Here is a 72,089-nt window from a genome sequence, read left to right on the forward strand (position 1 = left end):
ATGAAAATGTATTGCTATGAAATTGAGAAACAATAATTAATTTCACAAAAAATGGTAGTATTACGCTGTATATGTGCAAAATAATGATTCTTGAAAAAATGACAATAAATTGAGAAAATTCCTAAAATAAGGATAATCATCAATAAATTGTTGAAAAAGTGTCAAAATGTGTAAAAAATGTATTTCGTGCTCTTTAACGAATCAGGGGCCCCCAAAACGTTAATTTTAAGCACGTCGAGCCAAAATTAGGTGTCAACAGTAGCTAGTTAGAGTTATACAGGTATTAGTAATACATGAATTAGTTATGCAGGGTTTAGTTATTCATGTATTAGTTATTTTATCTTTTGTCCTGCACAAAATAATACATAGATTTTCTCATAACTTATACATGTATTAGTTATGCGGATTTCTAAATTACAAACCAAACACTATACTAATTTTATACATGAATAATTCACCTCATAACTAGCTACCAAACACAGTATTACTTATGTAGAATTTTAATATATGAATAATTTACTTTTAACCAGCTATCAAACGACCCCTAAGTGATGTGGGTTAAACACGTGTTACGAGTTCAAACGATTGTGATTGACAAAAGTTTATTTTCTAAGTGGAAAAGATTAAATGAGCAAATTCATTATTCATCGAGTTTCAAGTTGTACAAACGCTAGTGTTTGGAAATTTCTTAGTTATTTGAAACAGGAAGGGAAAAGACAGGGGGGGAGAGGGGGGGGGGGGGGGGGGTGGCGCTTAAAAACAAAAGGGATAAAAAATAAAAAGAATCATCTGATCTACCGGATTCAAACCTGTGACCTTAATCTAGTGTTAAAAGAGCAACTGGCCACTAAGTGATGCGGGTTAAATACACGTTACGAGTTCAAACCTTGTGATTGACAGAACATTATTTTTTAAGTGGAGAAGATTAAAGGGATAAACTCATCATCCATCGAGTTTCAAATAAGAGATTTCTCAATTACAAAATCGAACAGTACAAAAAAAAAAAGGGATAAAAAAAAATAGAAAGAATCATCCAACCTACCGGATTCGAACCAGTGACCTTAATCTAGCGGTAAGAGGGCAACTAGCCACCAAGTGATGTGGGTTAAACACACGTTACGAGTTCAAACCTTCTAATTGACAAAATTTTATTTTTTTAGTGGAGAAGATTAAATGGACAAACTCATTATTCATCGAGTTTCAAATTGTACAAACACTAGTGTTCGGTAAATGAGCGGGGGGGGGGGGGGGGGGCGGTTAGGGCTTAAAAAGAGAAGGGATAAAAAAATGAAAAGAATCATCCGACCTACCGGATTCGAACCAGTGACCTAAGGATTAGCTGCGGTATTTACCGACTACAGTCCTCCGCTCTACCAACTGAGCTAAGGTCGGATTTGTTTCGCTTTGGTAGCCAATTATTAATATATCACCTTTATTCTCATTCTTTTCCATTTCATGGCATTTTGTATTTTGATGACTAATTCGTGGACTGCGTCAGTTATATAAAGCTTGGAAGAATCAGTCATACGATCATCCATTTTCACATATTTGACTTTGTTGAGAGGCCTGCACCTCACCAGATTTCTTCGAATAAATCAACAAAGAAAGTCGGACAATAAATGTGCTTCCGGCAAATGGCACATTCCTGCTGATCATTTATTCTAATTGACAACTACAAAGAGAAGATACCATTATTTAAGGGTGAGCATTCTATTAACTAACTATCAGTGGCAAAGTCAGGATTTTTGTTTAGACGATTCAAAAAAAAAAAAAAATCACACTGTAAATACAGTGTAATTTTGCGGCAAATGGGGTTTGGATCCGCCCCTGTTAATGACTATGAAGTGATGATGTTAACTTAAAGGACTGAAGAGAAACAAGAAGTTTACGGAATGGGCCTGGAAAACAATATAAACTAGTGAATTTAAACTCCATTATGCCTACAACATATCAACAATTATAGTTACAATATACTAGTAAGTAATATTTTTGCCTTCCATGGTTAGACCAACAGAAAAAGCACGTTGGTTGATATCTTTACATTGAGGTTAGTGGAACTTGATGGCTCTCATTTGGTGTCACCTACTTCTTTGTATCTGCTTGTATTCTACATTTAGAAAATAATGGTCCGCCTCCGCCATCAACAGTACTAGAGCTATGTCTTTGAAACTTTCTTTTCCATGGTGTCAATTTCTTGAGGTTGAAAAGCATAGCGCTCCCAGGATACGTTCTTGTTTCCAAGCTCGATTGGTTCTCTGTAACACTGATCACAAAATACAGGGTGAGAATCCTAGCAGTAGTAGTCTAACTGGCAACTTCTCTTGTCCAACTGACGGGTTAATTACATAAATGATCACAACTTAACAGATCAGAAATTGAAACAAAAAGATGCAGAATCCAAAGCGTTCGTATACTGCTAAAATGTTTCCGGACATGTTGGTTCACCAAACAGAACAATGCATGATTGTGTTAACACCAAGAAAAAAGTATACCTTTTTCTTCTTATCCTCTTCCTTTGCTAATTGCTTGCCTTGAGCAGACGCTCTTCTGATCCTGGAAATCTTTATACCAGTGGCCTCATTGTTTTGAGTATTATTTGGCATTATCTGTCAAGTTCATGAAAGTTGCAATATATCAAACCCTATTATATGGATATGATTTGTATTGATTCTTCCAATTTAAATTGTTAGTAACTTTAAGAGTTTGAACTAGAGTGAACTAGTTGGTAGAGAGAAGGGAAACCATAAATATTGGGATTAGAAAGCAACCATGGAATTACGTAAAACCTAGAAAACAAATCGATGCTACAATTGATTAAGTTAGTCGCCAAGGGCTCAGCAAGAATGGTACCTCACAATATGGACTATATTTTCCTTGTATGCACGGAAATGAGGTATGCATCCACAAGTAAGGCTCAGACTTCATTTTTTGCTCAACCTCACAATGCATTCCTTCCTCAGCCTCAAACATCTGTGCAACAGCTTCCATTTTTGAAATGTCCTCAGTAACAAAGAGGCTGCAGCTACTTCCACACTGACAGTTAAAAGTTTCATAATCTGCATGATGAAGTTTATTTTTGTTAAGCAAAGAGGGGTGGAAAAAGAAATGATCAACTGGTGCTCAATAAGTGCCACAGGTTTAAGTCTTACGGCCCATCGAGCTGCGTATTTTACTAAAGTAAAAAGCTTACTGGAAATGGTACGAAATGTTGAAGTTTTTAGCTCTAGTACCATGAAAAAGGCATACGGGACCAGCGTAACATTTGCACTCAATGTATGCCACATAACAGAGTCGTTTGCAGAGGATGCAGGTAAATGACCCTTGAGGTTTTGAGCACATTCTAAGAGAAGTTTTTAACTTCTCCAAGCACCAGCGGGCATGGTGGTATGATCTCAATAAGCATGAAAATGAAGTCATTACACAATGAACATCGTTTAAATCTGCTGCGCAATAAGGTCCGCGAGCTAAAGACTTCGAGAGAAGCATCGCTTCTGCACATAGGAGCTCTTCATAAGGAATAATTGGCGCCTTCCCAAGAAGAGCATAACGTTCACTAGCTGCAGCCCCAAATAGAAACCATTCACCAATTGCAAAATTCACGGCCTCACCACAGTTAAAGCCTGCAGCAACCAGGAAAATTAGTTGTATGGACAAATTAATATCCTCCAAATTGTATATGATCATTGCAAGTGACTTATCAAGATCTAACCATGACTAAATCCTGAATGGTATGCTCTGGGGAAGGTAATAACGAACTCTCCTGGCATTTGCACAGCCTTGTAAACAGGAACATCATATTGCAGCAGAATCTTTGGAGAAGCCATTGTTGTTTTCTCCTGAAGTATATTAAAGACTCCATCGACCCCATTTTCTGATAGGATTTCTTCATTATAAACATGACGCCGAATAAAATTCTCGAACTGAAGAGCTGCATGACCAGGAACTCCATACCAATTTTTGGCCGCCCCACAGTGATGATAGTTAATGCTGAGAGGAAAAAGTAAGGAAAATGTAAAGAAACTGAATGGCTGAAACATCTAAAGAAATGTTGATAGTATGACTTGCCTATAGAGATAGTGATCCTCCACATGCCAAGCAAACATACTAAATAGCATCCCAATGTACAGCATGGGTTCTGTTACTCCCTGAAACAAATAAATGTATCAAAAAGATTGAAGCATTTACTGAAATGCTGCATTTTTCCAAGAATCTACGATCATTACCGGTATTTCGTTAACAAGAAAGCGTAATGCGGATCTTCGCAGCCGAGGAAGTATCTGCACAGAGAACAACAATAGGATATTGGATGAAAAGGAAAAGGTGTACTAGTCATGGTATTTGCAGATCTTATTCCTCGACACAAAAGCAGCTCAATGAAATTAGAAAATGTTAATGCAATACTGCATGAGAAACAGTAAATTATGAACTCCCGTTCACTTCAAATCATTCACACGCAGCAACAAGCTTAGGATAGTCCATCTTAGAAAAGGAAGAAAGATGATAACAGAAGAACACAAGAAGGACGTACAAAAAAACTAGCAGCAGAAGTTTGAATAGAACCTTGAAATTCCATTTGCTACTTCCAAGAGGATCAGTGGAAGTGCTTGAGAAGGCACTGCCATCTATATTAATTCCATACTCAACCATTCCTTTCTTTGCATGTACCATTTCTTTCCAGAACTCCTTTTCCACATATGCAGGAGGAAGGCATCCAGATATACAGTATTTTCGAGCTGTTGCCTTGTTTGCCATTATCTCAAAATCCCGGATAGTATAATTTCTGGAACACAAAAAAGACACATGAAGAAAACAACCATATAAGATCCAACAGGTAAGTAGCAAGACAATGCCAATAATGAGATACAGTATGATAGCAGCAGTTTGTGCTGCAATAGATACGGCCACTATTTTGTGATAGTATTTGCGTAATCTATAGCGAACATCACTTATATATAATACCTTCCTCTCATGAAGAATGTGATCTTATCGTTGTTATTCCATTCAGCAAGTCGCAGAGGTTGCAACTTAGTGGTAAACTTAAAACGTTTTTGCTCTTTCATCAGCGCTACACCAGCTGGAACAGAAGATCCCAGAGGAGAGACAATCTTACAAATGCCTAAAATTCAACAAAATGCTGGTCAATCAGCAGAACATGGATGAAAAAAGTATAAAAACTATCACAGCACAATGAGAGAAGCAATAAGAGTTCAACTTAACCATCGTACGGTCAGAAAAGAACAGTACAGTGAATGGATCAAAAGGGAATTATTTAACTGTTCTGTTTCCTAGAGCCGTTATCTGGTGAATGAGAAAAATTCTATAATGTCACATCCAAAAAGAGTTAACAAAGAGGACACGGGAATATGATCTCCTCCCCAGTTAAACACCATTACAATGTCGAGATCTGGTATTGCCGAACTCAGAAGTAGGAAACATATGCAGCTCATAACCTTATAAGTCTAACCTTATACTCCTTTCATCTCACGTCGTAAGCACTTTTTGCTTATTGATGGTCAGTTTAACGAATTTTCGTAGCTAACTTGAAATAAATAGTTAAATTTTTCAGAAAAATTAATTAGAAATCAAGTAACACATTGCAATCTTTCTTGTCAAAGTTCACTTAGTTCAACCCTCGAGAAATAGAAAATGACAAATTGTAGGACTGAGGAAGTACTATATGGTATATGTTGCTCTAAAGCTTTCTAATACTGCAGTTAAAATGGCAAGTTGTATTCAGGAATCTGTGCCATCTATTCACATACGTTGCATATAAATATACTTTTTCTTTTATTGTTTATCAATATACTAATACCAAGAGAAGATTTTCAATTGTCAGGTTACCAAATTTTGATGCTTCAGGAGCAATTTTCTGCACATAAACCAAGGGATCCTCAAACTCTTCCTTAGATGGACGATATACTGGACATTCTTTGATCGTATCAGTCCAATCAAATTCATTCATACTAAGCTGACTGGCTTTCCTTTTTTGAGAAACTTTTCCATGAGAAGGTCCACGAAGACAAGGTTTCTTCACTTTTCTTGCAGGTTTTGTTTTGATTACTTTCTGAACATCAGAGGGGAATGTTGTATCCCCATTCGAAGCATCTTTACCCTTATATTTCTCTGTCACCCCTTTTTCACTTGACAAACTATCCCCTGCTTCAGCCTGCAGAAAAGCCTTATAAGAGTATATAATTCTCAAGATTTATATCTAGAATGCTGCGGAAATTTCGACTCTTATTACTAGGAATTGTTTGAAAAAATGATAGGAATTGAAGTTAACGGACTCAGTTTTCATTACTTACAGTCTTTATCATTCTTGATCAATAGTAAGAAAATCTAGTCATATTAAAAACATGAATTAAAAAGAAACTCAAATTGGCGAAACAACATAATCTTGAACGAATGAATAAACTAAGAAAACTGAAAAAAGATGATTGGATTGCTTTTTTGCCAATTAAGCAAACCGCCCAGAAATGATTCCAGTCTACACTTCATAATTCAAATCCAAAAACCATAACTTTTTCTTACAATGAATCTGGAAAAAGTGAACGTACATTGAAAGTTGGAACTAGACACAATGATAAATCCAAGAATATGGGAAAATTCAAACATTTCTTGGTGTATTTAAAGGCAAGAAAGTTGATCAAACAGTGAAATTACTGTTAGGAAAACAATGTTAAGTCCAAAGAATCACATTAGAAGTAAAGAAATCTGAAGAAACTTACCATTTCATGCGTGCTTTACGTATATTATGTGTAGAATTTCCAAAAAGAGAGAGAGAGAGAAAGAGGCACTGAAGAAGTTAACTAAGAAGCCCTTTGAAGATTTCAAAAGTGGATAGAACGTTACAGTTGTTGGCTATTTATACCTTTGCATTTTGGGCAATATCGAATGGGCCCCTGGTTACCCGGATGACCCGACCCATTCATCAATGAAATATTGCATTTTCATGCAATTAATTGACGGGAAAAAAATGCAATTAATTGTTAAATTCGTTTTTTTTAAAATTACAATTATGAGAACTGGCCAAAGGAGGACTAGATTATTGGTTAATTGAAAGTCACCAATACGCATGTTTCAGTTACTCGATTTTTTTTTAGGTTGTTCATTACCTTAAAATTAAATATTAAGAATTTGTACAGAAAAAAATTAAATGTTCTATCGCAATTAATTCTGCTTTTGTTGACCAATATATTAAGGTAACACTTGCTTATCCACAAGGGCGATCCAGAATTTGAAGTTTATGGATTTTTTCAGTGACTTTAAATAAATATATACAATAATAGCTGAATTCACCGTCTAATTTTTGTAATATTCAGTGTGTTTTTAACACATATACATGATTTGGGCAAAAGCTAATGAATTTACGTGAACTCGTTGCTTGCATAGTAGATCTGCTCGTGCCTATCTATATGCATCTCTTCTTTTTGTATATATCTGTGCCCGCATTGGCCACTGGGGCCTTCACTAACATTGGCCATTGGGGCCTTCACTAACCCGAGTTTGCATTGCATGAGTTAGGCCCATTAAACGAGGAAATGCGCCTTACTAGAATTTTTTTCATACTCAAAATCCGAAACTGAAATCTATGATTAAGTAATTTTGCAATGCCATCATTATCTTATGAAATTCGAAACTAAAATGTATGATTAAGTAATTTTGTAATGCCATCATTATCTTATGAAATTCTAGACTTCTAGTAGTTCGCCTAGTTTCATAATTTGAGGATAGTTACTTAGTATTACTATTATTAGTCGATCAAACTAATGGTATATTTGTACTTCCAAATTATTTGTTATATATAGCATTCGTATATTCAATATCTGACCAATTATTTAGAATGATATTGGATGCAGATAAGTTTGTTATTTTAACAGGCATATTGTAGAATAATAAAAGAATGCATAAATATATAGTTCGTATATAGCTAACATACAGCTGGTATACAGAAACTGTTATGAGTATAACTAACTGTCCAAAAGTTGGTTATACACCAGTGTCCCTCCAAAAGAGGTTACGAGTTAGTAGATTAGTTTAGGAAGGTTAGTAGACTATATAAAGTGTATTCTCTCACTTTGTAACTGTCACGACCCAAGTAGCCGTGAGTGGCACCCACACAAATCCCCCTAGTGGGCGAACCATCCCCTTACCCAACTATCAATCATTTTAAAACAATTGCAAAGCGTTAACCAGAATTAAATTATAAAACTGTCTAGTCATGCCATCAATAAATAAAAGTGCGGAAATCTAACTATTATATCTCCAAAGATCCGAAAGTCATCGTACAGGCACTCTAAAATATAAACTATCTAGGGAAATAACAACTGACTAGAATAACATAAGTAATGTCTGGAATGAAAGCAGACATCAACAAGAGAAGATTTTCAGGCGGCCTGGCATGAATAGGAGCTCACCCTCAAATCTGTCGGAAACTGGCCTCACGCTAAATATGAGGTCTAGTAGATGTCTCTGGATCACAATTTGCACTCAAAAGAATGCAGAAAGGTAGTATTAGTACAAACACTATGTACCGGTAGATATCATAGGCCGACTAAAATTAGTATCATTCATAAAATCACAAAATCAATAGAATAGATAGATAGGCACAACAACACATAACCATAGAAAATTATCAACAAGAATCATCCAACATCGAAATAAGACAAGCCCACACAAACAACAATCAATAAAAGTAACTCAACCCATGTCATCACCACCACAATCGTAACTCACGAATTATCTCAACTCTATCACATATTCATACACAAATGCTAAATGGTATTGTTTGCCCAAATAGCCATGACCTGCATGAGACCCATGGTGTCCATGTACCGCTCGCTCCAGAACTGAACTAGGATCACGAGCCCATAAATAGGACACATCCTCACCCCCTGTCAAATGTGCCTTTTCATATTTATATGTTCCTTCTCATCTCAATGTGTTTCTGTTCCAATAATCAATAAGGAATGTGAACAATCAATGAATAAATATCAGGGAAGATAAGTCACCATGCCACAAGTCATATCAAGACTCAAGAATCAATTCATCAATAGCATGAATAAGGGATTACTCCAAGTCAACAAGAAGAGTATTTATTAACTTCTTCTTTATCGTATCATAATAGTTCCTCACATAATCAATCAATCAATATCAAACTTAGGAAATTCCAAACACACTTTATGTCCGAAGACCTAATCATGTTTTCTCCTATCAATTTCATAACATATACAATCAACTAATCAAAGTCTAACTCAAGTAGACCATATCCTACCTCAATGCAGAACTGGAACAATGCAAGCTATTCCACGTGAGCTTGTCCTTTCCGCAATGCCTCGGAACGTTCAAAATCTAGAAATATAGCGCTACATGAGTATTCGAATCATCTACTCAAACAATACAACAGTTGGGAAAAGAGAGCCCAACCACTCCTACCCTTTTTAATAGCTTTCTAATCAGTTCATCTCCTTTCAAATAGTTTTTATGCTAAAGTTACCATCTTTATGAAACTCTAAGTCTCAATACATCATTCTCATCCATTAGAACTTGAATTTCCATCCTAGGAAGTGATAATCTATAACCTTAGGTGAATAAACCACAATAAAGTCACTAACCCATTCATTATTCAAGGGTTTCTTAAGTTCTAGGGTTTTAGTACTTTCATTCGCTATTAGAGGACCTTAAACTAATCATGGAACTTAAGATGATGATGGAATGAACAAAGTAAAGGGTCGAGACTTACCTTTCAAGAGTATTTTAGCCCTAGACTTAGAAAATCGCCACAGGAGTTCTTGGGAACTTTTTTGGAGTTATGTTGGCAATGAGTTCAGAATAAAGAATATAAAACACTGATTCTGCTTCCCGTCGACCGCTGCAGTGGTCGACTTTCCGCTACGGCGGTCCCGCTATAGCGGGAAAGGTCCCGCCGTGGCAGACCTCATTAAACCTTCCCGCTCCCGCGGTGGCGACCACCTCCCCGCTACAGCGGTACTCCCACCGCTGCGGCGGTTTGACCAGTAGCTCGGGTTTTCCACCAGTTTTTCACCCAAAATCCCAACACCAATCCGAGGCCCTACAGACGCAAACCACATATGCACATATACATAAAAACACGCTACAGAATCACCTGCGGCCTCGGAATTTCCCATAGAGGTCTAGTTTTACTAAGTCACCCCCTAACGGAACAAAGCAAGTTTTTCAACAGAACACAACAACAACAAACAATTCAAGTCCCAGTTTTTAGACTTTTACATCTTTGAGTTATTATTAGCTCATTTCTATCTTCGGGAATGTAGTAGTAAGGGTACAATGGTCAGAACTCCCATAACGAATTAGCGGGTCGTTACATCAGATACTAATTAAACAACCGTTCGTCCCCGTACGGATAAAAAGAAGGAAATAAGGGGAAACGTACCTAACTCGATGAAAAGCTGGGGATACTTATTGCGCATATCGGATTCGTTCTCCCAAGTAGCTTCCTCAACGAGACGGTTCTTCCACTGACCCTTCACTGACGCTATCTCTTTCGACCTCAGCTTACTAACCTCTCTATCTAAAATAGCAATAGGCTCTTCCTCATAAGACAAATTCTCATCCAACAAGACTGAATCCCAACGAATGATAAATGAACCATCACCATAATATATCTTCAACATAGAGACATGAAACACCGGATGAACGTTTGATAAACCTGGAGGAAAATCCAACTCATAGGTTACATCCCCCACACGACTAAGAATCTCAAACAGATCAATGAATCTGGGACTAAGTGTCACGACCCAACCGGAGGGCCGCGACGGGCACCCGGTGCTAACCCACCCGGCACCTCTTTTCATACTTTCACATTCATTACACTAATACCATTGGACAACAATGCATATATATAACCATCAATAACAATGCCCATATAAATGTACATAAGTCGACGAGGCTAACAAAGTGATATCCAAAATATGGGCCGACAAGGCCAAATATATCTAACCATATACACATGTCTACGAGCCTTTAAGGAGAGTATGTCATATCATGTAGGCAGGACAGGACCCCGCCATGCCCATAAGTATGTACACAAAAGAATAAATACCAAAGTTGTAGCTCCGAATGAAACGGAGCTCCGCTATGTACTCCCTGAGTAATAAAGCTATGGATCAAGCCTGTATCCCTGGCCACCTGCGGGCATGATGGAGCGTCCACAAACAAAAGGACGTCAGTACGAAGAATGTACTGAGTATGTAAAGCATGATCAACATCATTATGAAAACATAATAGACAACATAAGAAATAGCATATGATGGGAGATAGTAGTATCATCGTCATAAACACTTACTTGTTTTTCATAGGGACTTTCCATTTCTAATGCATGATTGTGTACATACATCCGTATCCGAATCCGTTCTCGTTTCCGTACTCATTTACATTTCGTATCCATTTTCATATTCGTAGCATATTCGTATTCACATTCATATCATATACATAGCATACCCGACCATGAAGGTTCGGTGTTTCACATACCCGGCCATGGAAAGGCTCGGTGAGTATACATACCTGGCCCTACCAAGGCTCAGGGTTATCCGTACCCAACTGCAGTGGTGCGCGCGCAATATATATATATATTCTACCCGGCCATACAAGCTCGGAGTTTCATAATAGTCATACATAGACACATATACATAAAAGCCCGTAAGCATCTTTAGCATCATTACTATCGTCGTCATTACATCTATCCTTAGAGGATTACTCATCATATAAGGAATTTAGTATAATCGTAACATATCGAGAATCATGAGCTTAGTAGCTTTTGAAGATAGAATCATTTGGAGAACATTATAGGCTCATGAAAGGATAGGCGTATAGCCGAAGAAACATGCCTTAATGAAAGAAGAGTTAGCCTTACATACCTTTTCGTTCAACTATTCTATCGCTTGAACGTTCTCCTTCAATGCTCACGTTTCTAACTTCATTAGAGTTATACTAACATTAGAAAATCGATAGCTTAGCATACTTGACTAAAGCTAGAGAAAATTGGACAGCATCTCCTTTATTTATACGACTTCCTCCATATCATATATCAGCTCCCAAACATATATATAATAACATTCACAACATCATAACAATAGTCTTTGTCCACCTATATTATCCATATTTCTCCATTCACTTCCAATCATCCATATCCATGGTCATAGAACACTATTACATTCATTCATATACAATGTCTATCTCATGTTCTTCACATCATTTATAACATAACCATAATCACAACATATCAAGAATCATGACTCAATCCAAGCTATTACTCAAAAATGACACTATTCCCACATTCATGACCCATTTTCTATATTCTTCTACAATCCAAGTGTTTCAACCTCTTAATACCTTAAACAACATGGAAATACCATACAACTTACCTTAGATGGCGTAGGAATGAAACTTGGGTGGAAACACTTCACTTGAGCAAAATCCTAGTTCCACCTCCACTTGGATTCCTTGTCTTGGATGAACTTTAATGAGTTTCTTACACTTGATTCTCTTGGTTTGATGAAGTTGATCACTAATATCTCTTGAATTATTATGGGAGAAGTGTAGAGAAATGTTCTAGAGAGTTCTAGAGAGAAGGGGAGTGAAGGGGAAATGAAATGAAATAAACTCGGACCCTTATTAATAATACTCCATCTGCCCCGACCATTTTCTACGGACCAACATACGGTCCGTATAAATTATACTGACCGCATGTCTAGCCATAGATTTGGTCCAGTGAGGTGTGCTAATCTGGGATGATTATACGACCAAACATACGGCCAGTATGTTTTATACGGCCAGTATGTTTTATACGGCCAGTATGTTGGGCCGTATAATGCCCAGTTCTTCCGAACTCATTCTCGTCGACTCGTTTGATCTCCAATCCTTATGAAACCTTCTTAACACTTGTTTAGCACCTCGTTAACAATCTAAGGGACGTTATAACTCTTCTCCAAAATATCATTAAGTCATCATTAACTTATTACTCGTAAATCCTTTCCGATACCTATCGTATGCCTTGCCTTCTCTTGGAAAACTTTTTTCTCTTACCTCGAATGTCTTTGAAATCTCAATTAGGGTCATCAAATGTTATTCCTTACTGATTGTAATACCGTATACTTCGTGCTCTTCGTTAGTCTATTCACTGTGTATCAACGGAAAATTTTTCGAGGTGTAACATAAGCTTACCTTTCTTCCCAAACCTCATCACACCCTTCATGGGTGAGACCTTAAGAAACATTGCTCTCCAACCATGAACTCAAGATCTCGGACCCTTCGATCCGTATATTCTTTCTGTCTACTCTGAGCCGCTAAGAGCTTTTCCTGAATCACCTTAACCTTAGCTAATGACTCTCTCAAAAAATCAGTACCCCATGGACTTACCTCAAATACATCAAACCACCCGATAGAAGACCTACATCTCCTCCCATAAAGAGTCTCAAACGGGGCCATATCAATGCTCGAGTGGTAACTATTGTTATACGCAGACTCTGCCAATGGTAGTAACTGATCCCAATGGCCACCGAAGTCAATCACACAAGCTCGAAGCATATCCTTAAGGACCTGAATAGTCCGCTCAGACTGGCTATCTGTCTGAGGGTGGAAAGTTGTACTAAGGTCCAATCTAGTGCCCAGTTCGGAATGCAAAGTCTTCCAAAATCAGAATGTAAACGTCGTGCCTCTATCGAATATGATGCAAATAGGAACCCCATGCAGACAAACAATCTCATGGATATAAATCTGGGCCAACTTCTGAGCAGTATGGGTGATCTGAGCCAGAATGAAGTGGGCAGACTTGATCAATCTATTAATAATGACCCAAATAGAATCAAACTTACCCAAGGTCTTCGGAAGACCAACCATAAAATCCATCGCTCTCCTCTCCCACCACTCTGGAATGGGCATCCTCTGAAGCGTACCCCCGGGCCTCTGGTGCTCATATTTAACCTGTTGACAATTTAAACACTGCGAGACATACTCAACAATATCCCGCTTCATCGTAGCCCACTAATAATGTTGCCTCAAGTCCCGAAACATCTTGGTAGCACCAGGATAAATAGAATATCTAGAAATGTGAGCCTCCGCTAAAATTGTCTTAATCAAATCATCAATTCGGGCAACATAAACACGCCCCTTGATTCTCAAGACGCCCTCATCATCAATCACGACCTCCTTAGCCTCACCACACAAGACTTTATCGCGAATCGTACTCAAACTCGCATCCTCGAACTATCTGGCCTTAATCTGCTCCAAAAACGATCATCTCGCCTTGACACAAGCCAACACTCTGCCCAAATCAGACACATCAAGCCTCATGAAACTGTTAGCCAGAGTCTGAACCTCCATGGCCAACAGACGCTCTGACACAATCAAACTACCTATGCTAGCTGATTTGCTGCTCAAGGCTTCTGCCACTATATTTGCCTTGCCAGGATGATATAAGATAGTAATATCATAATCCTTAAGCAACTCCATCCATCTCCGCTGTCTAGAATTAAGATCCTTCTGAGTAAACACATGCTGAAGACTGCGATGATCAGTAAATACCTCGCAACGGGCACCTAGAGGTAGTGCCTCCGAATTTTCAATGCAAAAACCACAGCTGCTAACTCCAAGTCGTGAGTAGGATAGTTCTTCTCATGAATCTTTAGCTGTCTGGAAGCATAAGCAATCACTTTCTTTCCATGCATCAAAACAACACCCAAACCAGAACGAGAAGCATCACAATAAATCACAAAATCCTTGCCCTCTGCGAGCAAAGATAGAATACGAGTTGTAGTCAATAGAGTCTTGAGCTTTTGGAAGCTCTCCTCACACTCGTCGAACCACTGAAAAGGTACCTCTTTCTGAGTCAAAAGGGTTAAATGCAAAACAATAGAAGCAAACCCCTTCACGAACTGACGGTAGTAACTGGCCAACCCCACAAAGCTGCGAATTTCTATCACTGATGTAGGCCTAGCCCAATGGAAGTTGGGAAAAATGAACAAGCAGCGAAACCTGATGATCAAGGTCAACGAGCCATGGAAATTGATCCACAGCTAGAGCAAGAAGCAGGGTAGTCTAATCCACCTAATGATCAGATTGAACAAATGAAGAAGCAGGAGAACCTAATGATTAAACAATCTATAGGGGACCTTAATTTAGAGCTGATGCTTTGAGTCATTTTCTTACAAGGAATATTGACAAGAGGAAGAAGTATTTTGAGGCTTGTAGTAGCTTAAAAAGCTGTTGTATCAAAAAATTCTCTGTATTTGTAGTTGTTGAAAAATAATTTTAATTCATTTTTTAGAGTAATGCAGTGAGATACTTTCTAGTTCTAAAGCTTTCTTGATATTGGTACTATCGATCTACTTTGATCCGTAAAGAAGAAACAACAAATTCTCAAACAACATTCTTGATTCTAGGGTGGGTGTGCATGGTGTTGTTGTTGTTGTTGTTTTTTTTTTTTTTTTTTGTGTTGAGGGGATAAACATTATTTAAAAACAGGTAAATATTTTGTGGGGTTCAAAGATGATGAAATGGAGGAGAAGTAGAAGTTTGAAAGAGAGCAAAGAAGAAAGTGGACATGGCAAGAGCAGAGTGAAGAGGGAAATGGCTTTTACTCTCTGCCTTTGAAATAAAAATTTTATATAAAAAAAAAACTAATAAATGATGTGTATAAATATAGTTAAAAGCAAATGACAAGGGCCAAGTACATTACTAATATATAGAAGCGAGAATAAAGTGCTTTTCGTCGTCCTCACAGATCTATTTTCGGAATTTCCTAAACTTAGTTTTCTTGGGAAGCGTCCTCTCTGTTGAGCTAATAAGACCTTTTGAATAGTTACTAAAAGTCAACCCTTTCTAAGCTCCTTTGCATCTCACAGTTAGGGAGTGACACGTGTTGTACCAATTTAAGATTTTGTGTTGTTTCTCTTTTATGTTGCCCCTATATGATTTAATATTACTCCATCTGTCCTAAAATTAAGTGTCGCGAGAATAAAGTGCTTTCCCTCGTCCTCACAGACCTATTTTCGGAATTCCCTAAACTTAGTTTTCTTGGGAAGCGTCCTCTCTGTTGAGCTAATAAGACCTTTTGAATAGTTACGAAAAGTCAACCCTTTCTAAGCTCTTTTGCATCTCACAGTTAGGGAGTGACACGTGTTGTACCAATTTAAGATTTTGTGTTGTTTCTCTTTTACGTTGCCCCTATATGATTTATTTTTATTTTAAAAAAAAATCAAGATCACTGGGTGGGTCCCAGTGACCATTTTATTATGTTAATCAAATCATCCAACAAAATACACGGTCTAAGCAAAAAAACAACAAAAATAAAAAGAAACCAAGTTACTCCATCTGTCCTAAAATAAGTGTCGTTTTAGCTCATTTCATGCTTATTAAGAGAAAATAATAAATACAAGGTATAATTTACTAAATTATCTTTATTCATTACTCCCTCAATCTCAAAATATTTGCCGTCCTTACTAAAACACTTGTCTCAAAATATTTATCGTTTTATTTACCCAAGATAAAATTAAGTAGTTTTTTTCTCATTTGATCCCTTGTATTAATTACATCAATGGGCTGATTTTGTGAGTTCACCTACCAACATTTAAGAGATTTCATCATTAATGCAGTAAATATTTATTGACGAGAGAGAACACGATGAAATATGTTAAGAGGGTCAAATAGTTAAAATGCTACCCTTATAAATGCTTTCTTAATGGACTTGTAAATAAAAAATGCGATAAATATTTTGAGATGGAAGGAGTATTAGATGTTTCTTGAGAATTGGACACTATTAAGAAGAAGTAGTTTTTTTTATTATGCGGGTAAAAATGTAGTTTATCTCTAAAAGTACTTTTTAAAAAAGCACGTTTAAGAAAATAAACTTAGAAATACTTTTTAAAAGCTTGACCAAACACTAATTATTGTTCAAAAGTATTTTTCAAATTGATTAGTCAAATACAGACTGTTTCTCACTAAGTACATTTTAAAAAACATTTTTAAAGAAAAACATTTTTCAAAATTAACTAATTTTAAAAAATTGGCCAAACAGGCTATCGGTCTCCAAACTCGTCCCTCCTTTGCGCCACACGTACCTGAATTTTAGTCACTAATTTATCACGTAGATAAACAGACGTCTTCCATTTATAAGCTTACCAAACAAAACAGACGTATTTCATTTATAAGTTCTATTTGATGGAAGAACTCTCTCTGGGTCATATCTGGGTAAGTTGCCAAAGTTGAACGAACAAAACTTAGTAAGACATCCTTCCACTGTTTGGATACATAATTTATGTAAATGATTATTATAAATTAATTCAAAGGCTTACTTGATACCTTTTGAGAAACTATCAAAATTGCCATATTTCATGATAACTTTTGCTTTATGTGCGGTCATTGTGATAATATAAGGGCCAAAAAAATTTAAATATAAAAGATAATATTAAGATTTAAACTAATACTTTCTCCGTCTCAATTTATGCGACAATCTTTTCATTTTAGTTAGTCCAGAAAAAGACATAATATTTTTCCATATTTAGTTACAATTTAACTTCAAACTTCCCATTTTATGCTTAATGAAATGATTTATATCCACACAAATTTTTATGGCTTATTTAGACTATAAATTTCAAAAGTATTCTTTAAAAAAAAAAAAAATTGCTCGGTCAAACACTTTCACATGAATTGAAACGGAAGGAGTACATATTAGTATAAAGTTTGACTTTCGTTGGATGCATAATTTTGCATGATATAATGTATAATAAAAACATTTTAAGTATTATATTTTTATGTACAAAATGTATAATATTGTGGCATTCAAAAAGAGTTTCAATTCTAGCAAAACTTATTAAGTAGAGATCAAGTTAGATAGGTTCACTTTTTCAAGTTAACGAGCGTGAAATTGTTAACTCTTTAGTTTTCTTGAACTTCTTCCCGGTATATCTTTTCATGGTTTCATCTCTAGAAAGAAGTCTCTACCTCTAAAACGATCGAATCACCTTTTTTCATGACTTTCCTAATTGCCCTGCGGCTTCACCTTTTCTCTTCCATACTGGATTGTGTTCAAATTTGTGCCCACTCATGACAAAGATGTTATGTTACCACAATATAATATTGGTCATTATGTTTTGGCAAAATACATCAAAACACCCCTGAACTATACCCGAATGTCGATATCACACCTAAACTATACGAACGACCTATTACACACCTTAACTTGTTAAAACTGAATTAAATTACCCCTCGACAGACCAAAACCCCCAATCAGTGAATGTCGTGGGCGACACTAGCCCCTGGATGAAGCCACGTATTAAATGAACTGATTTATTTTATAATCACGTCATTATAATATATTTAACATAATAAACCCATTTTAATACCCAAACCCATTTTTAACCCCCCATACCCATTTTAACACCCCCAAACCCGTTTCAAATCACCCAAACCCATTTTAACATCAGACGCCCAAATCCTAGAAAATCAAACGACACCACAAACAACAAATCGTTCAATATTCGTCCTAAATCATATATTTTTATAGTTTACCTCCTCAATATTGTCGGATTTCATAGAGTTTTTTAGTTTTTCTTCATCGTAAACCTATAATCGAAGTGTTGGTGATTGTTTGAACTTGGACGATTCCAAGTTGGCTTTTTTGTTGACGTTTGGAGGACAAGAATCGGCTGTGTTACTAAAAGGTTAGTCCATTGTCTCATTTTGTTTATGTATTGTGCGATTAGAACTAGGGTTTTTTTTTTTGCATCTTTAATTTTTCTGCAAATTTACAGTGTAAATGACAGGGTAAATGCTTGAATATGTAAATGTCGATTTGGTTGTTGTGTATTTCATTGACTATGAAATTGAAGTATTTGTACTGTTTTCAGGTCGAAATATGTCTTATGAACTGATTACTTTGCGATTTTACCATGGTGGTAATTTAACGACTGGCAAAAAACCCTACGTTGGTGGACAAGTAACTGAATTTACACGTATGGATTTAGATAGGTTTTGTTACTTTGAATTGCTTGATTGTGTGAAAGAATTAGGGCATGACCCTGGTAAATGCACAATTTATGTTAAATTTGTCGATAGTGTGGTATTGGTAGAAATCAAATGTGATAGGGATACAACCCGAGTTGCTGCATGTTTGGGGGATGGGGATATTTTGGAGGCTTTTGTGTGTCACATGGTTGAAGAGCCCTTAGTGGTCCCACCCTTATTAGAATATGTAACCCATGTGGAGGGGGAAAGTGATGTTTCTTTTGATAAAGTGACTGGTCAAGACATTGGGGGTAGTGGTGTTCCATCTTTTGATGCATTTGATGCTGATTTAGAGCCATTCAATGAACCTCCTTTTGAACCAACTCAAAATATTGCCCCTCTCCAACCTAACTCTCCAAGTTCTGTCCCTTGTACTCCTCCAACTGTTGACAATACTGAATCAAATCTTGCTTCTAATACTACTGCTGCTGCATCAAATCCTGCCCCTAATACTACTACTGAACCAAATCCTGCCCCTAGCACTACTGCTGCGGCATCAAATCCTGCCATACTACTACTAATGAATCTATTCCTGCCCCTCATACCACTGCTGAATCTTCACAAACTAGGGTTGTCCCTAATTTTTCTGAAACTGGTAGTGATTTAGATTCATACCTAGATGGATTGTTTGATGAAGGAGAAGTACATAGTGAGAGTGATGTAGATAAGGAGCTAAGGGGTTTTAGGGAGGAAAAGAGAGCTGGAAAAAGAAAAAGAAGGAAGAGGGGTAAAAGAGCTCCTGTTCCTGAACATGTTAAGTTAGGTTCAGGACCAAAAGGGCCAGATATGGGGTATGATGAATATGAAAGTGCTAATAGAGACACTATGGAAGGTAAGTTGGCTGGTGATGAGCCTTATTACCCCTCAGATAAAGCTGCTAGTTTTGAGACTGATCCAGATGACATATCTGATGATGATGATGAAGGAGTAGTTGAACAGAGAGTAAAAGCAAAAAGAAGGAAGGTGATAAACAGAGTTGTGTTTGATAAAACCTCCAAGAAAATAGTGTGGGAAACAGGCCTTCAATTTGAAAGTGTTAATGAATTTAGAACTGCAGTTACCAAGTATGCAGTCCATGAGCATGTTGCCATTGAAAAATGTATTAATGAACCTACAAGGGTAAGGGTTAGGTGTGTAGAGGGTTGTCCTTGGCTTTTATTTGCTAGTCTTGACTCTAGGACTAACAACTTTGTGGTGAAGACCTATAATCCAATTCACATGTGTGACCCTACCAATAGGAACAAGCTTTGCAATACCAAATTCTTATCTAGTCACTATAATGAGAGAATAAAGGAACAACCAAACATTAGGATTTTTGAGTTTCAGCAGCTCATTAAGAAGGAGTTGGATCTTTATGTTGGTAGAACTGTGTGTAGAAGAGCAAGAAACAAGGTTTTAGCTGAGTTGATGGGTGACCATGTTTTGGAGTTTGGGAGGATTTTAGATTATAGGGATGAGTTGTTAAGATCAAATCCAAGTAGTACATGTGTAGTTAGGCTTAGTGATGAGACATTTGAAGGTGGAAAAAAATGTTTAGAGGATTCTACATATGTTTTGATGCAATGAAGAAGTCATACTTAGCTGGTTGTAGGAAGTGCATTGGTTTGGATGGTTGCTTTTTAAAGGGAATCTCAAAAGGTCAATTACTTGTTGCTGTTTGTAAAGATGGAAACAATCAGATGATGCCACTGGCCTGGGCAGTAGTTGAGGTTGAGAACAAGCACAATTGGACTTGGTTTATTAGAATTTTAATAGAGCTTCAGCTGGGAGATGGGACAGACATTGCTGTTATAACAGATATGCAGAAGGTAAGATTTAAGTGTTGAATTCACTCCATTTCATAACTCTTTACCCTAATGTTCTTTTACTTTACTAACTGCCTGTTTTTTATTCCTCATAGGGTCTTGAAAGTGCCATAAAATAGCAGCTGCCCAATGTTGAACATAGAATGTGTGCTAGGCATGTTTTAGCCAATTGGTCCCAAAAATACAGAGGCCTTGAAAGGAAGATTGCTTCTGGAGGTGTGCAAAGTCAACTTTTGAGTCTCAGCTGAATGAGAACTTAGACTACATGAAACTTTTGGGAGAAAAATGTCTTGATAAGTTGATGTACTACAACCCTGAAAGGTGGAGCAAGGTTTACATGAAATATACCACAAAGTGTGACATTATAGACAACAATATGGCTGAATGTTTCAACTCTTAGATACTGGCTGCAAGGCACAAGACTGTAATAACTATGCTTGAAGAAATAAGAGTCAAAATGATGAAGAGAGTAGGACAAATGAGGGAGTTTTGTGACAGTTGGATTCATGAATTTTCTCCAATGGCATTGAAAGTTCTGACAGAGCATACTGCAAGGTCTATGAAATGCAGCATTGAATGGAATTCTGATACAGGGTATGAGGTTCTTGAAGGTCATTTTAGACATGTTGTGAATCTGCCTAGACAAACTTGTTCTTGTAGAGCATGGATGTTGAAAGGCATCCCATGTCCTCATGCAATTGCTGCTCTTCACCACAAGAGGTTGAACCCAATGGATTACATTTCTCAGTGGTATTCTAGAGATACCTATATGAAGACGTATAGCTACTTTATTCAACTAGTTCTGAACTTGAAGATGTGGCCACCATCCACAAATCCTACTGTTATACCACCTGAAGTGAGGAAGATGCCAGGCAGGCCTAAGACTGTTAGGAGGAAAGAGGCAAGTGAACCCAAAAAAATAGGAAAACTCTCCAAAAGGGGGGTTGAAATGACATGCAGTAAGTGTCATACCCCAGGTCATAATAAAAGGAAATGTCTTAGAGATCCTACAACTGCTGGCCCAAGTGCAAGTGCTTCTGCTGGCCCAAGTTCAGTTCCAAGTGCTGGCCCAAGTGCAATTGCAAGTGCTTCTGCTGGACCAAGTTCAGGTTCTGGCCCAAGAAAGGCACCTGCTCCAACTGGTAGAGGAAGGGGTAGGCCAAAGGGATCAACTGAAAAGGTAAATAATTTCACATACTTCATGTACAGTTCAGTGCTGAACTAGTTGCTAATATTTTGGTATAATTTGTAGAGTGTTGCTACTAAAAGGCCAAAGATGGTTGGAATGGGAGTGTTGCACACACAAAGTGGAGCAACTATCATCAATGTAAGACAGTTCTATGTTTAATAATTAACTAACATTTTCTGAAATTAAGTACCACTAACAAGTAGTTCTATTCATTTGAGCAACCTGGATTGCCAAGTGAAAGGGTTCGAAACATCAAATCTAGTGCAATTGTCACTGGTGAACTGCAGCACAAAGCAAGTGGTGGTGTGAAATGGAAAGGAAGACAAGCTATGACCTCCAGGCAGCTTCAACAAGGAAGGAACAAAAAGCAGAGTCAAACCAGGACTATAGCTGTACAAATGAGCCAAGGCAGCACCACTGGCTTGTGAATTTGACCATTCCAGCTTTACTGACTGTTTTTGGCAGCTGTGACTGCTTTGTGGATTTGTTTATGTAGTTTTTTAAATACTTTGTTTAGGCAGCTGTGAGTGCATTTGGTTGGGGTTAACTACAGGCAAAATACATCAAATCTATATTTTGGGTACAGTTTAAGTTGTGATTTGATGTATTTTGCCTTAACTATATGTAGTGGTTTGGTAGATATGACTGCATTTAAGTTTTTTTTGGGCAGCTGTGACTTCACTTGAATTGGAAGTTGTGACTGTATTTAAGTTTGTTTTGGGCAGCTGTGACTTCACTTGAATTGGAAGTTGTGACTGCATTTAACGTTAGTTCTTGTCTATGTAAAGTCACTCTCTTTTGATTAATGGGTATGCAGCTGTGACTGCATTTAACTTTAGTTCTAAGCTGTTTTGTTTGATTTTATCGTTGGCAGTTTTGTTAGCCTTAATTGTTGGGTTGAATGGCACTGATTTTGATCAGTTTTGGTCAAGTCTTGGTACACTTTTTGAAGTCATTGTAATCTGTTTTCAGAATTCAAGATTTTGACCATTTCCTTTGGCTTTTTTAAGTGAGGTGGTTGGTGGTTAATGCTTCACCCAATTCTGCCTTCTTATTAAATCATACTTCTTCCACTAATTCTCATTGCAACCCCTCAAACCAAAAATGACTACCATCCTAACAACATTTGAGAAGAAGTTAACAAAATCATACGTTGACAAGGATGACTTCATATTTCCGTCCCATACTTTCCAATTCCTTCCAAACCATGACCGTGAAGCGATTGTTCTTCACAATGCTCACGCCTACTATATGCAATATGAAGTGGGTGCATATAAGCGTCTTTGCCAAGGATGGAAGGCGTTTGTTGATGACAACGGACTGCAAAGAGGAAATGTTTTGGAATTTCAAGCTTTCGAGGTCAGCGGGCGCTTATGCTTCTTCGTTAATAAGAAGGCACCGGAGCTCGTAATTATAGAATAGGTCTCTTTATTTCTTTTCATGTTTTATGCCTTCGATTAATGAAAGTTCTTTCAATGTTAAATGAAATTTTGTCACTGTTTTATGCCTTATACTTACTAATTTTGCAAAGCAATTGCACAAGACTAAGAATTGTACAACAACAACATTACATCCAACATTGCCATTTCATTTCACAAAATGCCAACACTAACAAGTTGTTTACAACACTAAAAAGTGCAACCCCGCTAACGATATGCCAAACTACAACAAGAGCTTAGGGCAACTTCATTGAAACACCTCTAAAAAAAAAGTTTTGAAATAGAAAACTTACTACTACAATACAAATACACAATAACGAAATCAAAAGAACTTTCTCCCTTTTCTTGGACTTAGCCAACTTGCTCTTCCACTTCTTCTCTTTTTCCTTCATCTTCTTAATGTCTTCTCCAACATTTTCTAGTTGAATTTCTATGTTGTTCATATCAATTTTGCTTTCCACGGAGTTTGTTGATGGAGAAGGCTTGTAATCATCTTTTCCAAAAGCCTCCAATGATGCTTCAAGTTCACCAATTCTTCCCACCAATTTAGGAATAACAAATTTGGATCTTGGATCAATGTCAGCATCCTTCCAAAGATAAAAATCACATGATCTAGCACCCTAAAATGTAATAAAATCAATAAAAAAAATCAGTCTTTCAACTCTTCAAAGTTCAATATTTGAAAGGCAAATTCACTTCTTCAAAGTTCAATTTTTGAAATAAATTTCACTTACACCATAATATGGACAACTCCAATATCTTCTACCAGGGTTCCTTGGAGTCCAAGAAGTCAACAATGGCAAAAGAAATCCATGTTTGCATCGCACATCCTTCAACTCATGATCATCCTCTTGCTTACAAAACTTACTTAAGCCTATTTTAGCCATTGTATAACAATCTTTAATAGAAAAGAGAACAAAAAAAAATCAACTTAACCAGTGCTCCATACGAAATAAAAGAGTACAGACAAATGCAACCAACCAAAAAAAAAAGGGTGAATCCGAGCGAAATACAGTAGAACAAGCTAAATAAAGTTGAATTTACTTACCTTTGATTCAAAAACAACTGGTCTTGAGCTCTGATTTGGGCGTGTTCTTCAGCAAATTTAGGGGAGTTGCTGGCCTTAGGGTTCTAAACGGGTATGGGTAAATGTGGGTGGGTGAAGTAAATGTGGGGTGGGTGAAAATTGGTTTTAACCGTGTTATTAATTAGGATTTATCAAGTTATTTTCCATTTTTTTAAAATTATAATGGCCCTTTTTACAGCTCCAACGCGCTAAAAAATGTGGACAAATACGCGCCTGAGTTTTGGTCTGTCGAGGGGTAATTTAATTTAGTTTTAACAAGTTAAGGTGTGTAATAGATCGCTCGTATAGTTTAGGTGTGATATCGACATTTCGGGTATAGTTCAGGGGTGTTTTGATGTATTTTGCCTTATGTTTTTTGACATTCAAGTATAAATAAATCTAAGGTTTAGATTACATCTACAATTTTTTTTTTATAAATTTAACTTTTTAGGTCCAGACTTAGCACGGGTCAAATGCCACTAGTATGGTCTATATAAGTATAATGTAAGTGGCTCAAAATAAAAAATAAAAATAGCGGTATTCAATAATCGAAATCGATTTTCAAACAATAAGATTCATCATTATCATAGCTTTATGTTTTTCTTTTTTGAGCTCATTCTTATCGATTTTCAAACAATAAGATTCATCATTATCATAGCTTTATGTTTTTCTCTTTTGAGCTCAATTCTTATTGGTGCACTTGATTGAAAGTAAAGTTATTTACCTAGAAGAATAAGGATTAATTCTCACTTGATATATTTTTAAAAACATATAATCTGGATTAAGTGTGTAAATATATGATTTGTTTTTCCCTATAAATTCTAAAGATATTTTTCTCTCAAATTATGTGTCCATTTTATGTGAAGGATTACTGTTTGGAGAGTCAAATAATTCTTTTTTTCACTACAATTTTCTCTAGCTTTGTTTAAATTTTTTGAATCATTAGCTATGTTGACTTATAATACTTTTCGCGTAGTTTTCGAATATATATATTTTTTTATTTTTTTTAAATCTAGGAAATAGTCTACGTAAATATTAGGATAATCTTTTCATAATTAGCAAATGTATATTGGGCATGATCTCTTCCTTATGTATAGTAATTAGGTCCTATAATTTAGCCTAGTATTATGCTGATAGTTAGATACCTACTCTGTATATAATGACTTTCATACATCAATACAGATGACAGATTGATTTCCTACAAGAAGAAGTAGTTTTTTTTATTATGCGGGTAAAAATGTAGTTTATCTCTAAAAGTACTTTTTAAAAAAACATGTTTAAGAAAATAAACTTAGAAATACTTTTTAAAAGCTTGACCAAACACTAATTATTGTTCAAAAGTATTTTTCAAATTGATTAGTCAAATACAGACTGTTTCTCACTAAGTACATTTTAAAAAACATTTTTAAAGAAAAACATTTTTCAAAATTAACTAATTTTAAAAAATTGGCCAAACAGGCTATCGGTCTCCAAACTCGTCCCTCCTTTGCGCCACACGTACCTGAATTTTAGTCACTAATTTATCACGTAGATAAACAGACGTCTTCCATTTATAAGCTTACCAAACAAAACAGACGTATTTCATTTATAAGTTCTATTTGATGGAAGAACTCTCTCTGGGTCATATCTGGGTAAGTTGCCAAAGTTGAACGAACAAAACTTAGTAAGACATCCTTCCACTGTTTGGATACATAATTTATGTAAATGATTATTATAAATTAATTCAAAGGCTTACTTGATACCTTTTGAGAAACTATCAAAATTGCCATATTTCATGATAACTTTTGCTTTATGTGCGGTCATTGTGATAATATAAGGGCCAAAAAAATTTAAATATAAAAGATAATATTAAGATTTAAACTAATACTTTCTCCGTCTCAATTTATGCGACAATCTTTTCATTTTAGTTAGTCCAGAAAAAGACATAATATTTTTCCATATTTAGTTACAATTTAACTTCAAACTTCCCATTTTATGCTTAATGAAATGATTTATATCCACACAAATTTTTATGGCTTATTTAGACTATAAATTTCAAAAGTATTCTTTAAAAAAAAAAAATTGCTCGGTCAAACACTTTCACATGAATTGAAACGGAAGGAGTACATATTAGTATAAAGTTTGACTTTCGTTGGATGCATAATTTTGCATGATATAAGGTATAATAAAACATTTTAAGTATTATATTTTTATGTACAAAATGTATAATATTGTGGCATTCAAAAAGAGTTTCAATTCTAACAAAACTTATTAAGTAGAGATGAAGTTAGATAGGTTCACTTTTTCAAGTTAACGAGCGTGAAATTGCTAACTCTTTAGTTTTCTTGAACTTCTTCCCAGTATATCTTTTCATGGTTTCATCTCTAGAAAGAAGTCTCTATCTGTAAAACGATCGAATCACCTTTTTTCATGACTTTCCTAATTGCCCTGCGGCTTCACCTTTTCTCTTCCATACTGGATTGTGTTCAAATTTGTGCCCTCTCATGACAAAGATGTTATGTTAACACAATATAATATTGGTCATTATGTTTTTTGACATTCAAGTATAAATAAATCTAAAGTTTAGACTATATCTACGATTTTTTTTATATATATAAATTTAACTTTTTAGGTCCGGACTTAGCACGGGCCAAATGCCACCAGTATGGTCTATATAAGTATAATGCAAGTGGCTCAAAATAAAAAATAAAAATAGCGGTATTCAATAATCGAAATCGATTTTCAAACAATAAGATTCATCATTATCATAGCTTTATGTTTTTCTTTTTTGAGCTCATTCTTATCGATTTTCAAACAATAAGATTCATCATTATCATAGCTTTATGTTTTTCTCTTTTGAGCTCATTCTTATTGGTGCACTTGATTGAAAGCAAAGTTATTTATCTAGAAGAATAAGAATTAATTCTCACTTGATATATTTTTAAAAACATATAATCTAGATTAAGTGTGTAAATATATATGATTTGTTTTTGTTTTTCCCTATAAATTCTAAAGAATATTTTTCTCTCAAATTATGTGTCCATTTTATGTGAAGGATTACTGTTTGGAGAGTCAAATAATTCTTTTTTTCACTATAATTTTCTCTAGCTTTGTTTAAATTTTTTGAATCATTAGCTATGTTGACTTATAATACTTTTCGCGTAGTTTTCGAATATATATATTTTATTTTTTAAAAAAAATCCATAACCAAATTCATAATCAAAATTAAGTATTTTGACCATCATACCCGGACTCCTTCGCATAAATTGAAACGATTATAAATTTCACTTTTATAAAAGAAAGGAAAAAAAAAAAAAAAAAGACGGGTGGCGGGTAAGGAGTGACCGAGTGAGGATCCGCGTGATAAGCTCAACTAACTTTTTTAAATTTTGAAAAGAGAGGCAAGGGATGAGTTGACGGTTTCTCTTACCTTATCTGAAACTCCCAATCATCGAAAGCTCCATCACAAAATTAAAATTAAAAACGGAAATAAAATATACACGCGTTACATACCTTCGGTTACGTTCTTCATCATTTGTATGATTTGATCAATTCACAGATCCGAATTTTCCTCATATTTCCGCCAAAAATTCTGAATAATTTTAGCAGAGAGGTTTTATGCTCCTTACCAATTCTGAAAGCAATTGGAATAATCATTAAGATCGTTATTATTAAACAGGAGAGAAATTTTAGAGATCATGAGCAGAGATGCAAAGCTTGACGATGATCAAATAGCGGAGCTTCGTGAGATATTCCGATCATTTGATCGGAACAACGACGGAAGCTTAACGCAGCTTGAACTCGGATCATTACTCCGATCCTTAGGTTTAAAACCTAGTAATGATCAATTAGAGGATTTAATCCAAAAGGCGGATAGAAATAGCAATGGTTTGATTGAGTTTTCGGAGTTTGTGGCTTTGGTTGCACCGGAACTTATACCAGCGAAATGTCCGTATTCGGAGGAACAATTGAAGAAGATATTTCAGATGTTTGATAGAGATGGAAATGGTTTGATTACGGCTGCGGAGTTGGCTCATTCAATGGCGAAGTTAGGGCATGCGCTTACACAAGAGGAGTTGACTGGGATGATAAAGGAAGCTGATAGGGATGGTGATGGTTGTATTAGTTTTGAGGAGTTTGCTCAGGCTATGACTTCTGCTGCGTTTGATAATTCATGGACATGAAAACATGTAAGCCTTTTTGTTTCTGGTTTGTGCTGTTTTTGGTAGTTTGATTCCTTTTTTGATTAATTTTAGCATATAGTACTAGAGTTTGTTCAAGTCTTTGGCAATTAAAATGGCATTGGAAAACTGATAGCCCTTGTTGTTGTTGGATGTTCTAAAGATACAAGTATTGTCCTTATGGGGCAATTAGTGAACACGAAGCATCGTTATATGTGCATCTCCTCTTCACATGCTTGAATCGTCTTAGTCTCGTCTCCCGCATCTTGTCCACAACTGAGGTCACTCCTATCTGGTCTCAAATATCTTCGTTCCTAATCCTATATCTCCTAGTATGCCCATACATTCATCTCAACATCCTCATTTCCACTACTTCCATCTCCTGGACGTGTGAGTTCTTGACCGGCCAACACTCCGCCCCATGTAACATACCTGGTTTAACAACTACTTTATAAAGTTTAGCTTTACGTCTAGTGGCACATTCTTATCACATAAGACATCGATCAAAGTATTAAATTTCAAGGGCAGCACAAAAGAAATACTGTAATTTCTATTGTCGACTATCATATTTAAGGTTTCAATATATTTGAACCCGCTTGATTAAAATTCTAAGTCGGCCACTAATTCGAATTGCATTAGCTTCATCGCCATAACTTTGGGTTGGTCTCATGGCCACTGCTATCTAGTTAGATCTTTTCGGGAAAAAATGAAGACATGAGTATTGGCTTTTAGGAAATAATGCAATTAGTGGGGAATATCAGGATTTTCCCTAAGGGATTTATTATATAAAGAAGTAACTATACGAAGAAATCAAGCAGATTCAAGACATAGTATGTACAGTATACAGAAGAAGTTTTGGACCTATTTATGCATTCAGAGGCAGATCTAGCATTTAAACTCTAGGGATTCAACATTTTAAATTTTTTAACATTAAACCATTATATTTCTTAAGTCAGATTTCATATCTACTATTTATTGTAATTTTAGTAAATTTTTACACATAAATTATACACCCATCGTAAATTTGGGGTTTCTGTATGCATAGTATTCTCCGATGAAGAGGTGTTATTCGACTCTCTTTGAACAAAAGTTTGCATGCAATGCGTGGTGTAGAATTTCTAATTTGTCGGAGGCACGAGTCCTCCGAAGTTCACATTTCTGGGTGCACTTCACTAATATGTGTGAAGCTGTTCTCGACGACAGTTGTTCGACTCTTTGTCTTTTTTTTTTTTCTTTTCCAAAAAGTTGTTGGACTCTTCATCTGATCTATTCAGAGTTGCAAAAACTAGTCATCTTCAAGCTTTATCCGTAATCAATTAGTTCATATCTGATGGTTGATAGATGAATTGCTGATTTTTTTTGGCAAAAGTTGATTGATGAATTGAATATTTCGAAAATTAACCATGCAGGTGAAAGAAAAAGAGACTGGACTAGGACAAGAACTCATTTCAATCAACAAAGCTGTCTGGTGGGAATAGATGGGAATGTTCCAATATGAGTTCATAGTTCAATTTTTTTTTTTTCAAATTTTGCCCCACTTTATTTTGTTTTTGTTTATTGTTTTTTCTTTTGGTAGGTAAGCTTTTGTAGCAAAACTCATCATTACAGAAATGAAATGCATTTGGAAGGATGAAACAGAGATCTACAGCAAACCACTCAAATCCTGTGATCCAGACACATTTTCTCTTTTAAGTTCAAACATCCTCTACCCACCCCACTCCCAAAACATGTTTTCAAAACCGTTTACTAAAAAGGTTTTCCGAATATAAATTAAAATCAGAACCAACGTAAAAGATAACAATGATGTGATGACGATAGGACGTCTCCGAACCCTTTCCTGTTTAACTAAAAATTATTCTTTATCCGCTATGTTCAGCAGTTCTACTTCCAAAAGCCAAATTACCAACCCAAAGGCAAATATTTGACAAAGACGAGAATTTGACAGGAATTCAATGGTCCAGCAACTATTGTTCTATGCATCAAACTTACAAGGACGTTTTTCATATAACTAGCATATCTAAGTATCTAACCATAACGCAATGACCAGCTAAAAGATCAGACAAGCGGAATAGCAAATAGTTTTATCAAATATTTTTGCATAAGCTTAGAGAATTAGACCCTTAGGTGAAGATGGCTTGGTGGGTTCCTCCGGTTTTGGGGACTCTGTAAAAGCATGTATAGGCACATAACCTGCTGCTGAATTTCTTGCCTGTTCCTCTTCTGTCATCTTTTCCTTCGTCTTCTGGCCCACTTCCCCTGCAGCCTTGGTGACCTTATTGAAAGCACCAGTAACCCAAGATGTCCCTGTCAAAATATATCTGTTCTTCATGATGGCAGATCCAGCGTTGCTAACTGTCTGCTCAGCAGCTGCAAAAGCTGATTTTGTTTTTTCAGTAACTTGGAATTTCTGGTCCATTTCTTTCGCTTTGTCATTCAAGACTGTTGCTCCCATATTGATTTTCTCACTGAGGCCAATTTTTTGGTCTAAAGAAGCAACTTTGGCTGAGGCAGTGGATATGAACTGGTGTTTCTCATCAAATGTCTTGGCTTTGTTAACTGCATCCTTGCCCAAGATGAAGCCTTTTGCCAACATGCTGCTCACAACATCTTCTGCCTTTTGAATAGCAGATCCGCCACCAGCTGCATTAGCAATCTCGGTTTCCTGTGTGTATATATAAGAGGCATACACCGCGTTAGGGACTACCAGACAGTACATAAAATCCAGAATGTCTGTATAAATTATACAGACCTTGATTGGCACTGGAGCTGAAGGAGGCAGCTCGTAGTCAGGTTCGAGGGCTATTGTGACAGACTGATCAACAATTGTTGCTCCCTGGAAACCACGGATGAGTTTATCAGTTTAAACACGCACAAAAACAAAACAAAACAAAACAAAAAAATGCAAAAATACGGAAGCTAAACCTTCATCCTTCAAATCAAAGCGTAAATGCAAGCTAACTGAACAATCAACTGCAATTTTCTAAATGCAGTTTATCTGTATCACTACCATGCTGCATAGCTTCTTAACTACAATTTCCTCCCTAGACTTTCTTCTGAAGCATTTTACTCCTAGAACCCTTTTGAAAAAATATAGCTACAGTGACTCGGAACAAAACTTAAATGCCATCAAATGGCAGAGCGAAAAGGCCACATATACATCAGCTGGGCATAGGGTTGCTTCAAATCAGTTCTTTTTTGGTTCGCACAATTCTCTGGCAGAACTGGTGTGCTTCAAGACTTCCAACAACTTTTGGGCTAGCAGTTACCAATTGTGCCATCTAGGGTTACGCAAAGGAAAGAGAACTGGAGGGGATCATTCCCCTAATCCTTCAATAGCACATAAGTGAACGACAGAAGAGAGAAGGGGTATAAAATAATGAAAACTGACACCTAAAATCCAAAGATGAATTTGAGGAGAGCTTCACATCCCCCTCTTCCAGTGCCTCCTCTCAAAAGAGATGCAATTTTCAACAAGCTCATGCATTTTAAAAGTGAAAATTTTCTAACAGTCAAATGATTGTCTGTATCATGGAACACAACATCAAACGATACGAAGCACAAACTACAAAGCCAATCAGATGCCTCTTTCCGACTTCTGTACTGATACGAAGGCTCCAACATATAAGCTGAAATATAAATGATCAATGGCGGTGCTAAGTATTACATGGACGGATTAACGCTAATGGTATCTAGTTTTCTAACGGTCTTACAAGTTTATAGTGGCCGCCACTTAAAATTTTACTTTAGCTATAGAAAGAAAGAGCATAACAGGTATTAAAGGGCAGAGCAAATTTATTCCAGCAACACACTGTACAGGGAAACACCTCTAGTATTAATCAACATGCAAACCTATCCTTGGTGTAAATGACAATTATGGGCCAGCAGTGAAAAGAAAATGAAACAGAACACCAAGGATGGACCAAAAGCACAAACTACAAAGGCCAAAAATTCTAGATACTACATATAAGACTCAAAAGATAACTGAAAACACCAACCCAGTGAAGCAACTGTTTCAACAATCTTCTAACAAGAACCTCAATTTGTTTGTCATTGTCTCATTCGATAAAACAACAAACCTCATAGACAAAATATATGTAGAGACAAATAGTGAAGAGAATAAATTAGAAAACAAATAAGGGGCTTCTATCACTTCTGATAAAGGATGCTTACAGATTATAATCAGGAACGCGTTGTCTTTTATGGAAATGCACTCAATGGACACAACGAAATTCAAATGACAATATATATTTTACAGCCCTAAAATCAATCATTCATTAAGAAACTTACAAGCATTTTCTGCATCAAATATGTAAGACTTGAACTAGAAAAAATTATTACAGGTATACAATAGAGATTTTACATAGGACTCCAAAGGACAATAAAAGTAAACTTACAGAAAGAAGAACAGCAGTTTCTGCACCCTGGGGATCCTTGAATGTGACATATGCAATTTGAGATCGCTCATTCTCACTACAATAGCCAGAAAAGTAACTTGCATAAAGCCATAAAAGAAACCAAAAAGGAACTAACATTATATTAACTGCTTTCATTTTCTCAAGAGGCAGGTTTTCCCTGATCTGAAAACACGCGTAGATTGAAAGCAGACAAGAGGAGAAGAGAAAAATGAAAATATTTTCTATTACCAACACTAACCTCATCATCTCAACATAGTCAATATCCCCAGAGAATGAAAAGAACTCCTTGATATCTTGCTCCGATGCACCCAGAGAGACATTGCTCACTTTCACTGTTTTCGCCTATTATGATGAATAACTAGAAAGGATTAATACGACTTGACGACGTAAGGGAAAAGGTCATGCATCATGTGTGTTGGTTTTCCCTTTTTTCCTTTTGGGAAGGTTAGTTGAGTATCCTGCAACTTTGACAACATTAAGCAAGAATTTTCTCACATATGGATTTACTCGTGAGGAGGAGAAAAGCGTGAGGAATGGAGTTATTTACACAAAATCTTCTTAGAGTGTACGATTGACATTACCACATATTATCAAAATCCATTAGGACGTAGGATATTTTTTTTTCTTATAACTGAGAAATCCCAGTGGGCCCGTGGTATCACGGCTCGAAACACTGTGGATAATTGGTCACACTAAGGAATAGGATATTGAAGTTTTCTCTTCTCATAAAATATTCAGTTTAATCATTCAGTCCCAGATACTGCCTTCCTTTTAGAAAATGAACTTCTTTGTGCATTAATCATTCTACAGAAGCAATGACTCGTAATAAAAAAAAAACTGAGGCCACGGAGAACATCATTAGTTACTAAAAGCACAAAATATGAGGGAGAAAAACATCTCAGAATATTCCCAAATACACTTGATCCTCAAGTCTACTCAAGTCCAATAAAGGACCTCATTATTTTTCACTTATCAATAACTCCAGTCCCGTCTCCGGTAGCAAATGAGACTAATGGTCTGGAATCTTCCAAAAACATTTTTTTTTATAAAGTAAGGTAATAATCTTCCAAAAGCATTTAATTCGACATTTCTAATGTAACTCCTAAAAGTACAGAAGATAGGAGTAATAATCTTCCAAAAGCATTTTAATCGACCACAAAAGGCACTCAGATACCAAATCAGCTACTACGATTAGTTAATTGCTCGAAAACAACAAGAATCTAAATACACAACTATGTTATATAAGATCTATAGTGATAGCAAAAAAATTACGATGATGAGCGCTACATTGTCACACACTTTCTTACAGATTTATATAGGTCTAGTTATCTAGGGTATCATCACAGTGCAATTAGAACTGCTGACTTCATTTGAAGAAGCAAATTCTAGGGCATTTAAATCGAGAACGATTACAAACTTATTCCCGTACTAATAAACTAAAAATGAATTCAAACAAAACAAATCGAATCAAATATAACAGTAATTCATAGAATCTAAACAGATCAAATTGATTCGCACCTGAAAAAGAAAAAACGAGAGATAATGAACTACTCACCGACATCGAATCACAATAGCAGTATTCAGTTATTTGAAGCAAATAAATGAAGTAGAAATTGAGGGGATGTACGTATGGTATAATAAGAAGGAAATTAAGGGAAGTTGTTTTGTGCTTTAAGATATAGAGAGGTTTACTAGCCGTCAGGAGAAAAGGGTACACTTCAAAACGTCAACGTCGTGTGACGTGCGAGAGGGATAAATGGGAAAATGGACACGCTGTTTTCGTTTCCGAGGTTATGAGATGTTTTTTGTTGCTTTTGCACCCAGACTTTTTATAAATTGTACTCCTGAACTGAAAGTAGCTTTTTTTCCTTTTCAATAAGTCCTTACAGCACAGTCCGGTGCACTAAGCTCCCGCTATGTGCGAGGTCCGAGAAAAAATTGAACCACAAGGATCTATTATACGCAGCCTTACCTTGCATTTCTGCAAGAGGCTGTTTCTACGGCTCGCTTTTTAATAAGTCCTTGCAGAAAGGAAATGAAAACGGCGTACTCTTCTTCCTTTTTCCGCCCCCAATATTTAGTAGGCGTTTGGCCGTGGAATATGAAATCATGATTTCATATTTTAATTTTAAATTAATATTTATTTATACAATTTACATAAATTTTTAATTTTAATTTTATATCATGACTTTAAATTTCAAATTCTCCACCCGAATCATGATATCAAATTATTTTAAATGTAAAATTTAATCCATAAGTTTATATTTTATAAAAAAAGACCCATAAATTAGTAGATATAATTATCAACTATGTTTACTAACCATTTATATGTAATATTAAAAGACCCGCAAGGTGATAGTATATTTATAACAAAGTTACTCTTATCAATCATTTACCAATTGCATTTACTTATACAACTCATGTTCAATTTTCCTTTTTGTTGAACTAAAGTTTCACTTGATGTTGGTACTAATTTTGTTATGAACTATAATTTGCTCATTTATAAAAATTGTATAAGAATTTAAAAGTTTTGACGGTTTTTACAACTTGTGAGTTTTTATGTCTATTGAAAAAAATACAACTTAAGAAATTCAAATTGCATGTCCAAATAAAACTTTAATTTCAAATTATCATGATTTCAAATCACTAATTTCATATTATAATTTTAAATCATGTCCAAACCTCTCATTTCTCGAAGAAACAAGTTACTGTCAGAAGGATAGTTTTTTGCTTTATGCTCATATTGTGCAGGGCTGGTTATATGTTGAATAAGAAAGTTTTTTGACTTTAGATTATTTGGTTCTTTGGAGAAAAAAAAAAAAAAGAGGAACTCCTCTCCTTTTTTGATAAAAGAAAAAAGGAGCTTTATAGATCCTATATGTGACATTTTTTCTCTGCCATTTCACATTTCGGAACACATTCTTTATAAAGATAATTTTCACATCTTTTTAATCCGAAATCGATGGGGATAGGAAAGATTTTCCCTTTTGTAGGATACCCCAAAAAATTTAAAAAATCAGTCGAAATCAGCTGAGACATGCAACTCAGAACATTAAGAACAAGTAACTATGAACCACATTACCGAAGTGTAGATCCATCCTCGCCCCCAACCATCCCAAAAGCCAGGTACTTTTGGAATTATTCTGCAAAGAACTATATGTAACTGCGGATATAGCACGTCAATAATTCATCTAAATCCAATACTTTTAGCGAGGTGCATAAATTTACGTGTAAATATTCACTAAAATTACAACACATAATAAACAAAGACCCATAATTCTATTTAATGAATTCAATGGTAAAAATCTTTAAAGCTCAGCTCATAAGACTTAAATGTCTGTGTCATGAACTCGTAATATTTATAGTTTATACCATTATAATTAGACAATAAACACCTATAATATTATCGATGTCTAACTTGAGAGTTGGGAGCATAGGCCTGAATATTAGTGTATCCTTGTGTTCAAATAGAAAGCTTAAGTGTTAATCTATCGATTACATCAATATAGGAGCGTAATGATGCATCTATCTTGGCCATTAAGACAAACGAACTCCACAAAATTGCAAAATACAAGGCAAAGACGTTTGAAAAAGAGCAAATAGTTAATAATGGAATTAATGGAGTCAACAACATTTCTACATCACAAAGAATACTAGTATATCCTTTGTGTTCAAATAGAAAACTCAAGTGTCAATCTATCAATTACATCAAATATGGAAAGTAAAAATTATGTATCTATCTTGGCCGTTAAGCCAAATGACCTCCACAAAATTGCAAAATACAACTCAAAGACGTCTAAAAAAGGCTTTCCTTTTTTCGCTAGATGACAGAACCATGACGAACAAAAGATGTCACTGTAGAAACTAAAAGACTAAACCTCAAGGCATAAGGCACCTTCCTCTTTTCTTTTTCTTTTTTCCAAAAAAGAAGTGATCAACTATAATTTTTGAGCTGGAGCGGATGGTTATTTTATCAAAATAACATTTACTATTAGAACGATGGAGCAGGGGATATAAACCATTGTTAGAAGTTACAATATTCCTAAGTCGTCGTGCAAGAATTTTCAAAGGAAATTACGATGTGTTGAACCACTTTATTCATTACCGTACAATTTTGGGTTAGATGCTCATGGTCTTTCACATGCTATCAGAACCAAGCTTTAATGCTTATTCTATCACTAATTTAGGCTTCCTTTATCAAGCCAATCATCGAGCTTATCTGAGCTCCTCTTACCCCTCCCGGAATTACTAACTTCATTGATCACTAAACGTAGTGAAGGCACTAAATTATCCAAAATAACTGTCCAAACATCATCCAAGCTTCTCCTACCTATAGATTTTTCTCTCCAGACACTCAGCAATGCAACAGCACCCGCATCAAAAACCCAAAAGTTCCAAGTTTATTTTGACAATCTTCCTTCTTTTGGAAGACTAGGTCAAGAGGATACAGATTCCTGCCTATGGTAAGGTTTACTACAGCAGGGACGTTCTTCCTTCTCTCGAGACTAGAGGTGCTCACTTGCTCTACTAATCAGGTCCAAATTCAGCCCCCCCCCCCCCCCCCCCCCCCCCCCCCCCCCCCCCCCCCCGCGCACCCCCAAAAACACACCACCTGATTTAGCGAAAGAAAAAAATAAAATAAAGCCATTTAAGCACAGGCTGGAACTTGAACTAGATAATGATGATTCAATACGAATGACCATAGCGGGCGAACCAAATATATATGCCTGATCTACTTTTCTACTCTGATCATGTAAGATAGTTGACACCTCTCAATCCCAATATTATTTGATGAAGGATTCTATTGTCATACAGAAAATATAAGTCATCAAATATATTTAGTCTTACGTCCAGTCGTGATAGAAAAGGAGCTCTTTCATCTCAAAGTGAACTTTATTTTCAAACATGACATATAGGCCCTCAAAACATCTAACAGTACAGTCTCTACCTCAGTGAGAACTTGACCAGCATCACGTCAACAGCTATAAACTTAATAACAACAATCAGTCCAACATGCTTTACCCTACCCGGCACCTAAAAGGAAAAAAGTAACTTTTTTGTTTTTCAAAAAGGAGTTAAAAATGAACAGGATGACTTTGGAACCAGTCTAATCATGAGTTGCTTAATCCAAAGTTAAATTTCTTCAATTCCACTGCTAAGAAAGCGAACGAGAGAAGTTTGAATGGACCTCAAGGACCCATTTTCACCCCCTTAGAAGAAGTTAGTTTTCTGTTAACGAGTAGAAACCAAAGTAGATGCTGCCACCTCGAAACCACCACAAATGTTTTGGCCATTCAGAGAACTATCAACATCAACCCAACAATAAGAAACATAGATAGGGAACAAGTTCTCATAATATGCTGAGAAGAGGATCATCCATTAGTGCGAGACGCTGCTTGAAACAACCACTGCATTGAATACAAGCCTCACGATAGCAGACAATTCAATATGTTTGAAAGAAAAACAAGGCTTTCATTCATCGAGCTTCATCTTCATTGAAATCATTGCATTATATAAACAGCAAAAGTTACATAAAGATCCCCTGCAACAATTTCTTTGCATCCCTTTTCACTTTCTTATTAAGTAAACAACAATTTAGCATTCTTTTTTAACTAATCCACTGTGCCACATAATATACATACAAAGAGTCGGAATAAAATGCATCAAACTAATACAAGATCAGGCACAACCTTTTTCCTTGTGGGGATCCCCCTTTCATTACTCAGAACATCATTAGTAGTGAAGATCAGTCTTTCAAGAGAAGCTGTTAATGCCCAGCGGTTTAGAACATCCACCTGACAAAAAAAATGTTACCACACGGCAGAAGTTCAATGCTCTGCACCCTCTAGAAGTTCACCAGACTTTAGCAGTTGTGTTCAAGGCAGTATCACAGTGATGCAAAGAGTACCCTACCTTATAAAGATGACGGAGTAGAACATAAGAGTAATAATAAACTAATAGAAGTATTGAAACCTGATCCAACCTCACGATGTTTGTGATACACCCATTTAATACAGTATACTGAGGCATATGATCAATGAATTATTTTAGACCCCACAATGTAACAAGAATTATATCAAGAGGAGATTTTCAAGATATCACCATGGTGTTAACAAGTCTACATAACCGCATATATCTGTACATTGAAAGTGAAACAAGAATTATATCAAAAAGAAATTTTCAAGATATCAACATGGGGTTAAAAGTTAGAAAATCACATCTATCTGTACACTGAAAGTGAAATTCCTTTAGTTAAGTCACACATACATACAATAGGTCTGACATGATAGATGGTGAAATCATTGGTCCTAAAAAGCCCTATTTGTATGGCAATTGAATTGAGGAAAAACAACCCAAATAGTTGCAGGATCTGTAATCTGATAGGATAGCAATAAGGTCATAGTGGAGGACGCAGATTTTACCTCTGTCATTGCAAAATACATGAAATCATCAAATCTGGGCCCCTGAGGAAAGAAGCCCCATCTGTTCAGTAAGATGATGCATGTGCGTTAGTTTATCCCAATCATTCTCTTGAACTCCAAGGAAATCATCTTCCTTCTCTAAACTATCTTCCACTGCTAGGGAACCAATCTCATCTGTATCCTCAGTTAGAGGGCTTGCAGAGAGAATCTGGTCCCAGAAAATATCATTAATCGCTGGAAGCTTAGGCATATCATCCAGCAAAACATCGCCATCGGTGTCTGCCGAAAATCCATCAGGGACAACTGTCTTTAAGCCATCCAAAATATCTTGAGTTGTGTCAATATCTGGCACAATTCCAGTCTCAGACATCTTAAGGTCAGTTGTTCCAAGAGTATCATGTCTATTAATCCTCTGTTCTTGAGAAAATTCAGGCAAATCATGGACCGTGTGAGAGTTAACGGCATCAGTTTCAGGTAATGCATGAACTTTGGCCTCCCCAGGAACCACAGTAGTGGAAGATTGGGTCTCAGACATGAGAGATGAACAAGGGTTGAATGGAAATCCTGAATCTGACATTAGGTGAGACTGTGAAGAAGTTGAAAGTACTTCTGAGAGGGTAACCCCAGAAATACGACTGGATGTACCGCTACTGTCTAGAGCATTTTTAGGCGGGAGGGGATCATTAGTCAAAAAGCCATTTGTGTTCTTAAATTTGTTGTCCAGCCTCCCAGGTGAATTTATTTTCAAAATCTGCCGCAGCAATGCTTTTGCAGCCTCATTCATTGAAGGTTGATACCTGACTACCTGTCCATCTCGCAAAGCATTGACAGGATTGCATTCAATATTTTCTTCATCCTGCTCAGGAAGTCTCCTTTTCTTATTCTTCCCAGTAATACGTCTGTTATTGTCGTTCTGTTGATGTACCAGTTGGGCTACAAAGCCAGGGGTCTGCATGGCCTTGGCAAGGAATGACATCATTTGTTGTTGCCTTTTCTCCATTAATTGAACACGCTGCCCAACAGTCTGCAACTGGTGATCCGTTGCCTGCTGCTGCTGTCTCAACTTAACCAGCTCCTGCATAAGAACATCCTTATCTCTTTTAAGCCTTTCCACCTCTTCCTCCATTCCGAACTTCCCCACTTCAACACAAGATGCAACAGATACATTTTGCACTTGGGGAGCGGTTTGTTGATGGCCCTGCACCTGAGAGGGTTTTCGCCTGCTTATACTCTTCAATAGGTGTTTGCAGCCTCTAAGAAATCCCTCATTTGCAAATTCCCAGCGATCCGGATCAACCTTCCTGAAACCCTGATTGATGAAGGGGGAAAGCAAACTATAAAAAGAATTAATGTTGCCCAACGGGCACAAGGAGACTCCATATCATAACAAAACATAAGGACAGAATACACAGCAGTGGCAGAACTACACTCCACAAAAACCGTAGTCACAAACAAATCCCTGAAATCCATCTATTACTTAAAACATTTTTATTTTGAAATTGGTAACTGTTAAAACCTTCTTTTTTTTTTTTTGGTGACAAGTTCTATTACTTAAAGACATTTAAACTCGGTGTGGCAAGGCAAGGGAGGTTAGCCACTGATGGGGGTAAAGGCATGGGACACCTACTCGAAGGAATATTTTCATCCCAGTTAGTTATATAGTCCCCTTGAACAATTCAATCAATCCTAAGCTTCCCCCCGAAAAGCACAGGCAGAGCTAGAGTATGGCCTACAGCTTCGGCCGAACCCGGTAGAGCTATGTCTATGCCTAAAAGACCCATCACAATTTGGAATCATTGAGTTTAAATCAGATGTGCCATTTTTGCAATTATTTCTCAAATTAGAAGTACTAATTTCCTTTATCCTTGTTAAATCAATTCCAGATACACTCGGAATAAACTTATCAAATGGAACTACTCTACAACTATTCCCACAGAAAACTGGCAATAACCAAATAGCCAACTAAACGACTGATTAAAATGACCCCTAACTTTCTATCTACATATATGCTAGGCCCACTCATTATCAGTTCAAGTAGACATAAAATTTGCAGATTACGATTCCAATTTGCAGGAATGACAGGAGCACGATGGACCTGTAACCTTTGCATATAACAATCTAGTTCTGGTGATAATAACACCATTCAGACAGAAATTTAACAGCAGTTTCAATTTATTTATAAGAAGCATGTTACCTTTATCAAAAAAATTTATTTATAAGAAGTTTAGCCTACTAAACTTCAGGGAAAAAAAGAGCTAGAGAAGCATTTAAATCAGTACAAGCAGAGGAAACAAAATATCTTAGTACTTTAAACCTAACAGGAAATTTGCAAAAAATTGATTAGTTTCCTTTTTAAGAAACCTGTGATTTAGGGTTTAAGGAAACAGTTCGGACACAATCATAAGGAGCAAGAGAAGAGAAGTAAGAATCAGAGGAACGAAAAAAAGATGTACTAACGTAAGTATTCAACTGTCTGACGAAGCTGGAGAAGTTATTGTGCTTGAAATACTTGGGCAAAATATCTCTAGCAAATTCCGGCACATTCCACACAACAAAGCTGTTGTTATTCTTACTCCACGACACCACTGAATCAGTCGATGGATCATCCACCATATCATACGTCTTGCTCAGAAAAGGCGGCGGTGAAGAACTCCCTACCACCGTATTCTCATGGACTCCCTCCATTTTCTCAAGCGATTCCCAAACTCAACAGAAAGAAATATACAGCGAATCAGAATTTACAAATGGAAGTATTGAGATCCGAAGAGAAGCAGATAGATGAGAAGTGCTGTTGTGCAGTGACTAAAAAGGAGACTGAGTGACTGGCACCAAGCGGTGGAAATACGAAAAGGGTGCACGCTAGAAGGGTCTTGAAGCTGTTGATTTGCGCCAGCGAGGCATCTTCTTTTATCATTTGTCCCTTTAGTTTAACGAAATTGTTTTAAGGAGCTTATTTGTTGCGGGTATTTGTGAAGTCATCCAAACTTTGTATAATTTTAGTTTCTTGCGCCACGAAGCAGGAAAAAACTCATTTAGGTCCCTGATTATTGATTTAGCTGGGCAGGGAGGGGGTAGTTAGGCGACTCAGAAATTTGTGAAACAAGAAAGAGAAGTTATACTCTAGGGGGTTGTTTGGTTCGCGGATTAAGTTATTCGGGGATTACAGTCCTGCATTATAATTTTTGGATTAATTTGTTCCACCTTCATATAAGATAAAATAACATCTTTTGATTGAATAAGGTGTGATGTCCCAAGATTAAGTTTGAAATTAAATTTATATTTTGTTTGATTGAAAATATAACTAATTCCATTATAAATTTATATCATTAACCAAATAAAATATAAATTTAATATGATGGGGTTGGTTTTTTCATTTAATAAGAGCATGAAGCGTAACTTTTTAAAGCTAAAAATGAAGTTATTTTTTCTTTTGGATTGTGGTGGTGGTGGGGGGGGGGGGGGTGGAGATAAATATAGCAAGTTTTAACGGGTAAGTAGTAAATATAGCTCTAAAGTATAATTGTGGGGTATATTATTGAAAAAGTATAACGGAGGATAAATATAACTTATTTTCGATAGTAGAAACCCTTTTCCATTTCCTAAATACAATTGTATCATGTGCTTTATATTGCAGGCCAGAGGTATGTTGGAAATATATATTGAAATCAGGCTATTTTATTGGTTGGTAAGTGTTTTAATGTAGTCAATGGTTGTGTTTTTAATTTTCATGAAGGCATTTAAAACACTTGCAATATTGGGAAAAAAATACTAATAATATATTAATGAATTATAATTGCGAGCAATATGAATGAGATCAATGTGGTTTTCTGACTTCAAATTGTCAGCAATTACGATGAAAAAATACAATTGCTTTTTCGCTCTTGTTGTCCTACCAATTATCAAAATGACAAATTACTAGTATTAGAATGATATTTAAAGCTAGTAATGTTCAAATTTAGAATGTATAGTTTTTGATCCATCCCATGTGTTAATTAATTGAAATTTAAATCAGTGTGCAAATCAAATCTTTAAGAAACATGATTTGCACGTGTTTTAATTAATTTGAACTAAAATGCACATGATTTGCACGTGTCTTAATTAATTTGAAACTGTCAATACAGTGGAAAAAAATTAGCAATTAGGATGAAACTACACGCGAATCTACAAAAACAAGTTTGTTTATTTTGTCATGGACGTATCGAGATGCAAAGAAAACCAGGAGAGGAAAAAATGTGATTTTTGACATCTACATAACGATTTCTTATTGGCTTAGGTTGAATCACCAGGATTCAAAAGGAATACCTTCAAAATGCATTATCCCACATCAGTTAAAAACCACAATTTAGGGGTTTTGGGGTTCCATATAAAGAACCTCATTTCATACTATTTTACACACACCTACAAGCTTTGACAATACAAAACCTAAACTTCTGAGTTTATGGCAAAGTGATCTGACTAGAATTGGAATACATTGTCTAATTTCTCTAATTTTGGGATTTAGTTTAAAATTTTCTTTTTTCTTTGTGGCTGAGTGCGATTGTGGAGGAAGCCCAAGGTCCCCAAATCCATTCTCGATTAAAGGCTACACAAAAGAAAGGCAATTTTGTTTCCTTCTTTTTAATTTCTGTAATTTCTTGTGAGTTTTTATGTGTTTATTTAGTTTAGTTAAATTCTAATGAGTATGTGCAATATCAGAGTACACATGTTAAAGTCTTGTTCGTTTCCCAGATAGATCAATCCGGTGCTTAAGCATTAACTGTATGATTAGGATTATGTGATGTTTAGCATAAACTGGAATTTTTTTATAATTTGGTTATAACATTGGCTAGTTTAACATAATTAGAAGTCTAGGGAATGTGATTAGTTACTTGTTCATCATTGTCTAATCATAAAGGGTTAATAAACCATAGTCTAGGATCATAAAGGGTTATGAACTAGCTAGTTTTAATGGGTAAGGAGTAAATATAGCTCTAAAGTATGACTACAGGGGTATATTTGTTGAAAAAGTATAAAGCAGGACAAATATAACTTATTTTTTATAGTAGAATGGCAAATACGACCCTTGTCCATTTTCTAAACACAAGTGTATCATGTGCTTTATACTGTGGGCCCAGAGGTATGTTGGAAATATTGAAATCAGACAACTTTATTGGTTGGATAAGTGCTTTAATGTAGTAAAGGTTGTGTTTTATTTTTATTTTCATGTAGACATTTAAAACACATACAACATTGGAACAAATACTATTAATATATTAATGAATTATAATTGGGAGCAATTTGAATGAGATCTTCAAAATGTCAGCAATTACAATGAAAAAATACAAATGCTTCCACTGCTTTTCGCTCTTCTTGTCCTTCCAATTATCAAAATGACAATTACTAGTGTTAGAATCATATTTATAGCTAGTAATTTTCACATTAGAATGCATAGTTTTTGGTCCTTCCCATGTGTTAATTAACTGAAATTTAAATCAGTGTGAACATAAAATCTTTAATAAACATGATTTGCAAGTGTTTTATTGAATATGAACTAAAATGCACATGATTTGCACGTGTCTTAATTAATTTGAAAAGATCCATTGAATGGGAAAAATTAGCAAATAGGATGAAACTACATGCGAATTTACAAACACAAGTTTATTTAAATTGTCATGGACGTATCGAGATGCGAAGAAAATCAGGAGAGGAAAAATCGTGATTATTATCATCTACATCACGATTTCTTATTGGCTTAGGTTGAATCACCAGGATTCAAAAGGAATCCCTTCAAAATACATTGTCCCACATCGGTAGAAAATCACAATTTAGGAGTTTTGGGGTTCCATATAAAGAACCTTATTTCCTATTATTTTACACACCTACGAGCTTTGACAACACAAAACCTAAACTTTTGAGTTTATGGCAAAGTGATCCGACTAGAATTGGAATACTTTGTCTAATTTCTCTAATTTTGGGATTTAGTTTTTTTTTTTTTTTTTTTGTGGCTAAGTGCGATTGTGGAGGAACGTCAAGGTCCCCAAATCCATTATCGATTAAAGGCTACACAAAAGAAAGACAATTCTATTTCCTTCTTTTTAATTCTTATAATTTCTTATGTGTGTTTATTTGGTTTAGTTCTAGTCAGATTAGTTCAATTCTAATGAGTATGTGTTATATTAGAGTACACATGTTAAAGTCTTGTTCGTTTCCTAGATAGATCAATATGGTGCTTAAGTATTAACTGTATGGTTAGGATTATATGATGTTTAGCATAAACTGGTAATATTTTTCAATTTGGTTATAACGTTGGCTAGTTTAACATAATTAGAAGTCTGGGGAATGTGATTAGTTACTCGATCACTGTCTGATCATAAAGGGTTAATAAATCATAGTCTAGGATCATAAAAGATTAATAAATATAGCTAGTTTTAACGAGTAAGGAGTAAATATAGCTGTAAAGTATGACTGCAGGGGTATATTTGTTGAAAAAGCATAACACAGGACAAATTTAGCTTATTTTTTATAGCAGAAGGGCAAATACGATCCATTTCCATTTTCTAAATACAAATGTATCGTGTCCTTTATACTGCGGGCCCAGAGGTATGGTTGAAATATTGAAATCATAAAACTTTATTGGTTGGATAAGTGTTTTACTGTAGTAAAAGGATGAGTTTTTTTTTTTTTTCATGAAGACATTTAAAACACTTACAGTATTGGAACAAATACTATTAATATATTAACGAATTATAATTGGGAGCAATTTGAATGAGATCATTATGGTTTTCTGACTTCAAATTGTGAGCAATTACAATGAAAAAATACAAATGCTTCCACTACTTTTCGGTCTTCTTGTCCTTCCAATTATCAAAATGACAATTACTAGTATTAGAATCATATTTATAGCTAGTAATTTTCACATTTAGAATGTATAGTGTTTGGTCCTTCACATGTGTCAATTAACTAAAATTTAAATATGTGTGCAAAACATATCTTTAATAAACATGATTTGCACGTGTTTTAATTAATATGAACTAAAATGCACAATATTGCACGTGTCTTAATTAATTTGAAAAGATCAATTGAATGGAAAAAATTAGCAATTAGGATGAAACTACATGCGAATCTACAAAAACAACTGTGTTTATTTTGTCATGGATGTATCGAGATGCGAAGAAAATCAGGAGAGGAAAAATCGTGATTTTATTCATCTACATCACAATTTCTTATTTGCTTAGGTTGAATCACCAAGACTCAAAAGGAATCCCTTCAAAATGCATTGTCCCACATCGGTTGCAAACCACAATTTTGGTGTTTTGGGGTTCCGTATAAAGAACCTCATTTCCTACTGTTTTACACACACCTACGAGCTTTGACAACACAAAACCTAAACTTTTGAGTTTATGACAAAGTGGTCCGACTAGAATTGGAATACTTTGTCTAATTTCTCTAATTTTCGGATTTTTTTTTTTTTTTTTTTTTTTTTTGTGGTTGAATGCGATTGTGGAGGAAGGCCAAGGTCCCCAAATTCATTCTCGATTAAAGGCTGCACAAAAGAAAGGCAATTATGTTTCCATATTTTTAATTCCTGTAATTTCTTGTGTGTTTTTATGTGTTTATTTAGTTTAGTTCTAGCTAGATTAGTTCAATTATAATGAGTATGTGCTATATTAGAGTACACATGTTAAAGTCTTGTTCGTTTCCCTGATAGATCAATATGTTGCTTAAGTATTAACTGTATGGTTAGGATTATGTGATGTTAAGAATAAACTGATTTTTTTTAATTTGGTTATAACATTGGCTAATTTAACATAATTGGAAGTTTAGGGAATGTGATTAGTTACTTGTTCATCATAGTCTGGTCATAAAGGGTAAATAAACCATAGTCTAGGATCACAAAGAGTTAATAAATATAGCTAGTTTTAATGGGTAAGGAGTAAATATAGCTCTAAAGTATGATTGCAGGGGCATATTTGTTGAAAAGCATAACGGAGGACAAATATAGCTTATTTTTTATAGTAGAAGAGCAAATATGACCCAATTCCATTTTCTAAATACAAGTGTATCGTGTCCTTTATACTGCGGGCCCAGATGTATGGTTGAAATATTGAAATCAAGCAACTTTATTGGTTGGATAAGTGTTTTACTGTAGCAAAAGGTTGTGTTTTTTTTTTTCATGAAGACATTTAAAACACTTACAGTATTGGAACAAATATTATTAATGAAGTATAATTGGAGGCAATTTGAATGAGATCATTATGGTTTTCTAACTTCAAATTTTCAGCAATTACAATAGAAAAAATTCAAATGCTTCCACTACTTTTCGCTCTTCTTGTCCTTCCAATTATCAAAATGACAATTACTAGTATTAGAATCATATTTATCGCTAGTAATTTTCACATTTAGAATGTATAGTGTTTGGTCCTTCACATGTGTCAATTAACTGAAATTTAAATCTGTGTGCAAAACATATCTTTAATAAACATGATTTGCAAGTGTTTTAATTAATATGAACTAAAATGCACAAATATTGCACGTGTCTTAATTAATTTGAAAAGATCAATTGAATGGAAAAAATTAGCAATTAGGATGAAACTACATGTGAGTCTACAAACACAAGTTTATTTATTTTGTCATGGACGTATCGAGATGCGAAGAAAACCAAGAGAGGAAAAATCGTGATTTTTGTCATCTACATCACGATTTCTTATTGGCTTAGGTTGAATCACCAGGATTCAAAAGGAATCCCTTCAAAATACATTGTCCCACATCGGTTGAAAATCACAATTTAGGGGTTTTGGGGTTCCATATAAAGAACCTCATTTCCTACTGTTTTACACACACCTAGAAGCTTTGACAACACAAAACCTAAACTTTTGAGTTTATGACAAAGTGATCCGACCAGAATTGGAATACTATGTCTAATTTCTCTAATTTTGAGATTTAATTTAAAATTTTTTTAATTTTTTTTTTGTGGCTGAGTGCGATTGTGGAGGAAGGTCAAGATACCTGTTACACCCCGTAAGAGTCTGTGCTATTTTAATTAAGACAAGAAAGAATGAGTTAAGAAAGTTCAAGGAAAGTTAATCAAGTTAGTAAGAATATCGTTATATATATATGGTTGCCTTAAGTATCCCGAGGTGACATCGTAACCTAAAGGATTTGAAATCGCGTTATGAGCGTATATGAGGTAATGTGAGTGCCCTTTTAAAGTATTTGAGATTATTAGTAATGATATAGAAGATGGATAAAAGATATGAATATATTTTTGCGATTGGAGTATCGTCGAAGCTTCGTAAGTTCTCCAGTTACGTTTAAGGTTATTGTGATTCTCCGGACCCTTCGAGATATGTATGGATTGTTATGTATGTATATGAGTATGTATATGTATGTATAAGAGGTTACATGAGGGTCGGAAGAGGATTAGAAGTTAAACGAATCTGAACGAAATGAATCCGAACAACTTCAGAAAAATCTCAGACCAGATTTTTAGCCCATATTGTTGGAGGCATATCTCCTAGTATATGAAGAGTTTTAAGGTGTTTCAAAAGCCTAAAATTAATTTCATCGAGTCTAGTTTCCAACGCAACAAACCTCTCGTCAAAATTATATTTGGATAAGGAAATATGGACGATGCAATTTGGGCTGGCAGGGCAGCAAGTTTGGACCCGACCCAAACACTAATGTTTCGGCCCATGAGGCCCATTAACGTTAATATATATATAGCAAATTCATTTGAGGGCTGATCATTTTCAGCTAATATCCTCCAAAAACATTAGAGAGAGAGAGAGAGAGAGAGCTCCTAGGCTAAGGAAGCCATTTTGATCAAAATCTGGGCCCCGAATCCCGAAGCTCATGAAGAGAAAAGCGTTGTACGTTGCGCTGCCTTCAATTTGAGCTAAATATTGGTCTTGGGGAATGAAATTTTCGTGGTTGAGCTGCTGCTAAGGTATTTATAAGATTCCTTTTATGTTATTAAAGTGTTTATTTAGAGTTTTAACGAATTAGAACGGAGAAAACAGCATTATAAACTCGTTTGTTGTTTTGTTGAGATTTATGGATTAGGGGCTGTTTTAATTGAAATTGATGGACTGATTTGAATTAATATTTTGGTTGTTGTAATCATAGATTATGTGATGAGAATGAAGGAATTTAAAGGTTAGAGTTGGAGTTAAAATTGTTGTGGGTTGTTGTAAGGATTATAGAGATAATAATGTGGTTTAGTTGCATATGAATAGATGATGTGATGTCGTGTGGCTGCTGTTGTATTTCCCTGAAATTTGCTGAAAATATTGCATGAAATAAGGTATAAGAAGTGCATATGGGCTGCTTGGTGTATTGTAAGTGTTCGTTAGAATTTCGGGCATCGTTATGTTATAGTTGGGGGCTGTTTTGATATGTTGTTGTTCTTGTTGAAATTGTGTGGGCTGATTTGAGACTTATTGTGCGTTTGATGTAATTCGTATATTTGTGAAAATGATATCGTTATATGGTGGATTATTGATACGAATCATGAATTGAAATTGCGAAATGTGGATGGGGGCTGCTCTCGGTTTCTAGGGGCTGTTTTCGGCCACATTGGAGCCAATTATTGGATTGTTGGAAAAATTATGTAAACTGTTTAGAATGTTCTTGAATGTTGTTAGTATGGGTTTGGGTTAGTATTTGAATGTATAAGCGTTGATGTTGGCTTGAAGGTAAGCCATTGATTTGGATATTTGGAAAGTTGTGAATGATGAAAAAGAGAGTTACTATTGCTGTATTGCCTTTCGAATTGGTTATCGATGTTGCTAGGTTGGTTACTGTTGTTGTTGTTGTTGATTTTGGACGAGTTAAATTCTCGGGTTGGCCTATTTACAGGGGAAATGCTGCCGAATTTTCTGTAGAATTTAGTGTTAGTTTGAAATGAATTGCTTAAGTGCCTATGGTTAATATTGGATATTCGTTGGCATATTTGTAGACCTTGGGGAGCCCGAGGCGTAGATTGGGATTAGCTTTAGATTGGCTAGCTTGGAGTGCGTACGAGGTATGTAAAACGCAACCCTTCTTTCTTTTGGCATGCCTTAGTTTTCAATAGGCTAGATTATAAGCCTTGAGGAAAATTCTAAGATTCGAAATCCGAGCATGTTATGAGCCTTATAAATATTCCTTGGCACTCTTATGTATGATTTGATGAAATATGAATCATTATGTCTTTGAAATAATCGCTTTCCGAACTTTGCATAAAAATGTTTCACTTTAAAGAATTTCGTAATTTGTGAACGCCATATCTTTCACAGAAAGGCTCGGATTGCTTCAATATTTTGTAGAAATTTATATGGCATATAATGAGTATATTTTCCATAGGCGGGCCCGACTCGGGTCAATACCCGTCCGTGGGTCCCGCGACTTTCCTTTATGTAATTCGGACGACTTTTGAAAGAATTTGGTATGATTATCATTTCGAATTTCAAGTATGGTCATTTACTTATATTTGAGTCTATGATAATGATTTTATGCATATGGTTACTCATGACTCTGCTCGTGCGTTCTGTTATATCTTTCGCCGGTTCCCAGGCCGGTTCTGTTGTCGTGCGCACTTTGATATACTCCGGTGTTATGCTGTGTTTATGGTTGACCGAGCTACTCGATAAGAGGGTCGGGTTCCACTTATATTTGGTGTTATGCTGTGTATGGCGTTATGCTGTGTTGTGATATGTGACGGGGATACGGAGATTTGAAACCTTCTGGTGTTATGCTGTGTTGTGATATGTGACGGGGATACGGAGATTTGAAACCTTCTGGTGTTATGCTGTGTTATGGCGCCATCGACGGGCGGGCGACCATATTCTTCTGTACCTTATGCATGACTTATATTTTGAAAGTAAACATTTTGATATGTTGGGCTTTTACTTATTTTCTGTACTTCTATTTCGTTTATGCCTCAGATTTATTTTCTGTATCTTCTGCTTTGCATACTCAGTACATATTTCGTACTGACCCCCTTTCTTCGGGGGGCTGCGTTTCATGCCCGCAGGTCCAGACGCACAGTTTGGTGATCCACCAGTTTAGGACACCCTCTTCTGCTGTTTGTAGTGCTCCTCTTATTCCGGAGCCTACATTTGGTATATATACTCGTTCATTGCATATGTATATATTTGTTCAGGGGTACGGCGGGGCCCTGTCCCGCCATATGTTTCGGTTGGTCTGTTTAGAGGTCTGTAGACGTATTTGTGGGTGTGTGTGCCTACTTCTGTTCAGATGTGTTTGTATGATCCTATTCGCTATGGCAGCCTTGTCGGCGTGCATTTTGTATATGTTTTGGGGTCGTTGTGCCATTTGGTAGCCTTGTCGGCTTTTGATATATGTATATGCATCTGGTTGTGCTGAAATGTGTCTGAGATAGTTTGATATAATTTGAGGCAGCGTGCGATATTTGTACCGTATGCGCCATCTGTATGTGATTCGATTTGGATAAGTGTGTTACGATTTGATATGTTTGTCTGTCTGGGTGTCCAAGTAGGGCACCAGTCGCGGCCCACGGGCCTGGGTCGTGACAATACCCTAATCCATTCTCGGTTAAATGCTGCACAAAAGTAAAGGCAATGCTATTTCCTTCTTTTTAATTCCTGTAATTTCTTATGCGTTTTTATGTGTTTATTTAGTTTAGTTCTAGTTAGATTAGTTCAATTCTAATAAGTATGTGCTATATTAGAGTACACATGTTAAAGTCTTGTTCGTTTCCCTGATTGATCAATATGGTGATTAACTGTATGGTTAGGATTATACGATGTTTAGCATAAACTGGTATTTTTTTTTTTCAATTTGGTTATAACATTGGCTAGTTTAACATAATTAGAAGTCTAGGGAATGTGATTAGATACTTGTTCATCACTGCCTTGATCATAAAGGGTTAATAAATCATAGTCTAGGATCATAAAGGGTTAATAAATATAGCTAGTTTTAACGGGTAAGGAGTAAATATAGCTCTAAAGTATGATTGCAGGCGTATATTTGTTGAAAAAGCATAACGGAGGACAAATATGGCTTATTTTTTTATAGTAGAAGGGCAAATACGACCCATTTCCATTTTCTAAATACAAGTGTATCGTGTGCTTTAACTGAAATTTAAATCAGTGTGCAAATCATATCTTTAATAAACATGATTTGCGCCAGTTTTATTTAATATGAACTAAAATGCACAATATCACACGTGTCTTAATTAATTTGAAAAGATCAATTGGATGGAGAAAAGTAGCAATTAGGATGAAACTACATGTGAATCTACAAACACAAGTTTGTTTATTTTGTCATGGACGTCTCGAGATTCGAAAAAAACAAGGAGAGAAAAAATCGTGATTTTTGGCACCTACATCACAATTGTCACGACCAACCCGATGAGTCGTGACGTGAGTGTCTGACCTCTACTGACCAAACACCCCCTGTACTCATAACTGAATCATACTTAACATCAAGGGCCCATAAGAAACTTAAGCTGATCTCATACTGCCTACTGAAGGGGCGACATCATGAACTCTGTACATTTACATACATACAAGCTGAAAGAACAATGCAAGCCAACTAGGCTGTTACATATACTGTACACAAAAAAATAGGCGCCTGTTGACACCCAATTTTGGCCCTCTGTATTTAAAAATTAACTTCTTTAGGCTTCCTAGTCATTAAATAGCACAATATACTATTTTTATACATTTTTTAACTTTAATAAAATTTATTGATGATTGTCCTTATTTTTAAATAATAGGAATTTTTATCAATTTATTTTCGTTTCAAATAATTATTTTGTTACAGTCGTTTGTATATAAACAACATGCTAATACAGTTTTAGTTCAATTAATTAGCAAGTCTCCTTAATTCAAATCATATTTTTTACTTTATTCACGAAATTACCTTAAATATATTTTTATACTTTATTATTTTTAGTTACAGTCTATTATTACATGGAAGTCGGAGGAACTAATTTTAAACACAGATAAGATTTAGCACATGGTTTTGAAAAGCCATAGTTTTGTGAAGCCTATGGTTTTGTGAAGCCCATGGTTTTGGCACATGGGTTTGGATAAAACTTGGTTTACCTTTGCCTATATAAAGGAGGACTTCCCTCTCATTTTTCTCATCACTTGCACACTACCTCACACATATTTTTCTTCTCTCTACACTCTCTAGATTTTCTTTCTATAGGAAGACTAGCAAGGCTAGCATGTTCTTCCTCTTTTTATATATTTTTTTTAAATTGTCTTTATATTTCATTCATACATTGCTTCTTTACTTATTCATATATATTGTCTTTACATTTATTTACTTGCATTGTCTTTATATTTTTTTTATATACATTGCCTTTATATTTATTTATCTATATTATTTTTACATTTATTTATATACATTGTGTCTTTAAATTTCTTCATATATTGTTTCTATATTTTTGTATTCTCTATACATTTTTCTTTACATTTTACATACATTTTCCTTACACTCTCCACACTTTTCCTTTATATTATCTTACATCTATCTATTCTTTTATATATTTTTTATACAAATACGTTATATACATATACATGTACATATTTACATTACTTAACTACTAAGAAAAGAAGAGAGAAACTTTTCATTAAAAGGAATGCACTTATTGTCTCTACATTTTTTATGCATTATCTTTTGCTATTGTCACGACCCAGCCCCGTGGGCCGTGACTAGTGCCCTAAATGGACACCCATACAGACTTGCTCACCAGATCGACATATCAAAGACTTATTCAAATTTAATATACGTTATTTATACGGATACTGAGAAACAAACATCATCTTAAGCGGTCACCAGTATAGAAATATCATACCAAAAACCGATAGGCTGGCGGAATACATATCGCCCGAATATACATACATATACAAACATGTGGGCCTTCATGGCCATAATAGCAAACGGGACCGCTTAAGGCACAAATCACGAACATAATCGAACAAACGTGACCCATGACCCACATATATGTCTACAGGCCTCTACAAACCACAACAGAAACATATGACGGGACAGCGCCCCGCCGTACCCCAAATAGTCAGATATACAGAAGCATGTATAACAAAAGATATGTACCAAAAATATGAGCTCCGGATCAAAGGAGTACTCCAAATAGCAGAATAAGGGTCCTACACTGGCGGGTCACCAGAACGAACGTTTGTACATGCGGGCATGAAACGCAGCCCCCGAAGAAAGGGGGTCAGTACGAAATATGTACTGAGTATGTAAAGCAGGAAGTACAGTAATCTAAATCAGAACTGAAATAAGGAGTATGGAAAGCGGTTACAGAATCAGTATATCAAACCTGTTTTAAAAACACAAGTAATGCAAGTAAAAAATCATGCATAAGGCTCAGGAACGTGGTCGCCACTCCGACGCTGGCGCCACAACACATCATACTCCAGAAAGTTTCAAATCTCCGTACAATCCTCGAATGTATCGTATCATCATATCATATCACAATATCAGAATATGTCATATCACATCATAACGCCATATATAAGCGGAACCCGGGCCTATGGCGAGGCCTCGGGAACCGTAACACATCATACTTCAGAATATAACGTAGTGCACACGATCACAAAACCGGCCCGGGATCCGGCGAACGATGTAATAGTAGTATGCACGAGCGGAGTAGTGCGGAAGCCATATGCATATAAGTACATAAATAAATTCCAAACTCGAAATCCAAATATATTTACAAATATCTGAAAACTCAAAAATAAGGTTCGGGTCAATCGGAATTAGTATGAGAGAATTACGAACTTTCGAAGTGCGGAACCTTCCGAAAATATTTCATAAGTCATACTTGGAAATTCAAGTATCATTCATATTAGAAAACTTTCGAACATCATTATGGATCACATATTCATATTAGGAAACTTGCGGATAACATTATGGATCAAATAAAATGGGGACTTTAAGACCATATTTTCATATCAAAGTATTCATCAAAGGCTTTAGTCTTCTCGTTTTTCTTTCGAACAACATTCGGAACATAACAAATAGAATCTTTGAACATCATAAAATATGTATCCAGCCATATGGAATAGATTATGGAGGTCAAAGATGTTAGCCATCCTAGTGGCTCTAAGAATAGGATTTTCTTTAGAATCATGCATATACGTCATTTGTTTATTTCATAACGGTCATGCCAAAAGAAAGAAAGGTAGGCTCTACATACCTCAATCGCCCGCTAACAAATCCCGATCAAGTCTCGGGCTCTCCAAGATCTACAATGACGTTATCAATTACCAAACATTAGCTACAAGTACTTAGAAGTTCAACTCTAACTGGTACTTGTCTACAGAAATTTCGGCAGCATCTCCCCTGTAAATTCAACATCCCCGAGAATTTAACTCGGCCAAATTCATCAACAACCATACCAACAATACCAACAACCATACCAATAACATCAAAAACCAATTTAAAACGCATCCCAACACTAGTAACCTTCCTTTCTACATATGTCATCATTATTCAATTCAACTACGTATTTTCAAGCCGATTCCAATGTTCACATATTCATTACTCATTCAAGATCAACCAACTACAATTCAAAAGCATTTCATACAATTCTACCAAATATTCTACAATCCCATTATCACCACATTCCATTCGAAATCTACACAAATGCGACAAGGTCACAACGTCACATTTTCTTCTTCCAATTTCATCAACAACAACAACAATTCATATTTTGCAATTCCACTTCCATAATCACATAAAACTATAATAAAATCACATAATTTCCTACAACAACTTACAACTAATTTTCATACCAATCTTGAACCATTATTCTTCTATTTACATCACAAGGCCACAACAACATAATTTAACATACTAAATAAATTCCATTCTTCTCCCTTCACTACACCCACACACGGCCACACACCCACACACCCACAACAGACAAATTTCATACTTTACATTCATTTCCATATACTACAATATATATATATATATATATATATATATATATATAATTCTTCCAAGACAAAAAAGATAGAATCTTTACCTTTTTCAAAATTTTTCCACTTGCCACAAAAGGGGTACTTTCTTGCCTCAAAATTTATATCACGTTGAAGGGGGACTTGAGCTTAGTAGGAATACTAGAAAATTTAGATTTTTGGATCAAAGGTTGATGGGCAAAATTTTTTTCCTCTCCTTGTCTTGGCCGAATGGCCCTCTTTTGTGCTCTCAAGTCTTGCTTTTCTTTTTCTCTCAAGTTGTTTTTGAAGCTTCTTGAAATGAAAGTTTGTGGCCCCTTTTTGTTTATTTAATACATGGATTTTTAAAATTTCATGGGCTTGGGCCCTTTTAATGGCCATGGCCGGCCACCACACTTCATTGGGCCTCTTTTTCCCTTTTTTTTTCATTTCTTTTGAGCCCAATTAGTTATGGGTCTTGTTTTGTAATTGCCGAAACTAATTTCCAAAATTCTCCATTTTGCCCTTGACCTTTCTCCATATTTCTGCATCAACATTTTTCATGAACAACATATATATAAAATAAGATCAAAATATTGCTTTATCTCTCACTAGTCACAATTATTTCAAATTTCCCGAATATGCAAAAATACGGGATATAACAGCTATATTGTCTCTACAACTTTATTTATTTTCAATACATGTATACATTGTCAAGTATTTTCTTTACACTTTTGTCAATACCATCACACTACATGCCTATTTTTTTCATACATTTTGCTATTTACATTTACTCTACATTGGCTATACATCATATTTATATTTACCTATATTTTCATTTGTATTCTTATGTTCTTTTTACATATATCATTCACCTGTACATTTATTACATTACATACACTACACTAATCCTAGGGACAAATCAAGTATCATTCTTTTGTCAAATCACATTTTCAATTTTTTTTATGTCAAATCATCTTTTCAATAACTTTTTGTCAAACTACTTTTTCAAGGACTTTGGTCACATTACTTTTTCAAATAATCTTTATCAAATCACTTTTTAAAGACTTTATGTCACATACCTTATTTTTTGACTTTTTCAAATTTTTTTAACTAATATTTTTTCTTTCATCTTGCAATTTATTACAAATACTACACTTTTGGCCGATGAAGAAATTTTCGTCGATTTCCAAGGCCTCCCCTGTAAAAAGACGGGCTTTTATGTTAAGTTTATTCATTATTTCTTTAATTCATTCGATAGTTATTTATTCTCTTACTAACACTTTTACTAAGTGTTTGTACAGGTACCCGGAGACACATCCCGAAGACGACACTCGGAAGGAACCCGAAGATTTCATCGAATCCTTATACACTTTTATACTTACGAGGTACATTCTCTTTTATATATTATTTTTTAATATACATTCTTTATAAACACTTGATACTTGATATAAATACATTTTTATACACTGTATATACTTAGTATACTATCACCTAGTATAGCTTTTCATGAAGTCACAACATTTTGAAAACATGTAATAATAATGATAAAAAGATAGATAATCCCCCTCTAGTGTTCAGTTAAACTAAGTTTAAGGACTGTCTTCGGGCAGGCTCTGTGGAATGCTTAATACCTTCCCCGTGGGGTAAATAAAACCCTTATCCAGAATCTCATATGTTTCGTGGACTAAAAATGGAGTGGACACACAAATACATACAGGTTTCCTATTTTTCCTTAAAAATAAGGTGGCGACTCTAACCCTTTTAAAACCAGTTAAAAGAACCGGGAAGTTGAAAACTATCTTGGACTCGTTCAAAATAGGGCGTAACAGCGCCGACAAGGCTACATCATCTGACATACACATACATCTGTCTACAGACCTCTAGTGGAATGAAAAGCTGTAGAAAGGATGGGACAGGGACCCGTCATACCCATGTGCATATACATATCCAAAAGAATGGCATACCAAAATAGACTGCAGCTCCGGAATGAGATGGAGCGCACCAACTATTGCTGAGTGAAGTGCCTACAGAGCTGGACCACCTGTCTGTCTACCTGAACCTGCGGGCATGAACGCAGCCCCTGAGCAATAGGGGAGTCAGTACGGATAATGTACTGAGTATGTAAGGCATAAGAGCAACATAAGTATAAACATGAGAATCATGAACGAAATCTGGAACTCAAAGCTAAACTGACTTTCTGCATAGATTTGTATGGACAAGTATCTGTATAACTGACAATGCCTCTGTGGGCGCATAATCTACATACTCTCAATGATAATCATGCTCATGTATACAAATATAGGTCATAGTGCTGAGGGACGTTCAGCCTGATCCATATCGTATAATAGTGTCGAGGAACGTACGACCCGATCCATATATCATTTAATAATGCCGAGGAACGTACGGCCCGATCTATGTATCATCATGAAGGTGCACCAGCTGATCAGGTGGTAATGCGTATATAACGCCTATCCATTTTCCCATACCTCATGTATATATAATATACGCGTATATAACGCCTTCTACTCACGAGTCAATATGCATATGAATTTATGAATGTAATGTATGTATGAACTGAGTACATAAAACTCTCGGAGTGATACATGGTCGTACTATCTCTGATGAACATCTTTTGAGCTAACATCATCAATATAAAAAATCTCAAGACCCATCAACAGAAGGAACAATCATACGGGGTATAGGAGCATCAAAGACTGACACACTCCTAATGCTTCTAAGAGTGGAGTAATATGGAAGCTCATTTGATCGTTTGTTGGCTCATAACATAGGAGCATGCCAAAAGAAGAAGGAATAGCCTTAGCATACCTTAACGCCGCCTTAATCGTTTAACGTTCTCCTTTCACGTTCACAAGATCTATATTAAAAGGATCATACTAAGGTTAGGTCTTAAAGACACTCTTAAGTCAATACTAGAATAATTCATGAGCTAGAGAAAATTGGGCAGCATTTCCTCTGTTTTATTGACTTCCATCATATTGCAAAACAACTCCCAAACAACTATAATAACAACCACAATATCGTAACCAAGTATTCACATTTCATTAAGTTTCAAAATTCATTCTCACATTCAACTTATACCAACAACTTCACGTCAACCCTTTACACAATCGTACACAACACTTTCTTGTTATTGTTATTACCCTTTATAACGAGATTATAATCATAACATTCTAACAATGATAACCCAAGGTAAGTTGCTACTCAAAATATCATGAATTCTACATTTGAACTTCCTCTTCTACCATCCTCCCTCATCCAAGTTAGCCAACAACCAAATATTCTTAAAAACATGAAATAGTCATGGAAACTGGCCTTTTATATCATAGAGATGAGCTTTGGATCAAGTTACCAACTTGTATGAAAACCCTAACTTCAATACTAAAGAAAATCTTGAGTTCTACAAACCCTATTGAGCCTTCCAACACTTGGATCCTTTGATTCTTGCTATTTAATCTCTAATCCCCCTTGGGTTTGTAGAGAATAAGTTTGAGAGAGGGTTCTAGGGCTTTTAAGACTAGGGGAAACGTTGGAAATGAATTAAATGCACTAGGGTCGTCCATATATAAAATTTTAAAAAGCTAGCCCGACTCGATTATATGAACCATTATACGGTCCGTATAATGGACCGTATAATCCCACCATGGAAACACCTTTATCTGCCATGGTTATACGGACCATTTATACGGGCCGTAACACTTATACAGTCCATATAAGTGGTCATATAACCCACAATTTTTTGAAAACTCCTCTCGACGATTCGTTAGACTTCCAATCCTTGTGGGACCTTCTAGGCACTTATATAAAACTTCATTAACCATCTAAGGAGCCCTATAGCTCTTCCTCAAAACATTACTAAATAATTATTAACTCGATAATAGCTAAACCTCCCCAAACACAACTTATACTTCACTTCCTTCGACGAACTTAGTTTCTCCGATTCGTAATACTTCGAAAACCTTGTGACCTACACCTTTAAACCACCAAATACCCTCCTTGTGACCTACACCTTTAAACCACCAAATTTCCAAGGTGTAACAACAATTTCTTAGTGGCTTCGGTTGAATCACCCGAATTCAAAACAAAACCCTTCAAAATGCATTGTCCCACATCGGTTGCAAATCACAATTTAGGGGTTTGGGGTTCCATTTAAAGAACCTTATTTCCTACTGTTTTACACATCTACAAGCTTTGACAGCACAAAATCTAAACTTTTGAGTTTATGATAACGTGATCCAACTAGAATTGGAATACTTTGTCTAATTTCTCTAATTTTGTTATTTACTTTAAAATTTTCCTTTTTCTTTGTGGCTGAGTGCGATTGTGGAGGAAGGCTAAGGTCCTCAAATCATTATCGATTAAAGGTTGCACAAAAGAAAGGCAATTCTGTTTCCATCTTTTTAATTCCTGTAATTTCTTGTGTGTTTTTTATGTGTTTATTTAGTTTAGCTCTAGTTAGATTAGTTCAATTCTAATGAGTGTGCTATATTAGAGTACACTTGTTAAAGTCTTGCTCGTTTACCTAATAGATCAATATGGTGCTTAAGTATTAACTGTATGGTTAGGATTATGTGATGTTTAGCACAAACTGATAATTTTTTTCAATTTGGTTATAACATTGGCTAGTTTAACATAATTAGATGTCTAGGGAATGTGATTAGTTACTTGTTCATCACTATCTAATCATAAAGGGTTAATAAATCATAGTCTAGGATCATAAAGGGTTAATAAATATAGCTAATTTTAACAGGTAACGAGTAAATATAGCTCTAAAGTATGATTGCAGGGGTATATTTGTTGAAAAAGCATAACGAAGGACAAATATATCTTATTTTTTATAGTAGAAGAGCAAATACGACCCAATTCCATTTTCTAAATACAAGTGTATCGTGTCCTTTATACAGCGGGCCCAGATGTATGGTTGAAATATTGAAGTCAGGCAACTTTATTGGTTGGATAAGTGTTTTACTGTAGCAAAAGGTTGTGTTTTTTTTTTCATGAAGACATTTAAAACACTTACAGTATTGGAACAAATATTATTAATGTATTAATGAATTATAATTGGGAGCAATTTGAATGAGATCATTATGGTTTTCTAACTTCAAATTTTCAGCAATTACGATGAAAAAATTCAAATGCTTCCACTACTTTTCGCTCTTCTTGTCCTTCCAATTATCAAAATGACAATTACTAGTATTCGAATCATATTTATCGCTAGTAATTTTCACATTTAGAATGTATAGTGTTTGGTCCTTCACATGTGTCAATTAACTGAAATTTAAATCTGTGTGCAAAACATATCTTTAATAAACATGATTTGCAAGTGTTTTAATTAATATGAACTAAAATGCACAAATATTGCACGTGTCTTAATTAATTTGAAAAGATCAATTGAATGGAAAAAATTAGCAATTAGGATGAAACTACATGTGAGTCTACAAACACAAGTTTATTTATTTTGTCATGGACGTATCGAGATGCGAAGAAAACCAAGAGAGGAAAAATCGTGATTTTTGTCATCTACATCACGATTTCTTATTGGCTTAGGTTGAATCACCAGGATTAAAAAGGAATCCTTTCAAAATACATTGTCCCACATCGGTGGAAAATCATAATTTAGGGGTTTTGGGGTTCCATATAAAGAACCTCACTTCCTACTGTTTTACACACACCTAGAAGCTTTGACAACACAAAACCTAAACTTTTGAGTTTATGACAAAGTGATCTGACTAGAATTGGAATACTTTATCTAATTTCTCTAACTTTGGGATTTAGTTTAAAATTTCTTTTTTTCTTTGTGGGTGAGTGTGATTGTGGAGGAAGGTCAAGGTCCCCAAATTCATTCTTGATTAAAGACTGCACAAAAGAAAGGCAATTCTATTTCCTTCTTTTTAATTCCTGTAATTTCTTACGTGTTGATTTAAATTAGTTCTAGTTAGATTAGTTCAATTCTAATGAGTATGCGCTATATTAGAATACACATGTTAAAGTCTTGTTCGTTTCCCTAATAGATCAATACAGTGCTTAAGTATTAACTGTATGGTTAGGATTATACGATGTTTAGCATAAACTGATAATTTTTTTCAATTTGGTTATAACATTGGCTAGTTTAACATAATTTTAAGTCTAGGGAATGTGATTAGTTACTTGTTCATCTCTGTCTGAAAATAAAGGGTTAATAAACCGTAGTCTAGGATCATAAAGGGTTAATAAACCATAGTCTAGGATCATAAAGGGTTAATAAATATAGCTAGTTTTAATGGATGAGGAGTAAATATAGCTCTAAATATGACAGCAGGGGTATAATTGTCGAGAAAGCATAACAGAGGACAAATATAGCTAATTTTTGATAGCAGAAGGGAAAATGTTATATCCCGTGTTTTCACACGTTTGGAAAGACTTGTTATATATTGGATTTTTGAGATATAAGGTCAATTTTGATATTTTGTTGAACATAGGAGTTATGCATGAAAGAATAGAGTCATGAAAGTGTGGGACAAGGCTAAGGGCAATTTTGGAATTTTGGAAATTAGTTTCGGGAATTTCAAAATGTGATTTACAAGTTATTGGGCTCAACAAAAATTGAAATAAAATGAGGCCCAAAGAGTATAAGGGTGGCCGGCCAAGCCTTTGGTTTTGGCCCAAATCCATCTAGTTGATCATGTGCTAGTCATGTGATCAACTAGTATATGTTAGGATAAATATCAAGACAAGTCAACAAAGATGATAATCAAGAACAAAAAAAATAGAAGAAGAGCAAGAAGCTCTCGGGTTTGGTGGGGAAATTTGACCCCCAAAAATCTTGTTCTAAAAATTTATTTCTTGTTGATTTCCTACTAAGTCAAGGTTCCTTTGTAACTTGGTATAGTTGGTTTGGAGTGGGAAGCATTAGAATCACCAAAGTGATTACATCTCCAAGTGAAGAAGACTTGAGGAAAAGGTAAGAATTTCTACCTTTTTATTGTGTTATGAAGTTTTGATTGTGTTGTAGTATGTAGAAATGTGTTGATTGTATGGAAAAATGGAAGTTTGCAAAGTGGGTTTGGAATATGGCTTGGAGCCGTGGGTGTGTGTGTGTTGTGTGGTGACAATGTGTTGAATTCATGTTGTATTCTAGTTGTGATTGTGATGGAATTTATGTTGAGAATGAAAGTGGAATAAATTTGATTGAATTGATGAAAATAGCATTTGGCCGTGTGGTATGGAGTGGTTTGGAATGGAATGGATTAAGTTTGTTTAGTGTGTTAGTTGTGTTGTTGTGATGTTTGTTGTGTAAATGAAGTTGGAATGATATAAGTTTGTATTGAATTGGAATGTAGAAACTTATGTCGTTTTAGTATGGTTTTCCGACATTAAGGAAATGAAGTCGTTTGGTTGTTAATTGTGATGATCATTGATGAATTTGGAAGTTGGAAACATGTTATGAAATTGTATGCCAAAGATTTGATGTTTTGCATAAGTTATGACTTTGGCGGAAAGTTGTATATTAAGTATATCGAGTGTATATCTTAAGGAAAATGATATGAAATGTCTCTAAATCCATATTGTGATAATCTTGAGTGATAATGGATGTGAAATTAATGAAGTTAGTTTGAAAGTTTGGATTAGAATGAAGGTTATGTCAACTTGTGAGAAAGATGACTAGTTGAAGGATATTTGTGTTTTTAATGTTCTTTGTTGATGTTGATGTTGTTGTTTGGGTTGTTGTTGATGATTTCTAGCCGAGTTGAATTCTCGGGGGTGCTATATGTATAGGGGAAGTGCTGCCGAAATTTCGGTAGACAAATATGCTTTAAGTTGAGATAATGGTATTCATAACTTACAATTGGTAAACTTGACCAATTGCAGTTTTTCGACGAAACGGGAAGTGAGTTTGGAAAGGCGTAGGGAGCGTGAAAGGTATGTAAAGCAACCCCATTTATTCCCTTGGCATGCCCTTAGTGTGTTAGGGTCGGATCCGGGCCTCGAAGGACCTCTTGGCCCTCGGAATCCGCAAGAGAAAATTTCAGTTTTTCCTTCAGTAGAATTGAACCATTTTGATGCGCTATTTCTTGGAATTATGAAATTTTGCTTTAAATCACTTGAAAATTGATGGAATATCTGTAGAACCTTTTTAGGTGACACCATAAGCTTAGAGGGCATAATTTGAGCCCGCCGCCTTATTTGTCCCGAGGCGGGCCCACTATTCCCGGTTTTGCCCTTAATGTACTAAAGCTTCCTTTTTAGGCGATTTTTGAAAGAAATGTTTTGACTATCATACTAATCGCCTAATAAACATTGTTTTAAATATTCTATTAAATCTTATAAATTATTTTGACACCCGGAATGACTTCGGGAAAGTTATACTTCTGTAATTTATTATGATATCCGAAATGCATTTATTATGATCCCGTCCGACTCCATTGGATCTGTTTGGCTTTGATACGCTTCATCGAGTCTTTGAAAACATTTATGATATTTTTAAATTGCATTAGTTTCTCACTACTCCATTCGTGGATGTCCCAATGTTTCCCACACTGAGCCCGGGCCAGGATATGTTGTCAAGCGTGATTCTCTGCATTGTTCGCCGCGTCCCGATGTGAGGGGGCAGGTATACGCGTACATGGGTCTGTGGAGGATGATGTGCCATGTCCGCCTATTCTGATCTGATCTATTATGGCCATTTTGATATGACATTTTATGATACGGGGTCACGCCCTTTTTCTGATTCCTCTGTAAACCAGCGTCGGAAGGGTGGCCGCGTTCTGTCTGCTGAGTCCCGTGGCAGGGACCGGATATGATATGACATATGTTTCTGTACACATTCTGTCTGTTTTCGAAATATGCATTTGACACTCTGGATTTTGTACTCATTTTCTGAAATCATTATGATTTGACTTCTGTGATTCCGCGTTACATATTCAGTACATATTTCGTACTGACCCCCTTTCTTCGGGGCGGGGGGGGGGGGGGGGGCTGCGTTTTCATGCCGCACAGGTACAGACGACAGGTTCGCTGATCCATCTGTTTAGGATCCCACTTCTGCTATTTTGGGGCGCTCTCTTCTTCAGAGCCCACTTTTTGGTACAGTCTGTCACTGCTATCTGGATATGTACATTGTTCTGGGTATGACGGGGCCCTGTCCCGTCTTATGATTATGATATGTTCTGTAGAGGTCTGTGGATATATCTGTGTGGGTTCTGTACATATGTTTGGGATACTTTGTTCTATGATGGCCTTATCGGCCTATGTGTGCCAAGTCTGCTTTTTATGCTAAATTCTGTAGCGTCCACTAATATTATTATTATATTATTTTGTTAATATGCTAATTTGGGTATCGGGTACGTATAGGTGCCCAGCTAGGGCACTGGTCGCGGCCCACGGGGTTGGGTCGTGACAAAAGTGGTATCAGAGCGGTTCGTCCTCGGATTGTCCACAGACCGTGTCTAGTAGAGTCTTGTTTATCGGTGTGTTGTGCACCACACCTATAAACAGGAGGCTACAGGGCATTTAGGATACTACCCTTCTTTCTGTCTTAGATCGTGCGATAGAGCTGTGTTGTCAGGATGACCCCTCCCTAACGAGTGGCTATATTTGCAGATATGCCTCCAAAAAAGGCAACAGCGGCCCAAAAGGCCAAGTCAGCAGCCTTGGGAGAGACTAGCCGGGTCCAGAGGATTACCAGGGCCCAGGCACATATTGCTCCGGAGACTTTGCCCCAGACAGAGGGTTCTTCTACACCGCCACTCGTGGAGGAGATTGGGGCGGCCGCAACCGCAGATCGGGGGGCGGCTCCACCGCCAGCTCCCACAGTTCCAGTACCTGAGCCTCCAGCTCCACGGCCAGGCACTGAGGATCAGTCTATGAGGGAGGCAGTCCAGTTGCTGACTAGACTTGTGGCAGGGCAGGTTCAGGGGCATGGACTGGGAGGTGACCGGGCAGTCAGACGTGATAGTTCGAGAGCCCGTGAGTTTTTGACTTGTAGTCCTCCAGAGTTCTTCGGGACAAAGCCCGAGGAGGATCCTGAGGAGTTTATCTGGAAGATGCGACGCACTCTAGATTTGATTAATGCTTCCGAGACAGAGTCAGTCGCGTTAGCTTCGTACCGGTTATATGATGTGGCGGCAAACTGGTACGAGTCATGGGGGCTATCCAGAGGGGACGGCGCTCCCCCAGCAGTTTGGGGCGATTTTTCACAGGCATTTCTTGGACATTTTCTGCCCCCAGAGTTACGACGAGCCAGAGCTGATAGATTCTTATTATTGAGGCAGAAGGGCCGCAGTGTCCGGGACTATAGTTTGGAGTTTGATTCCTTGGCCCGATATGCACCTACTGTGGTGGCTACTATGGCGGACCGGATGCACAGATATATTATGGGGCTGGTTCGGTATTTTGTTGATAGCTGCTTAGTATTGGCTGCTCAGCCCGGTATGGACATTGCCCGTATTCAGGCCCACGCCCAGGGCATGGAGGATCGGGGCAGAGGAGGACATCAGCCTGACAGGGGCCAGGATCGGAGACAGCCCAAGAGGGCCAGGTCATCTGGAGATTTTCGGGGCAGACAACCCCAACAGCCGCAGCAGCCTAGCAGATTTTCATCTCAGTCGGCGCAGAGCGCGCCTCCCCAGCCTACATGTCGCAGGTTCGATAGCCCAGGGTATTCAGGAGCGGGCCAGAGCTCCAGGGCTTCAGGTTCGCGGACAGATAGGGGTTCTGGTCAGATGAGGCCACCCAGGGTTCAGTGTTCTCTTTGTGGCAGATATCATCCGGGAGAGTGCTACAGGGCCACCGGTGCATGCTTTTCTTGTGGTCGTCAGGGCCATTCTGTGAGAGATTGCCCGTATAAGGGTAGTTCGGGTGGTGCAGCGCAGCCTACCGGATCAGCCGCTGGGTCTTCAACTTCGTCAGTGGCTATGCGCCCTACGGGGCAGGGTTTTCCAGCACCAGCGGGTCGCGGCAGAGGCCGTGGTGGAGCTTCTGGTATTAGCGGTCCTTCGAACCGCATTTATGCTTTGGCCAGCCGCCAGGATCAGGAGGCATCTCCTAATGTCGTTACAAGTACTTTATTGGTCTTCTCTCGGTCTGTGTATGCACTAATTGATGCAGGTTCGACTTTATCATATATTTCACCCCTTGTTGCTGGTAGAATTGGTATTATGTCTGAACCTATAGAGCCATTTGAGGTAGCCACACCGATAGGTTACTTTATTGTAGCGAAACAGGTTTATAAAGACTGTTCTGTGATTGTATGTAGCCGAGATACTAAGGCAGATCTGGTAGAGTTAGATATGACTGAATTTGATGTTATTATGGGTATGGATTGGCTAACTTCCTGTTACGCTAATGTTGACTGCCAGAATAAGGTGGTTCGCTTCCAGTTTCCTGGGGAGCCATTTATAGAATTGGCTGGTAATACAGCATCGCCGAAGGGTAAGTTTATTTCGTACCTTAAGGCGAAGAAAATGATCAGAAAGGGTTATATCTATCATCTGGTACGGGTGCAAGACTTGGGAGCAGAGATGCCGACACTTCAGTCAGTCCCCGTGGTTAATGAGTTTCCAGATGTTTTCCCCGACGAGCTTCCAGGTCTTCCTCCAGAGCGGGAGATAGACTTCTCTATTGACTTACTCCCAGACACTCAGCCTATCTCTATTCCTCCGTACAGAATGGCGCCTGCAGAGTTAAAGGAGTTGAAGGAGCAGCTGAAAGATTTGTTGGATAAGGGCTTCATCAGACCCAGTACTTCGCCTTGGGGAGCTCCGGTACTATTTGTGCGTAAGAAGGACGGGTCGTTGCGTATGTGTATTGATTATCGGCAGCTGAATAAGGTAACTATAAAGAATAAATACCCCCTCCCCAGGATTGATGATTTGTTTGATCAGCTGCAGGGCGCTAAGTGTTTTTCGAAGATAGATCTTCGATCCGGCTACCACCAGGTACGAGTACGAGAGGCCGATATCCCTAAGACAGCTTTCCGGACCCGATATGGGCATTATGAATTCAGGGTTATGTCTTTTGGGCTTACTAATGCCCCCGCAGTATTCATGGATTTGATGAACCGGGTATTCAGGCCATTCTTGGATATGTTTGTAATTGTATTCATTGATGATATCCTGGTTTATTCTCGGTCTGAGGCAGAGCACGCAGATCATCTGAGATTGGTATTACGGGTACTCCGGCATCAGAAATTATATGCAAAATTTTCTAAGTGTGAATTCTGGCTGTCTTCAGTGGCTTTCTTGGGGCATATTATTGCAGCTGATGGTGTCCGGGTGGACACACAGAAGATTGAGGCCGTGAAGAATTGGCCCAGACCTACGACGCCCACAGAGGTACGCAGTTTCCTGGGGCTAGCAGGTTATTACAGGAGGTTTGTGGAGAAGTTTGCTTCGATTTCAGCGCCTTTGACAAGGCTGACTCAGAAGGGAGCTAAGTTCCAGTGGTCTGATGCTTGTGAACGGAGCTTCCAGTTGCTGAAGGAGAAGCTGACTTCAGCCCCAGTTCTGACTCTTCCAGAGGGACCGGACGGGTATGTTATTTATTGTGACGCTTCTGGTATGGGGTTTGGCTGTGTATTGATGCAGCACGGCAGAGTTATAGCGTATGCTTCCCGGCAGCTCAAAAAGCATGAAAAGAATTATCCTACCCACGATCTGGAGCTCGCAGCGGTGATTCATGCTCTGAAGATATAGAGACACTATTTATATGGCGTTCATGTGGATATCTACACAGATCATAAGAGTCTCCAGTATATTTTCAGACAGAGAGAGCTTAATTTGCGGCAGCGGAGGTGGCTGGAGCTCCTGAAAGATTATGACGTGGATATTTTGTATCATCCGGGTAAGGCTAACGTTGTTGCAGATGCGCTCAGTCGGAAGTCTATGGGCAGTTTGGCCGATCTACAGCCAGACAGGAGAGAGATAGCCCGTGATATTCAGCAGTTGGCTAGTCTCGGGGTTCGCCTGGCCGATTCTGGAGATACCCAGATTTCTGTTCGAGGGGTTTCTGAGTCATCCATCAGGAACGATATTAAAAGGCGTCAATACGAAGATCCTGTCTTAGCTCGGTACAGGGACACAACCTATGATAAGGAGAGGACTCCGTTCGAGTTTTCACCGGACGACACTTTGTTATACAGAGGCAGGTTGTGTGTACCTGATATTGCAGGCCTTCGGCAGCAGGTTATGAGCGAGGCACATTATGCTCGCTATTCGGTCCATCCTGGGTCTACGGAGATGTACCATGATCTTCGATGCTTATACTGGTGGGACGGTATGAAGCGGGATGTTGCAGAGTTCGTCGCCCAGTGCCCTAATTGTCAGCAGGTCAAGATTGAGCATCAGAAGCCGGGTGGACTGTTGCAGGAGATGGAAATCCCGACTTGGAAGTGGGAGGTTATTAATATGGATTTCATTACAGGTTTGCCTCGCACTCCACGGAAGTATGATTCCATTTGGGTCGTTGTGGATAGGCTGACGAAATCAGCCCACTTTCTTCCCGTCAGGACTACATATTCCGCCGAGGATTATGCCAGGCTCTATATTAAGGAGATTGTGAAGCTTCACGGAGTTCCTCTATCTATTATTTCTGACAGAGGCGCCCAGTTTACGGCGCATTTCTGGAGGTCTTTTCAGGAGGGTCTAGGGACTCAGGTGAGTCTGAGCACAGCCTTTCATCCTCAGAGCGACGGACTGGCCGAGCGCACTATACAGACGCTGGAGGATATGTTGCGGGCCTGCGTTATTGATTTCAGAGGTAGCTGGGATGATCACTTGCCATTGCTTGAGTTCGCATATAATAATAGTTACCATTCCAGCATCCAGATGGCTCCGTACGAGGCATTATATGGCAGGAAATGCAGATCGCCGATCGGCTGGTTTGATATTGGCGAGTCAGAGTTGATTGGCCCAGATATGGTCCAGCAGGCCGTGGACAAGGTAAAACTTATTCGAGAGCGACTGTTGGAAGCCCAGAGTCTACAGAAGTCATACGCGGATAAACGGCGTCGACCGTTGGAGTTTCAGGTAGGCGATTGGGTATTTCTGAAGGTATCGCCTATGAAAGGCGTGATGCGGTTCGGCAGAAAGGGTAAGCTCAGTCCGCGTTATATTGGGCCTTATCAGATTGTTCGGAAGGTTGGAAATGTCGCCTATGAGTTAGATTTGCCATCTGATTTGGAAGCGGTACATCCGGTATTCCATGTGTCTATGCTCCGCAAATGCATTGGTGACCCTTCCAGAATATTTCCTGCGGATGATATTCAGGTGACGGGGCAACTATCGTACGAGGAGCAGCCCGTATCTATTTTGGATCGTCAGGTAAGGAGGCTCCGGAATAAAGATGTAGCCTCTATTAAGGTACTGTGGCGGAACGATAATAGGGAGGAAATGACGTGGGAGGCCGAAGAGGAAATGAAGAAGAAATATCCTCAATTGTTCCCTATGTCCGCAGGTAACCTTAAATCCTGCTTAATTTCATTTCAATATCAATCGTATGTCGTATGTGTTGGTTGTAAACCTGAACTCCCCCAAAGTATTTTCCAACCCTATAAGATTAATTTTACATTCGAGGACGAATGTTCTAAAGGGGGGGAGGATGTTATATCCCGTGTTTTCACACGTTTGGAAAGACTTGTTATATATTGGATTTTTGAGATATAAGGTCAATTTTGATATTTTGTTGAACATAGGAGTTATGCATGAAAGAATAGAGTCATGAAAGTGTGGGACAAGGCTAAGGGCAATTTTGGAATTTTGGAAATTAGTTTCGGGAATTTCAAAATGTGATTTACAAGTTATTGGGCTCAACAAAAATTGAAATAAAATGAGGCCCAAAGAGTATAAGGGTGGCCGGCCAAGCCTTTGGTTTTGGCCCAAATCCATCTAGTTGATCATGTGCTAGTCATGTGATCAACTAGTATATGTTAGGATAAATATCAAGACAAGTCAACAAAGATGATAATCAAGAACAAAAAAAATAGAAGAAGAGCAAGAAGCTCTCGGGTTTGGTGGGGAAATTTGACCCCCAAAAATCTTGTTCTAAAAATTTATTTCTTGTTGATTTCCTACTAAGTCAAGGTTCCTTTGTAACTTGGTATAGTTGGTTTGGAGTGGGAAGCATTAGAATCACCAAAGTGATTACATCTCCAAGTGAAGAAGACTTGAGGAAAAGGTAAGAATTTCTACCTTTTTATTGTGTTATGAAGTTTTGATTGTGTTGTAGTATGTAGAAATGTGTTGATTGTATGGAAAAATGGAAGTTTGCAAAGTGGGTTTGGAATATGGCTTGGAGCCGTGGGTGTGTGTGTGTTGTGTGGTGACAATGTGTTGAATTCATGTTGTATTCTAGTTGTGATTGTGATGGAATTTATGTTGAGAATGAAAGTGGAATAAATTTGATTGAATTGATGAAAATAGCATTTGGCCGTGTGGTATGGAGTGGTTTGGAATGGAATGGATTAAGTTTGTTTAGTGTGTTAGTTGTGTTGTTGTGATGTTTGTTGTGTAAATGAAGTTGGAATGATATAAGTTTGTATTGAATTGGAATGTAGAAACTTATGTCGTTTTAGTATGGTTTTCCGACATTAAGGAAATGAAGTCGTTTGGTTGTTAATTGTGATGATCATTGATGAAT

At 36.7% G+C, this 72,089-nt stretch overlaps 4 protein-coding genes and 1 non-coding gene across 7 annotated transcripts; 1 reads left to right on the forward strand and 4 right to left on the reverse strand.

The window, feature by feature from the left end:
• Nucleotides 1-1,300: 1,300 nt before the first annotated feature.
• TRNAY-GUA (transfer RNA tyrosine (anticodon GUA)) lies at nucleotides 1,301-1,392 on the reverse strand. The gene is given in 2 exon segments: nucleotides 1,301-1,336; nucleotides 1,356-1,392. It is a non-coding gene; the product is annotated as a tRNA-Tyr (tRNA).
• A 397-nt stretch (nucleotides 1,393-1,789) lies between these two features.
• LOC132634109 (lysine-specific demethylase JMJ13-like) lies at nucleotides 1,790-6,824 on the reverse strand. Its single transcript, XM_060350409.1, has 11 exons — nucleotides 6,729-6,824; nucleotides 5,842-6,166; nucleotides 4,960-5,116; nucleotides 4,561-4,780; nucleotides 4,224-4,277; nucleotides 4,066-4,145; nucleotides 3,710-3,987; nucleotides 3,231-3,620; nucleotides 2,851-3,056; nucleotides 2,493-2,606; nucleotides 1,790-2,263 (listed from the first exon to the last, which is right to left on the reverse strand). The coding sequence occupies exons 1-11, from the start codon at nucleotides 6,729-6,731 to the stop codon at nucleotides 2,156-2,158; spliced, it is 1,935 nt and encodes a 644-aa protein (XP_060206392.1). The 5' UTR covers nucleotides 6,732-6,824; the 3' UTR covers nucleotides 1,790-2,155.
• A 21,088-nt stretch (nucleotides 6,825-27,912) lies between these two features.
• On the forward strand, nucleotides 27,913-30,335 carry LOC132632251 (probable calcium-binding protein CML18). The gene is made up of 2 exons (XM_060348107.1): nucleotides 27,913-28,709; nucleotides 30,110-30,335. The coding sequence occupies exon 1, from the start codon at nucleotides 28,218-28,220 to the stop codon at nucleotides 28,701-28,703; it is 486 nt and encodes a 161-aa protein (XP_060204090.1). The 5' UTR covers nucleotides 27,913-28,217; the 3' UTR covers nucleotides 28,704-28,709; nucleotides 30,110-30,335.
• A 171-nt stretch (nucleotides 30,336-30,506) lies between these two features.
• On the reverse strand, nucleotides 30,507-34,878 carry LOC132632250 (binding partner of ACD11 1). Its single transcript, XM_060348106.1, has 5 exons — nucleotides 34,671-34,878; nucleotides 33,354-33,457; nucleotides 33,095-33,170; nucleotides 31,450-31,533; nucleotides 30,507-31,362 (listed from the first exon to the last, which is right to left on the reverse strand). Exons 1-5 carry the CDS (start codon nucleotides 34,674-34,676, stop codon nucleotides 30,805-30,807), a joined length of 828 nt encoding a protein of 275 aa, XP_060204089.1. The 5' UTR covers nucleotides 34,677-34,878; the 3' UTR covers nucleotides 30,507-30,804.
• A 3,728-nt stretch (nucleotides 34,879-38,606) lies between these two features.
• Nucleotides 38,607-42,394, reverse strand: LOC132632252 (heat stress transcription factor A-1b). Of its 3 annotated transcripts, none has more exons than XM_060348109.1 (3): nucleotides 41,995-42,394; nucleotides 39,538-40,846; nucleotides 38,607-39,024 (listed from the first exon to the last, which is right to left on the reverse strand). In XM_060348109.1, the coding sequence occupies exons 1-2, from the start codon at nucleotides 42,220-42,222 to the stop codon at nucleotides 39,566-39,568; spliced, it is 1,509 nt and encodes a 502-aa protein (XP_060204092.1). In that variant the 5' UTR covers nucleotides 42,223-42,394; the 3' UTR covers nucleotides 38,607-39,024; nucleotides 39,538-39,565. The 3 variants fall into 3 exon arrangements, with proteins under 3 accessions (XP_060204092.1, XP_060204093.1, XP_060204091.1); XM_060348110.1 differs by having other exon boundaries at nucleotides 38,607-39,251; XM_060348108.1 differs by having other exon boundaries at nucleotides 38,607-38,910; nucleotides 41,995-42,393.
• Between the last annotated feature and the right edge of the window lie 29,695 nt (nucleotides 42,395-72,089).

This window comes from Lycium barbarum, chromosome 3, assembly GCF_019175385.1.
Source record: "Lycium barbarum isolate Lr01 chromosome 3, ASM1917538v2, whole genome shotgun sequence".
In the NCBI taxonomy this organism is placed as follows: Eukaryota; Viridiplantae; Streptophyta; class Magnoliopsida; order Solanales; family Solanaceae; genus Lycium; species Lycium barbarum.

Bases quoted from the DNA above. Each gene is read 5' to 3' on its own strand.
- LOC132632251 (XM_060348107.1), top strand. From the start codon at position 28,218: ATGAGCAGAGATGCAAAGCTTGACGATGATCAAATAGCGGAGCTTCGT.
- LOC132632252 (XM_060348109.1), bottom strand. From the start codon at position 42,222: ATGGAGGGAGTCCATGAGAATACGGTGGTAGGGAGTTCTTCACCGCCG. The intron at 40,847-41,994 runs GTTAGTACATCT...TTCATCAATCAG, and splicing joins TCAGACAGTTGAATACTTAC to GGTTTCAGGAAGGTTGATCC.
- LOC132632250 (XM_060348106.1), bottom strand. The intron at 33,171-33,353 runs GTTAGTGTTGGT...TGGCTATTGTAG, and splicing joins GACTATGTTGAGATGATGAG to TGAGAATGAGCGATCTCAAA. The intron at 31,534-33,094 runs GTAAGTTTACTT...CGTGGTTTCCAG, and splicing joins AAACTGCTGTTCTTCTTTCT to GGAGCAACAATTGTTGATCA.
- LOC132634109 (XM_060350409.1), bottom strand. The intron at 3,057-3,230 runs GTACTAGAGCTA...TTCATCATGCAG, and splicing joins TCCCGTATGCCTTTTTCATG to ATTATGAAACTTTTAACTGT. The intron at 2,607-2,850 runs GTACCATTCTTG...TGAACTTGACAG, and splicing joins AATATAGTCCATATTGTGAG to ATAATGCCAAATAATACTCA.